We start from the raw sequence: 71,871 nt of genomic DNA, 5'->3' as shown, positions 1-71,871 counted from the left end.
TATCTTGACAATGTCATCCAACTTATGCTCTCGCGCCACTACCTGAAATGCAAATAAAACTGAGTGGGTGAGGCTTGGGAGCCTGGTGAGCATATAGGGTTTTCAACCCACAAATATATAATTATATTTAGTTCATCGACCAACAATAACCCGATTACCTATTCCCGTTATCCTCACTTTATGTCCCTAAAACAAAAACTATTACAAGGGACCTAATCTAGGATTTTCATCAGGACGGACATTACTGCAAATGGGTTTCCTTAACAATAGATGTCCTAAAGGCAACCATGAGGGGGATGGAGTACACCGGTGAACACATCGTTCACAACACCTACATGTTATGAGCCTGCTAGCGTTCCACTGGACTGTCTAGAAAGAGTCTGTGGTCGTCATCCATACTCCGCTAGATGACTAGATCAACAACATCGAGGCCTCTCATCATTTTATTTTATCACACACCAACTGTCTACCCATGTTCTACCCAACATATTAGTAGATAAAATATATACATTTATATACAGCTTAAAACCTGTACAAAACATCCATTCAACAACTAGTTCAAATAAACAAATAATATACAAACACATAGCACATATTTTATAAGAATACTTCATATCTATGTGTTAGAAGAAAACGAATATACACTCACTTGATAAGACAATGATCGGACAGCACCTCGGCTCTTAAAATAATAATATTCGATGAAACCGGGATGTTTTCTCCAAAACCGGGCTTTACGCGGGCAGAGTTTCGGCTCGACAACTCTATTTCTCGGGACCTTCGGGTCTCGGGATGATACCGGGGCTTTGGGGGTATACTTTTCACGTAAAACGAGGTAATATGGGTGAGAGAGAAGAAATTTGGCAACCAAACTCGGCTGCACTTGTGATCTATTTATAGGGTGAATCAGGTCTCGAACGCAGCGCGTTCCCTGAATGAACGCAGCGCGTTCCGCCGTGCGTCATGGCTTACGAACTTCGGACTTGACATGCGACGGGACAGGCTCTGGACTCCGAACGTGGGGGGTTCCCTATTTGAACGCGGGGCGTTCCCCTTTTGGTAAGTGTGCCTCGAACTTCAGAAATTCATATCTTTCGCATACGAGCTCCGTTTTTGACGTTCTTTATATCCACGCGTAGGTGAGACTATGCTCTACAACTCTTGTTTAGACTCCGTCGGCTAATTTTGACTTTATTTTTATTATATTATTTTTAGTAGGCCGGGACATGAAAACTCTGTTAGAAATTCATAACTTCTTCATCGGACGTCCGTTTTCGTCTGTCTTTTACCGTTAGACTACTAACGATGAGATCTTCGATTCTCATTTAGATTGTTCTGGCTAGAAATCACTCGATCTTCGGGCTGCATACTACTAAGCTGAAACTTTAAAAAATCATAACTTCCTCATACGAAGTCAAATTTAGACGTTCTTTTTATGCACGCTCTCGGTTTAACGTATTCTACGACTTTCGTTTAGATCACCAAGGCTAGATATCACTCTATCTTAAATTCATATTTTACGTCATACAGTGTCGTGCCGGTTCTGTCACGAAACTTCGACAAGTCATAACTTCTTCGTTATAACTCGGGTTTCGGCATTCTTTATATATTCAGAAACCTTGTCACGACCACTACGTCTTCATGCATGGATATCGGGTTTATTTAATATTTTTTTAACGCTTATCCTTGCTCTTAATTCATTTGAGTCACACAATTAAGTGATAAACACATAATAGTCAAATAATACATTCTTATTATTTCTCTAACGGTTTACAAAGGTTAACCTAGACTACTACACCATCATTAATGCCTAGCTTAGAAACACGGGCGTTACAATTCTCTCCCCCTTAGGATGATTCCATCCTAGGAATCACACATCAACAAACAAATGTGGATAGCGACTCATCATGTCACTCTTCGTCCCCCAGGTGAGATTTGGCCCATTCGTATGTTTCCAACGGACAAGCACTAATTCGACCATCTTGCGTCGTAACTTCTTAGTCTTACGGTCAACGATTGCCTCTGGTTCCTCAATTAACCTCTTGTTCTCATCAATTCTTAATTCCAAAAGTGGAATCATGTCGGGAACTTCTCCCGTGAACTTCCTCATATAACACACATGGAAAGTGTTATGAATTCCATTCAGTTCTTCTGGTAGTTCAAGTTTGTAAGCTTGGTTCCCAATCCTTTAAAGAAGTTTAAACGGTCCAATAAACCTCGGACTCAAATTTCCCCTTTTACCAAACCTTATAAGTCCCTTCCACGGCGAGACTTTAAGCAAAACCGAATCTCCAACTTCAAAAGTCATCGGTCTTCGCTTGTTGTCAGCATAGCTCTTTTAACGATCCTGAGCTGCTAACATTCTCTCCCTAATTATTTTCAACTTTTCAGCAGTCTGATGGACTATCTCAGGTCCCATAAACTGCTTTTCCCCAGCCTCAAGCCAACAAGACGGCGTATGACACTTTTGTCCGTACAAAGCTTGATAAGGTGCCATCTTAATGCTCGAGTGGAAACTATTATTGTAGGAAAATTCTACCAAAGGTAAATGTTCATCCCAGTTACCTTGGAATTCCAGGGTACATGCTCTCAGCATATCTTCAAGTGTTTGTATCGTTCGTTCGCTCTGACCATCAGTCTGTGGATGGTAAGCTGTACTTAAACACAACTTGGTACCCAATTCCTCTTGTAGACTTCTCCAAAACCTTGAGGTGAAACGACTGTCACGATCTGATACAATCGTTAACGGAACACCGTGAAGCCTCACTATTTCCTTCACATAAGAATTCGCAAGCTTATCCATAGACCATTTCTCATTGGCTGCTATGAAGTGCGCACTCTTAGTGAAGCGATCAACGACCACCCAAATCATGTCGTGACCATTCTTCGTTCTGGGCAGTTTAATGACAAAATCCATTGTGATGTCTTCCCAATTGCCCATAGGCACAGGTAAGGGTTATAAAATCCCGTATGGTTTCTGATGTTGTGCCTTGACCCTCCCACATGTCACACACTCCGCCACATACTTCGCAATGTCGAGCTTCATCGTCGGCCACCAGTAATAGGGTTTTAGGTCCCTATACATTTTAGTGCTACCGGGATGAATTGAGTACATGGTTTTGTGAGCTTCTTCCATTAGAAGATCTCTTATTCCTCCTGACTTGGGCACCCAAATTCGATCTTGGAATACCTTTAGTCCGTGATTGTTTATACCGAACACTAACGTTTTGCCCAAACGTTCTTCCTTTCGTTCATTCTTCTCAGAAGCTTCTTCTTGATCTTTCTTTATACTCTCCACAATTGTCGATACAACTTCTATTCTTAACGCTCTTGGCCTTTTTCTTTCAAGATTGACTTTCCGACTGAGAGCATCAGCAACAACATTGGCTTTACCGGGGTGGTAAAGTATCTCACAGTCGTAGTCCTTAAGTAATTCTAGCCAGCGTCGCTGCCTCATATTCAATTCCTTCTGATTAAAGAGATATTGGAGACTCTTATGATCAGTGAAAAGTTTGCACTTCGAGCCATAGAGGTAATGCCTTCATATCTTCAGAGCAAAAACTACCGCTGCCAACTCCAGATCATGAGTGAGGTAGTTCTTTTCATGCTCTTACAGCTGTCGAGACGCATATGCTATCACCTTTTCTCTTTGGGTCAACACACAACCCAATCCAACACCAGACACATCGCTATAGACAGCGAAGTCTTCAACTCCATCGAGTAGAGAAAGAATCGGTGCTTCACATAGCTTCTTCTTTAGCAACTCGAATGCTTCTTTGTGTTTATCACTCCAAGCATAAGTATCTCCTTTGTGAGTCAAAGCTGTAAATGGAGTAGCAATCGAAGAAAAGCCTTGGATAAACCTTCGGTAGTATCCAGCTAATCCCAAAAAGCTTCGGATCTCAGTGGGACTTTTTGGTTGTTCCCACTTCATCACAGCTTCAATCTTTGCTGGATCAACCATTATCCCTTCCTGGTTGACCACGTGACCCAAGAATTGGACTTCTCGAATCCAAAAATCACATTTAGAGAACTTTGCATACAACTTCTCCTTCTTTAAGACTTCAACACTTCTCGCAAGTGTCTGCCATGCTCCTCTTGGCTTTTCGAATAAATCAGAATGTCATCTATGAACACTATCACAGATTTATCAAGGAACGGATTACAAACCATGTTCATTAAATCCATGAATGTTGCTGGAGCATTGGTTAGTCCAAACGACATAACCAAAAACTCGTAGTGTCCATATCGTGTTCTGAATGCAGTCTTCTCGATATCCTGCTCTCTTACCTTCAGCTGATGATATCCTGACCTTAGGTCGATCTTTGAAAAATTACTTGAACCTTGTAGTTGATCGAACAGGTCATCAATCCTTGGCAACGAATATCTATTCTTTATCGTTGCCTTATTCAGCTCTCTGTATTCAATGCACATTCTCATACTCCCGTCCTTTTTCTTTACAAATAACATCGGGGCTCCCCAGGGTGATGAACTAGGTCTAATGAAACCTTTGTCCAATAACTCCTGAAGTTGCATCATCAGCTCCTTCATCTCCGTTTGTGCTAATCGGTACGGTGCTTTTGCTATTGGCGTCGTTCCTGGTAACAAGTCAATACAAAATTCTACTTGTCGATCAGGCGGTAATCCAGGAAGATCTTCGGGAAATACTTCCGGATAATCATACACGACAGGAATGGTCTGCATCTCCTTTTTCTTCTACTTTGCATCAATCACGAATGCCACATATGATGTACATCCTTTGGCCAAACACTTTCTGGCGTTCATTAGAGAAATGATCCCAGAATTCACTCTGCGTTTGCCCCATACACCATAAATGACGCTTTCCCAGGCGGGTTTACTTTTACAATCTTCTTCTTGCACAGTATTTCAGCATCATTGGCGCTAAGCCAATCCATTCCCAGCACAATGTCGAAACCATTTAATTCAATAGGCAATAATTCCTTGTGGAACTTATTCCCATTCAAATCAGTTAAAATGTTTTTCATACAATGGCTAACAGGTACAACTTGCCACTAGCAACTTCGACTAATAAGGCATTATCTAGTCTATCGACAGGTAAAGCTAGTTTTCTACCAAATTCATGCGAAATAAAGGAGTAGTTGGCTCCAGAATCAAATAAAATTTGGGCAGGCAATTCGTTTACGAGAAAGGTACCTGAAGCGACATCGGATTCTTCTTTAGCAGCTTCCAGTGTCATCTGAAAGGCTCTCGCCTTCGGCTTTGGTGGAATGTTGGGTCTTGCTGCCTCCTTCTTTTTAGGACAGTCTCTCGAGACGTGCCCCTCCTCACCACACCCATAACAAACTTTCTTGGCGAGGGTGCATTCGTTGGTATAGTGCCCTGGCTTTCCACATTTGAAGCATGTGACTTCCCCGTCACATTTCCCATGATGCTTCTTCTTGCATTTGTCGCACCACTTCCCTTCGCCTCCTCCTCCTCTCAAACTAGACTTTGAGAATTTATTTTTCTTGTTGGACCCTGAAGGCCCATCAGACTTCCTCTTCTCACCAACCTCTGATCTCTCCAGACCCTTCTCCCTGATCTGAGTCTAAACATTCTTAGCAGCCCAGATGGCGGCTTTCAATGTGGTTGGAACTAGGTATGGGATAAGCTTCATCTTTTCTGTGAAACTTGCAGCTTATTCAGTAATGCTCATTTTTCCCTTCTTCAAATTCTGAAACTCATTATTGATTTCCAGAAGGTCCTGCTCGGAGCAGTATTGCAGTTTCAGTTGTTCCACAAAGTCTTCCCAAGACATTTTTCTCGCTTCTCCCTTAGGCATAGAGTCAGCTAACAGCTTCCACCAACTCAACACGCCAGATTATAACAAAGGGATCGCAAGAGCGGTCTTCTGCCTGTTGCTGCATTCGCAACTTTCAAACATTGTCTCCATTTCGGAGATCCAATCTATAACTTGCACCGGCATCGGGCTTCCGGATAGACACGGTGGCTTAGATGCCATAAAATCCTTGTATTTTCATCCTCTTCCATCATTTCCTCCATCACGATTGTTTTGTCTAACAATCGGTGGGTTGGCTTGACCAATCACCCCACTGAGGTTTCCTCCATCCGACGGCTCTCCATTCACTTCGGGCTCTTCAACTTGTATTGAAAGTTCTTCACGATTTTGTTGAAGCAGACGTCTAGTTTCTTCCATCTGACGATCCAACATCGTCTGAATCATCAATTGTACACCAGCCATTGTCATTGGCTCGGGTCCTGCTGCTACGACAGGTATTTGCTCGATTACAGGTGGTTAAGGTCGTTGATTCCTATTTTCGTTTGCGTTTCCAACGCCACTTCTTGTTCTTGCCATCGTTCATCTATACACCGAACAAGGTGAATTTAGATCCTCATTCACGATAGATAATTATCCAAATCACTCTGAAACATTTACATGCTAGTTCTAATACCGTCATCATACGCTTAGAACCCTAAACACATAAGGTTTCCAGATCCGGTTGGCAACAAACCATAGATCCAAACAAATAATATAATATATGGAAAACATATAACATTTAGCACATAAAAGCATTTTAGGCAACTTTCCTAAAATAAACTAGTGCTCATGTCTAAAATATGACAGACACTCATCTCACAATCTTCACTTAGCATTCTAAGTTTAAGTCTAGAAATCCAACAAATTCCTAGTTCGCTTAAACTAATTCTTTGATATCAACTGTGACATCCCCAAAATCACGGCCAGAAAAGACCGGTTTCATTTATGCTTTTAAATAAAACCAGAGTAATCATTTGATTAAAAGAGTTGCAGAATTTGTTCCCAAAAAAGTATGATAAGAATTTATCAAAGCATTTCATAAAGAAATGTATTTTTCATTATATAACAAAATCTCGGGATGTCATGTTCCGATACAGACCAAAAGCTTAAACAATCCAAAATAGACCTTACAACAGTTACATATAACTACTGGTCTATAATCCAAAAATATCTTGACAATGTCATCCAACTTATGCTCTCGCGCCACTACCTGAAATGCAAATAAAACTGAGTGGGTCAGGCTTGGGAGCCTGGTGAGCATATAGGGTTTTCAACCCACAATAAATAATTATATTTAGTTCATCGACCAACAATAACCCGATTACCCATTCTCGTTATCCTCACTTTATGTCCCTAAAACAACAACTATTACAAGGGACCTAATCTAGGATTTTCATCAGGACGGACATTACTGCAAAGGGGTTTCCTTAACAATAGATGTCCTAAAGGCAACCATGAGGGGGATGGAGTACACCGGTGAACACATCGTTCACAACACCTACAGGTTATGAGCCTGCTAGCGTTCCACTGGACTGTCTAGAAAGAGTCTGTGGTCGTCATCCATACCCCGCTAGATGACTAGATCAACAACAACATCGAGGCCTCTCATCATTTTATTTTATCACACACCAACTGTCTACCCATGTTCTACCCAACATATTAGTAGATAAAATATATACATTTATATATAGCTTAAAACCTGTACAAAACATCCATTCAACAACTAGTTCAAATAAACAAATAATATACAAACACATAGCACATATTTTATAAGAATACTTCATATCTATGTGTTAGAAGAAAACGAATATACACTCACTTGATAAGACAATGATCGGACAACACCTCGGCTCTTAAAATAATAATATTCGATGAAACCGGGATGTTTTCTCCAAAACCGGGCTTTACGCGGGCAGAGTTTCGACTCGACAACTCTATTTCTCGGGACGTTCGGATCTCGGGATGATACCGGGGCTTCGGGGGTATACTTTTCACGTAAAACGAGGTAATATGGGTGAGAGAGAAGAAATTTGGCAACCAAACTCGGTTGCACTTATGATCTATTTATAGGGTGAATCTGGTCTCGAACGCAGCGCGTTCCCTGAAAGAACGCAACGCGTTCCTTGGACGAACGCAACGCGTTCCGCCGTGCGTCATGGCTTACGAACTTCAGACTTGACATGCGACGGGACATGCTCTGGACTCCGAACGCGGGGCGTTCCCCTTTTGGTAAGCGTGCCTCAAACTTCAAAAATTCATATCTTTCGCATACAAGCTCTGTTTTTGACGTTCTTTATATCCACACGTAGGTTAGACTATGCTCTACAACTCTCGTTTAGATTCCGTCGGCTAATTTTGACTTTATTTTTATTATATTATTTTTAGTAGGCCGGGACACGAAAACTCCGTTAGAAATTCATAACTTCTTCATCTGACGTTCGTTTTCGTCTGTGTTTTTACCGTTGGACTACTAACGATGAGATCTTCGATTCTCGTTTAGATTGTTCCGACTAGAAATCACTCGATCTCATATTCGATCCTCGGGCTGCATACTGCTGCGCCTAAATGATAATATTGGCAGATGTGCTTAATAGATAATATTGACAGTTGTGTCATTGGCAACGATGGACTTCGTGTCTACTCCTTAGGATAATCCTTAGGACTGGATGAGTGAATGATAAATGATTCTTAGGGGAGATCCTTAAGAAATAAAGAAGATAATGGGGATGGGTAATTGGGTTTATTGTTTAATGATTAAACATAATTATATTATTGTGGGTTGAAAACCCTATGTACTCACCAGGTTTCCCAACCTGACCCACTCAAGTTTATTGTATCACAGGTATCGATATGAAGTTACATTACACTGAGAGATTAAGGAGATGTAAATCACTAGTGTTAATGAATGTAAGTTATGTTTATGCTTTTGTTTCTATATTGACGATGACATCCCAAAGTTTTAAAATGAATAAAATACATTTCTTCAAAAAAAAATGCTTTGATAACGTATTTATCATGTTTTTCTGGGAACAAATTCCGCAACATTTTTATTAAAAGAAGTACTCTGATTTTTATAAAGCATAAACAAAATCGGTCTTTTCTGGCCGTGAAAATGGGAATGTCACAGGCAGAGAGTGATGGGGAGCACTGAGATAGTTCTCAAGACAACAGAGCAGATCCAGCAGGTCAGACAGAGGTTACTGACAGCCCAGAGTCGTCAGAAGAGCTACGCCGACCTGCGCCGTTCAGAGCGGGAGTTTCAGGTTGGAGATTTTGTCCTCCTGAAGGTATCCCCATGGAAAGGAGTGATCCGATTAAGGAAGCGGGGTAAGTTGGGCCCTAGATACACCGGTCCTTTTAGAGTGGTCGCTCGAGTGGATAAGGTAGCTTATTGGTTGGAGGTGCCTGCAGAGTTGAGTCATCTTCATAACACCTTCCATGTGTCCAAGCTAAGGAGGTGTGTAGCAGATGAAACGACGGTATGGGGTTATGAGCATAACATCATTCCTATGGTGTACATGCAACCCTAATTGCTTTGATCTAGATTTTTCTAATTTGAACATACAACATTGAATACCAAAGCAATAAACCCTAATCTAGCATGCTTATTTCAACATTAACATAATAAACAAGTTAGAATGATTACCATAACTTGTTATGTAGTAATAACAAGAACTCCTTGACTTTTGAAAGCTTAGTGCCCCAAGTGTTGCACCTCTAATGGAGTCATAAACACTCTATGCAAGGGAAGACTTAGGAGAGAGGATGAAATCGTCTAGGGCTCCTTCAAAGACACACATAGGCCGAAATCCTCATGTATGAGGGTCTATTTATAGTGGTGTGGGGTGCCAGGGTTTCAGGTGGAAACCCTAATTCTCTGCTTGGGCCTTAAGCAATCCATGGAACCCTTCTAGAAGACCCTTTGGACGAAATCTTCATGGGCTTCCCATATATTTTGTCCAAACTCTTCTATTAGGAGTCCATAGCCCAACTTGCAACTATCAGCTATTTGCATAACAGTCCCTCAATTATTTAATTAGTCTATTTTGATCACCAGATTAATTCCAAATTAATTTCTGATCAATACTAATTAAATAATATGATTTCCAAATAATATATTAATCCTGTAATATATTAATAAAACCATTTTCAGTACGAATTTATTATTCATATAATAAATTCCACTCTCTCTCCTTTTGTCATCCTATCAAGTTGCATGAGTGAAGGCAACCCAAAAGGACCATGCTCATAATCAAATCAAGTACATACCAAAAATAGTTATGGGCTTAAACATCTAATCCAACAGTCTCCCACTTGGATAAGTCTAATAACTATTATTGCAAATACGACTTCAGAATCTGATTAGCAATCGTATCTTTCAAAAGTCGTTGTCGAACTCTGATCTTATCAGCAGCGCGTCATTTATATAAGGGATTATATATTCCTCCATTCCAGATATCGTATGAACTGAGACATGGATTTTAATCATACTCTCTGTTCATGTGTTGTTTCCCGATTTCTGATTTATGACGAATGACAACAGACTACAATTGAACACATCAACTTAGTCTGGGCTTGGCCAAGCGCTTTAGGGTGTCATCACTAAATCATCTAGGGGCCCACATATATCGCTTTTATCCACTTTAGATAAAAGGAACGGATAAAATTTGACTCATATGCTTGCTCTATTTACTCATCAAATCACACACAACAATACGTTTTATAACACCAAGTTATCGGTGCGTTTACGTATTATCAATGTGCAACCGACTGGTAAACTGCAACTCATATCTCTCCGTTTCAATAATATAAGATATTATCGTCTCACTAATCACTCATGATAAAATCCATGAAGCGATTCAAGTGAGCGTGGGTTTAATCCAATACTCAAATCTTATTTCAGGAGCACTCATGAACACTGCAACAGACTTTTGCTATGTCTAAACACTTCAGACAATCTACAGTCGGATTCATGACAGTCTTACCTCATTAGCTACTTCAAAAGTATGATTGACTGTGGAGGTTTGAATAACCTAGTTATTCGGGAAGTCAAAACATGCGAAGTGAAACACAAGAATAATTGAATCCAATATGGCCTCAAAACTTTGAGTATAAATAAAACACTTATTATTTAATCACCATATTGATTACACATTATTCATTGTATAATGTTTCGGATAACTTAATACATGAATTATAAAAACAGTTGTCCCATGCTCCAAGCATGCACACTATGTTTACCTATGGTCCTTACCTTGCGAAATAGATCAATTGAAAACATTTCCAATGATGCTCATTTCACAATTCCTAATCCTTATCACAAGTGTAAGAATACCAAATTCTTGCCACTATTAGAACATGTTAGATTCTAACATTTTATGCGATGATCCTTTTGTAATGTCACAACACAAAAGTCACCAAGACTTTTCCAATGAAATTACAAAGTGCTCTATTGGAGATTGTTACAAGACAACTCCATAGATATGAAGTCTCACATTCAAAGTACATTCCTTTGAACATCCTTCCTGCATAAAAGTTTATAATCTACATAGATTCTCAATATCCAACTCCCATTATGGAAACATTTCCATATTTCCCACATGACAACTCATTCTTAATAGAGTCCTATATATTCATAAAAATGCCAATATGGTCCATGAAACATCCCAAAAATACGGTCCAAAAAAAATTCATTTTCAATTCATTATTAAAATCATAAAATCATTCAATGTCATAGATAAAAACGTGAATCACGTATCATAAAACATCATAGTATCTGTCACAAGTCAAAATCTCATAAGAAAGACATCAGAGTAAACTCCCAGGCTAAAACTGTGGTGTGTGTCATGCGATCACCCCGAGCCCTTCCCCTTGCTAGTGGAAGTACCTGAAACCAAAACTGAAAATCATAATCACGAAGCTTAGTGAGCTCCCCCAAACTATCTAATACCATACACATATAACATGCAACTAGCAGATACGGGCCCCGCCCACACTCATGGAGATACGGGCCCCGCCCACACTCCGTTAATCTAGGAGAGACGGGCCCCGCCCACACTCCGCTATCTCTGAGTTACGGGCCCCGTCCACCCTCAGCTACTTCGAGATACGGGCCTCACCCACACCAGCGGCTAGACAAACATACAAGTATCACACAGACAACAAGTATAACTAAATCTATCATTCATGCATTAATCGTAATCAACTCAGCTATGAGATACGGGCCCCGCCCACACTCGGCTAACTAGGGGATATGGGCCCCGCCCACACTCCGCTACTATCATAACATGCTACGGGTCGGCCTTGGCGCCTTAGACCCGTTCCTACTGAAAGGGAAACTCACCTCGTATGACTGACTACTGAAAATCTGAGTGAGGAACCCCTGTCTGCTGCTCTGGTAACTCTCCGACTATAAATTCCATAATGACACTTCGTCAGAAACTAATAATTATCCTTAGGGTAAAATGACCAATTTACCCTTGGACAAAGTCAACATCCTAATCAAAGTCAACCTTCCAGGTTAACCAAACTCTTCGACTCAGCGTTGTGACTCGCCGAGTCCTAGAACTCAGAACCCTGCAATCGCGACTCGACTCGTCGAGTCACCCCATGACTCGTCGAGTTCCCAAGCTACTTTGTCATCGCGATTTGTCGAACTGACTCGTCGAGTTGCCCTCAAACTCGCCGAGTCCTGGCATAATCAGAAAAAGGACTAGATCCATCTACTCGCCAAGTTCCTTAACCGACTCGCCGAGTTCTATGAACATCATCGGGGTTTCTTCATCGGACTCGCCGAGTTCCCTTATGAACTCGTCGATTCCCTTGCAGATCTAACCTAGTTAGCTGGTTTCACACTTCTATAGCTCCAAAATACATATCTAGGTCGTTTCCAAGGTCCATTTCTATAAAGTTGGAGACTTGATGGCTTTGCACACCTTAAATGGACCCAAACTCAAGGTATAGCAACCTACTTCTATGAACATGACCATGGCTTGGATGAAAACGGGTTCAAGACTCCTTTTATGACTCTAGAAGCTAAATATCTCAGAAAAGAGAGATTGCTTAGCATGCAACCCATGAGAAGCAAATTATCCCACTCAAGAAGGTCAAAAAGACCCATAAATCAACATTAAAGGAGATCTAACCTATAGGTTATCAAGCTAAGAGCTTTTGACCTTGAAAAGCTGCCAAAGATGAATGTACTCCTGGATCTTGTTCTCCTTCCGCAAGCTTGCTAGCTCCAAGCTCTTCCAACTATCTTCAATAGCACAAAAACACACTCAAAAACTCAAGGGTGAGGCTCTCAATCGAAATAGGGTTTCTGGAGGACAGGGAGGCTGGTATGGGAGGCCTAAAGGGGGTTTAAGTGGTTTAAATAGAGTACAAAACCCCAAAAATAGGGTTTTCTCCTGGCAGACCTACTCATCGAGTCCATGCTTGGACTCGTCGAGTAGACCCTTTAAACCACACGCAGTAAGTCCCAAATGTTCAGACTAATTGCCAAATCTCACAATTCGAACTATGAAAAGGGATGTCGTAATCATAATCGAATTTGAGAATGCAATTTACACAATTGCTATCTCCTTAAAATCTTCTTAGTGAAAGCGTTTCCTCACAATCATTTTCATGAAACGGAGAGAAACCTTATCACTTAGATTTTATGGTGTATGTGTTCCTATCCATGTGAATTTTTCATAACCATGATCATAAGACAATGTTTGTGACAAATCCAAACTCATATGGACTGAACTTGTTCAATCTTAATTTCTTACCACCTGGCAGCACAAGGGCCTACCATGTCTTCCAAGCTGTTTAGCAGCTCACCTTTACAGATTAATGTACTTTCATTGATCAAGGTGCTTTTCCCTATATGCAGTCAAATGAGAACTCATATAACTCACATGCAGAGTCAACTCAACTGTAATGGCACAGAAACAAGAATATGGCAACACGATAGATTATAAACCTCAAGTCATGTGCTAGTGATTAACAATAGGTGTAGCACCCGATTCCTGGTACGTATTTAAATTCAAGAATTTCATGTATTTTCCCTAGGACTCAGCGAGTTGGTGGCCCAACTCGTCGAGTAGAGTCGTGATTCGCGGGAAGTTTAAGTGGCCTACTTGACGAGTCGGAAGACCGACTCGGCGAGTAGGTGCTGTTTGAGTGAAACCCTAAATTTGAGGGTTTGCACCCTATTTAAACAACTTATCTTAGCCTCCATCGTCCCTATTACTCCCAGAAAGCATTATCTCGAAACCCTAGCCGTTATTAGTGTGTTTTTGAGCCTTGAGGTGTTACTTTGGGTGTTTGAAGCTTGAAAAGAAGGAGGAGGCTTGTGAGATCAAGGGGGAATCGGGAAGATCCAGAGCTTTGGGCACACAGCTTATTGGAGGTATAAAGCTGAACCTTATCTATTCTTTGTGTAGATCTTGATTTTGGTCCATTTTCCTCCTTTTTCTAAGCCCTATTGAGGATGTATTCAGGATTTAGAGTAAGGAATGAGTTTGTGCTTCAGATCTAGGGCCATTGATGGTTTTTATGGCATAAAGGTGCCCACCTTGTTGCCATAAACACCCAATACACCTTGTAGACCATCTTTTATGGATTTTTGAGCCAAGGACCCCATGCATGCGCATCAAGTTTGGAACTTTACGTGTAAAATGGACATTAGGAGGCCAGATCTATGGTTTTGGTGTGTTAAAACCCATTCAAATCGACTGTATAGTAATGGTCAAAGATGGACTCGGCGAGTCGTTCTTGGGACTCGGCGAGCCAGGGTGAAATGACCACCAAATCTTTTATGTCAATGGACCAGATGATAGTGTGTAAGGTCCCTCAGTTGTTTAGGCCCTTAAGGGACCTGGGAATCATGGGAATCGACGAGTGGTTGAGTAAACTCGGCGAGTCCAAGGCAATCTCCCAATCTTTGAAGATGGACTCGACGAGTTGTTCATACAACTCGGCGAGTCATAAACTGGACACATTCATATGAGGGAGATGAACTCGACGAGTTCAAGAATGAACTCGGCGAGTCGGTTGAAGATGGTCCCTTTAGTATGATTGAAAGAGAACCCATCGAGTTCTTGATAGACTCGACGAGTAGAATCGGGGGTGGGATCCAGTTAAAGGAGTATGGACTCGACGAGTTGGTAGACCAACTCGGCGAGTCAGCTCAACTGGATGTTGACTTTGACCAATGATGACCTTGATTGAATTGGGTTGACCCTGATTAGGGTTGCATGTTCGAATTGACAACCTAGAAGGGTTGCCGTGTAGGGATTGAGGAGTCGAGGAGAGCCGACTTTCACGCCGAGGACATTTCAGACACTACACGACATCGAGGTGAGTTACCTTCCAGTAGCGGTGGGTCTACGGCCACAATGCCGGCCCACCAGTAGGATTTGTATGTTAGATGATTGTCTTTGTGATACTCATCTAGGTGTGCTACTACCCGAGATGTTTATATGCTAGTATGATATGTTTTATGTGGTAATGGTAGTAGGAGGGGAATAGTCCCCAAGTTCGGTTGTTAGGACCGAGGGGTAGGTCGGACACCCCGGTATGTCTGACAAGGGTAGGTTGAGCACCCCGGTATGCTCAGCAGGGGTAGGTTGAGCACCCCGGTATGCTCAGCAGGGTAGGTCGGGTACCCAGATATGCCTGACAGTATGTTATAGTATGGTATGTGGTATGATGGGGGAACTTACTAAGCTTCGTGCTTACAGTTTTCAGTTTTGTTTCAAGTACCTCTTCGGCGAAGGGGAAAGAGCAGGCGCGGCAGAGGCACATCACACTCACACATGATTCTGCATCGAGTTTTTTGGGATTGTACTCTGATTTCTATTACTGTTGTTGATATGGTTTTGAGACACGTAGTTACAGTTTTATAAATTAATATGACATTGGCAATGTTTTTGATAAACTATTTCATGAGTTACTTAATTAAAAATGAAATTTTTGGCCTTGAAAATTGGGATGTTACAATAGGTTTACTCTTGATTAGCTCTTGAAACCTTTCAAGATCATTAAGACTCCCACTGACCTCTTGACATATAAGCTTCTCTTGTGAACAAATATTCAAGAGTTAGTGCGGGTTCTTATCAAGACAAACACTCCACACAATTGATCTTAGTTGGTCTTTGTCTTATCCAAGACATCACAACTTACCAATTTTAAATGTATAAGAGTACGGAACTTTTCTACTCCACATTTGATGAGTGTTATAAACCTTCTTAAGATGATGTCACTCAAGTCACAATCTTGGAGTACAACTCTAAGACTTGATTTGGGACGAAGTATGATTCACCTTTTGATTTAACCATTTCAACAATTCCCAAAGCCATACTAATGCACTAAGGTGTTCTTAGAGGATCAATTATGATATGGTTTTATAATCACTAAGATGATCATAAAACACGATACAAAGTTACTCTCCCTTCTTTTCAGATTGAAGAAACCTTTTATCTCTCTGCCTAATTGATTCTTCTTATTCGTTCTACCATTCATTGAAAATTTTCCAATGTTTCAGAATTACACCTAATATTGTAAGCATAACCATATTTACAAAACCTTTAGTAAAACATGACGAATAGCCTTCATTGTTATTTGTGGTGGACCTGACCAATACACAACAATGTGTACTAGATCTCCTAGTCCTTCACCTGACTCTTTGTCAAGGAAATAGTCTTAATTTCACAAATACAAAGGTTCTCATTAATCACACAATACAATTTGCATGATTCCAAGTTTCTGTCCAATTGAAACTTGGGTGATGAGAATCATTCATTATTTGGTAAATTTTCGACACTACCACAAATAACATAACTAAGAATCACATCCATTTTCAATATTGCTAACAATAGAAACATCAATTTTCACAATTGCCATTGCAAGGAAATATAAATAAGATAAAAATCAAAATTTATTTTATTCATGAAAACGCGGAAAAACTTGTCCTTACAATGCAATTACAAATGAAAACTATGTTACTAAATGTTCCTAAGCAATCTATCATAACTCCTAAGTAGCAGCTCAAAAATCCGATCATCGAACCATGCAATCGAAATCCATTTCTTCGCGATCAGACTCAGCATGCTTCTTCCTTTAAGCTTCCTTTCTTTTCTTCGATCCTACAAAACATCAAAATGCAATCTTATCACATCATGTATTAAGAATCTACAAATAGGAACTTAACAGAGTTAAATAGTGGATTTACCTTAAGCAGAGTCATACATCTTGACTCTCCCATCCTTGCAATCTTTCAGGTAAATACGACAGTTTCGCAACCAATGCCCCTTCTCTTGGCAGTAGAAACACACAAACTCTTTCGGAATGGTACATGGGACAATCTCAGATTTAGCCTTTCTCTTTACCATCTGGTCAAACGGTTTGACCTCGGCTGATCCCTTTCCATTGGGAAGAGAAGACTTTTCTGGACTCCCAATGTTGCCATTGTTAATGTCTATGGAAGTTTGGGAGGTTGATCTACCAGACAAATTTGCTTGACCAGTGCGCCCAATCATTGCTGATTCAGCAGCAATAAGCAAATAGGTAAGATCAATGAGGGTCACATCGTGGTCCATCATACATTAATCTTTAATGAACTCACTAGATGACTTAGGAAGTAATTGAAGAACCAAGTCAACAACCAACTTCCTTGAGACATCGACACCCAACATTCCCAACTTGTCAATATGTGACTTCATCTCCAAGACGTGTGCACACACAGACCTTCCATCTTCATGTTTGCTTGCCAACAGGGCTTGAGTGACCTTAAACTTTTCAAGTCTTCGAACATGTGGGTCAGGGATAATTATTGGAGGAGGTGGAGGAAGTGAAGAATGATTTCCATTTCCATGATCCAATCGTAGAACATCATCTTCATGTGGAAAGCTTTTTCCAAATGATTCGGGAAGACCATAGATGTTAGAATTTGACATCTACAAAATGGGAGAAATTTAAGTTAGTTGATTCAATCCTTAATATAACACCCAAATGAAATATTAAGGCTAGGACCCAACACAATATTCTACAACTCGGAATAGGGATGTTGTAATCCAGTTGCAGAATATTTGAAGGTAGGTAAATGTCGATTTACCAATTTCCACCATGAAAAACGAAAATTGAAAATTAGGTTTTAAATGAATTGAAACTCCTATATTTTTTTAGATTCATTGAACTTTTCAATGACATGTTTAATCTCGATTATGCCCTTCATGTCTGTGACTGGGATGCCGAGGATCACAGACAAGGTGTGGATAACCATGCAAATTAGCTTGGTACTCTCGAAGATGTCTATCACCTAATCAATGTGCCGGTTAACCACACACGCTCCATTGATCTATGATAATCTACGAGCTACTCATTTCCATCCTTCATTGGTCCTATATTAGTATGCCGGTTAACCACACACGCTCCACTAATGACCAACAAGGTGCAATGTGCAATTTCATGGATTAGCACCAAGTCCACATTTTTCCTAAAGTAACTAAGATTTGAGAATTTATAAAAGTGTTTAGTTACTTCATATTTCATTATACTTATAATGGAAGATTGTGTCCCATCCTACCTGTTCAGCTAACGACCCTTCACTAGTCAAGGGTGTGGTGGGTAAGAGTGGATACCCAATGGCAGTCATTTTACAGGTCGCTTCCTTAAACACCCCTTATAGACCAGCTTCGTGAATGAGGCCTACTAACGGTAAGACTGACTCTTTACTTATACATATATACTATATTAGACTTTTAATTTATATAGTATAAGGGTGTATTTTACACTTTTAAAATACTAGGTGGTTTAATTTATTAATAAATTAGACTTTTAATTTGATTAATCTTAAACCATATTGTTATGGATTTATTAATTCTCTCTTTTAATTAAGCACGTGATTAACTTAATTAAACCATAAGGGTGCAATTTGAACTTTTCAAAATACTAGGGTTTTAGAATTTAATATTTCAAAATTAATACCTTTTAATTAAATTATAAATTCCAAAACTTGAGGACAATTTTTGAAACCTTTCAAAATACTAAGGTTTAACTATTTAAATTTCAAAAACTAAAACTTTTAAGTTCAAATTTAAGCTATAAAACCTAAAGGGTGTAAATTGAAACTTTTCAAACTTACTAGGTTAAACATTTGAATCAAAATAATCCTATATTATCCATATTTAACCAAATCCACCAATTTTGATAAGGATATCCATACCAATCTTAAAAAATCGAATTTAGGCAAGAAAAACGAGTTTTGGTAAATATCCTAATAAAAATTGGCCAAATAATCGAAAATCCCGGCACCAGAGCACACAACTTGTCGAGTCCACTATGGAACTCGTCGAGTCCATACATGGACTCGGCGAGTCAGCCAGTCAGAAGGCAGAATTTTTGATTTTTCTGATCTTTGGCAATTCACTTTTGCATCTATTCAATAGAAAAACGACCTAGGCTCTAATACCACTATGGGGTTATGAGCATAACATCATTCCTATGGTGTACATGCAACCCTAATTGCTTTGATCTAGGTTTTTCTAATTTGAACATACAACATTGAATACCAAAGCAATAAACCCTAATCTAGAATGCTTATTTCGAAATTAACGTAATAAACAAGTTAGAACGATTACCTCAACTTGTTATGTAGTAATAACAAGAACTCCTTGACCTTTGAAAGCTTAGTGCCCCAAGTGTTGCACCTCTAATGGAGTCATAAACACTCTATGCAAAGGAAGACTTAGGAGAGAGGATGAAATCGTCTAGGGCTCCTTCAAAGACACACATAGGCCGAAATCCTCATGTATGAGGGTCTATTTATAGTGGTGTGGGCTGCCAGGGTTTCTGGTGGAAACCCTAATTCTCTGCTTGGGCCTTAAGCAATCCATGAAACCCTTCTAGAAGACCCCTTGGACGAAATCTTCATGGGCTTCCCATAGATTTCGTCCAAACTCTTCTATTAGGAGTCCATAGCCCAACTTGCAACTATCAGCTATTTGCATAACAGTCCCTCAATTATTTAATTAGTCTATTTAGATCACCAGATTAATTCCAAATTAATTTCTGATCAATACTAATTAAATAATATGATTTCCAAATAATATATTAATCTTGTAATATATTAATAAAACCATTTTCAGTACAAATTTATTATTCATATAATAAATTCCACTCTCTCTCCTTTTGTCATCCTATCAAGTTGCATGAGTGAAGGCAACCCAAAAGGACCATGCTCATAATCAAATCAAGTACATACCAAAAATAGTTATGGGCTTAGACATCTAATCCAACAGGCGGTGGTTCCCTTAGAGAATATTCAGGTTGATGAGCGTCTGGATTACATTGAGAAGCCGGTAGCGATCTTGGATAGGAAGGTGAAGGTCTTGAGGAATAAAGAGTTGCCTTTGGTTCAAGTTTAGTGTCAACATCGGAAGGGATCCGAGTGGACTTGGGAGCCGGAGTCCAAGATACGGGAGCAGTACCCAGAGTTGTTTCCAGAGGATGACTTCGAGGGCGAAGACTGATTCTGGTGGGGGAGAATTGTAACATCCCGACTCCCATGTATAATATTTAATTAATTTAAAATTTTAATGTCAGAGCAACTCGACGAGTTGGATGCCCCAACTCACTGAGTAGAGGAGTTAATGGCCACATGATTTTTAGAGTCTACTCGACGAGTTGGAGGACCCCAAATCGACGAGTAGGAGCTGAGTGTGAAAACCCTAATTTTCAGGGTTTGGGTCCTATTTAAAGGACCTTAAGCCCTCATTTCCACCTCCCTTATCACCCTTCTACCCTGTGAGAAACTCTAATAGAGTGTATTCATTTGTGAGAGAGAAAAGCTAACTTTGAGTGTTCTAGTGCACATTTGGAAGGGGAGTGAAGATCATCAAGGCTGGGAACGAGAAGAGGCTTTTGGATCAAGAGCTTTTCTGTGCTAGCTTCAGTTTGGAGGTAAAAAGCTACCACCTTGATCATTTATTTGATAAATCTCTTTCTAGGTAGTTTTAGGGCTTTTCCCCCTTATCTTGTGGTTCTTGAGTTGTTGGAGCTTGCCATGGAGTTGAGACTCCAGAATTAGACAAAATGAGGTCCCATGAGCCCAAGGATCCAAGCTTTATCAAGCTTTAGGCAAGTTTCCATGCATGAAAACCTTTATGGAGCTTGTTTTGGCATTTTGAGCCCTAGATGCCATGCATGAACGTAAAGCTTGCAGCTTTACGTGATGATTCAACCTTAGAAGGCTAGATCCAGAGTATGAGACCTTATTTCTGCCTGAAATCGTCTGAATGAGAAAATGGACTGAAGGGACTCGACGAGTTGGTGAGCTGACTCGACGAGTCGATTAGGGTTTTCCCCGATGAGTCTGGACGCGTTGTAACTCAGCGAGCTGACGAGACAACTTGACGAGTTAAGTCGGATTTTCACGGCATATCTGAGGAAACGAGGGAACTCGACGATTCGCATAGATGCACTCGACGAGTTGGGTCAACATGGACTGTTGACTCGAGTGTTGACTTTTATTGACTTTAGGGCTTGGTCAGGACATGAATTATGGAGACCATGGAAGGATAAAATGGTCTTTTACCCATTCCAAGAGTTCGAGAGACGGGTTAGCTTAATTTATTTAGAGTTGTGTTTATAAGTGTTAATTAGAGATGATTATGACATGTATGCGGGGATTAGAACGTTCGAGGGGTACGAGGCTTACTTGCTTACTTACGAGGTGAGTCTTCTCACTATACTTACCTGAGTGGTAATACTGAGTGACCAGAGGGTCTTGTTTGAATTATCGACTGAAGGGTCCTATGTTCTTATATTGAGTTATGTGATATTATGCATTTTGTTTTTGTGATATATGCTATATTATTCTATGCTTTACTGAGTTAGGACCGGAAGGTCCAAACCGAATTGTGAGACTGGAGGGTCTTCACTGAGATATAGGACTAGAGGGTCTAACCCGAGCTGTGAGACCGGAGGGTCCTCACTGAGACACATGACCGGAGGGTCCACACCGAGTCGTGAGACCCGAGGGTCCTCACCGAGACGCATGAGACCGGAGGGTCCATGTCTAGTTATAGCCATGAGAGGCTTATTATTTGTGTATGTGGTATTTTGGGGAACTCACTAAGCTTCGTGCTTACCGTGTTGTGTGTTATGTGTTTCAGGTACTTATCAGGATCGCGGGAAGGCGCCGACTTGATTGTACACACATGTTTGAGACTATGTCGATGATTCTGGGATATTATCAGTTGTTTTGTTAAATCGTGTTTTTGACACTTGATACATTGTGATTTGATAAAATGTGATACTATTTTTATGTGATTTAAAAATGAAAATTTTGTTTGAAAATTTAGAGTGTTACACCCCGAGAAGAAGAGCTTTTGGCTCAGAAGTTCTGCCCGCGCAGATCCCGTCTCCTCGCTAAACCCCCTTGTAAGTGAGTTGTGCTTACCATACTTTAAGTATAACTTATGTTTAAGTTCATTATCGTTATTATGAACCTATAAACAATATTTATCAGTGATTCCACGTCGTTATACTGATTTATCTACTTATGGGGATGATGTCTAGGATGTGATTTAGTGAGGTGTTTAAAGTGGGATTTCCAAACAGTATATTTCGTATACCAAACAGACCCTACCTCCAATATGATCCTACCTGGTTGTTCCTTACTTGATAGATCATGAAAGTAGGCTTTGAGTTAATGATGCATCTAGACTAATAATTAGTCGCAATAAATAAGAGACTAAAACTAAGTAATAATGATACCAGGTTTCATTAAAAGAAAAGACAATTTTAGAAACGAAGCGCTGCCCAAATTTCAAATCGCCACTTTAACAAGCGAGTGCATAGTCCTTTTCATGAACATGATTTTAATACAAATATTAATTAAAGTATTAAATATATGTTTATGTGTGAAATATTTGATATTGCCTGAAATACGTGTTAAGAGCATATCTGATAATATATGATGATTTAGGATACAAAATAAACCTAAATTAATTAAGATGACTATCGAGTAGTATATTCTTATGAGTACGGGTGGGATATACACCGATGGTAGAACTTTAAATTTTTCATTAATCCGAGAGCATGGATTAGACATAGGCATTCGTCCCTAGTCCGAGAGTATGGAGTGGATATAGTCATTTGTCATTGATCTGAGAGCATGAATTAAACATACCTGATCCGGAGTATGGATTATGTAAAGCTGTTAATTTTATATCCGAGAGTATGGATCGAGTCGTTGTGAGGATCGACGAGGTAGGGTAAAAATTGCTTATATGAGGTGGTGAAATTGTATATTGCGAGTTCTAATATATATATATATATATATATATATATATATATATATATATATATATATATATATAACATTGTGGGATTGAAATCCCTATGTACTCACCAGGTTTCCCAACCCGACCCGCTTAGTTTATTGTATCACAGGTGGCTATATGAAAGATACAATCTGCTGAGAGATTCAAGGAGTATTAGGCCACTAGTTTAATTACTATAAGGTTTGTAATATTTCGTTATGCTTATGTTTCTGTATTGACGATGACATACTAATGTTTTAAATAAAAATACATTTATTCGGAAATGCTTTGATAACATCTTTATCATGTTTTCTGGGAACAAATTCCGCAATACTATTTTTCAAAAAGGATACTCTGATTTTTAAATAAGCATAAACAAATCGGTATTTTCTGGTCGTGAAAACGAGGATGTCATAGGAGGCTAGGGTTAGCTCATCCTCAGCCTCCATCAGCCTCCTCAAGCCTTAAAGAAACCCTAATCTTTCCCCTCCATTGTTGAAGTTATTTTTGGTGCTTTTGGAAGCTTTTGAAGGAATAAAGAGGAATTATTGAGCTAGGATCCAACAAACAAGTTTCCATTATTTACCTTGGAACTCTTCTGGACCTTTGTAAGTGTCCTTAACTCGACTTTTATCATGTTAGGATGCTAGATATCGAGTTTTGTCCCATAATCTTCTTGTTCTAGTTAGTTAGAATGGTGGGATCTTACAAATTTTGCAACTTTATGAATCTCTAAGACATTTGGTGTAGTTTGTGGCTTGGATCTGAAGTCTGGTTGTATTTTTGAAGTCATGCATGAGATTTAGGTCATAAACTCTCATTTTGACGTAATATGGGTTCAAGACATGCACTGGACATACATGTCTATAAAGCACCAAATTTCATGTTGGTTTTAGTGTTAGAAACACTTCTGGAAAAGATAGACTTCAGACTTAAAGGAATAAGTGCTTAATAGTTAAGTTCATGCCTTGTGGAACCTAGGGTTTGAGTTTTGGACCTTCTTGGATGGTTCTAATAGGTAAAGTTAGAAACTTTATCCTTTTAGATCATGTTTTGAGTTAGATGTAAGCTTTGAAGCTCATGAGGTTGAAGAAAACAACTTAATCAATTAAGATGTTTGGAACCTAGTTCCCACGATGTGACATCAGGTCACCATGTCGCGACGACTAGGGTCAAATCGTTTGTTTTATCCTTTAGGGACCACATTGTGGCTAGTCAACGTTGACCATTGAATTGACTTTTGGCTTGTGTTGACTTTTGGTCAAACCCCTAGTCTTGGAGGAAAAGCTAGAGATTTACTTTATATGGATGTATAGGTGGTTGGTAGCATATGTGTTCGCAACCGTAGTAGCAGTTGCAGTTGACCATTGTTTGATATGTGAGTTTCTTCACTGTACTCATGGGGCGAAGGCACCAATGTCGGCCCACTGGATTATGTTTGTAAGATGATATTTGTCTTTGTGACACTTACTGTTATGCATGTATGTTTGTTGTCTTTGTGACTCTTGCTCATATGATTATATGCTTAGCTGTAAGGGTGAAATAGACCCGATACCGGTTAAAAGAGACAGAAAGGGGTGAAATAGACCCAATACTAGTTGAAAGATATCAAAGGGGGTGAAATAGACCCAATTATGTTTTGACTGTTATGTATGCGTGGTATGGGGTATTTTGGGGAAACTCACTAAGCTTTGTGTTTACAACTTTATGTTTATGGTCTCTGGTACTTCCAGTTCGAAAGGAAGGGTCTAGCATGACCGCACCACATCCACCAACATTCCACATTTTATGACATGGTTTGTTGTAATTATAATGAGACTATATATTTACCAAAACATGCATTAAAACTCAATAGATCAAGTTACAAGGAGTTCACTGTGAATTGACTGCTTACAGATTTAAACCTAAATTTCGGGATGTCACAATCTTCTTTTCCGGGTCGTTGGGTATGGGCTTTATCCGGTTCAGGGTGTTTTTCGATTGCCTATGTTCGTTCATATATTGATGAGTCTGTGCTTATTTCTAGTTCCGTCGAGAATCGGTGGGGTCGTATTGTTTATATTAAAGTGAATATTTTTTCTTAGAGATTGACTTTGGATCGGCTTCCCACTTGGTTCAATCTCTCAAAAAGGAGGTTTGATATTCCTTCTTTGTCTTGCCAGATTTTTGACTCCGTTGCGGAGACGGTTAGTCATGTTTTCTTTACTTGCTCGGTTGCTCAAGATGTTTTATATTAGGTGCTAGTTGGTGGGAGTTACCTTCCATTACTCTCTCTTCTTATGAAGACCGACTAACTTGGTTTAAGAATCTTCATCTTCCTAAAGGTGTGAATGATTACTTGGAGGGTTTTTTTCTTTGTGATGTGGTGGCGTATTTGGTTGTTTAGGAATAATTTTTGTCTTTGGCAAGGCTCAACCGATGAAGGCTCTTTTGTTTGACGACATTGACACGAAGGCATTTTATAATGTAACAATAGGCATAAGAGGATTGATACTAATTGGGTAGGTTGGCTCTAAAAGCCTATTTTGGCCATTTTGTGATGTTCTCTTTTTTGGTTTTCTTTTGTTAGATTTTTTTGATAGTTTCTTACTAGCTCTTTCTTTATATATATATATATATATATATATATATATATATATATATATATATATATATATTTATTTATTTATTTATTTCTTTGACGTTAAAAAACTATCTAAGTGAATTTATAACCGATAGTGTTTTGATTTATAATATGATTAGTGGCAATATGATGCGAAAGGCCAATATCATACTAGCTTGAACATGGGCCTTCCTTAGTCTAACATACAGAGCCCAAAGGCCGAAACTAAGACGCTATTTTTCACTTTCTCAGCTTCTTACTATAAAATGATGTCCTGACCTAAACCCTAATCGTCTCCTTTCACAGAACGCCGATCCAGATATACGCCGAGGTACGCGTCTTTTCCAATATGGACTTTGCATCTTACACTGATTCTGTATTTTATCTTATGTTATCTTGAATTCTAGACGCCATCAATCTACTGTTAAACTTTGCACATTATGATTTTACAATCGGCCGTGCATCTGATGCACTTGATGATTTGATTTTGATAATCAACTGGTGATTCGAAGTGTTCTAATCTTTGATGAATAAAAAATGCGTACCCTATTTGATTATGCCTGTTTCTGCGTAGAACTAACTTAAGAATATGATTTATCTGAGACTTCTGGCATCTATTTATATAGAAATAGCTCGAGCAAAAATCAATTAACGCGGATTTTGTAACAGGATATGGCACCAAAACAGCCTAACACAGGCCTCTTTGTTGGATTGAACAAAGGGCATGTTGTCACCAAGAAGGAGTTAGCTCCTCCCCCATCTGATAGAAAAGGCGTAGGTTTCTTCTTCTTTTTAACCAAATTCATTTATAAAATCTTCTCAATTAGGGTTTACAGACTCTATTACATTATGGAACACATCTGATTTGAATAATTGCTATATTTGTATAGAAAACAAGCAAAAGGTCTCACTTGGTGAGGAATTTAATCCGTGAGGTAGCTGGATTTGCGCCATATGAGAAGAGGATTACTGAGTTGTTGAAAGTTGGAAAAGACAAATGTGCCCTTAAGGTAGCCAAGAGAAAGTTGGGTACCCACAAGAGAGCAAAGAAGAAGAGAGAGGAGATGTCAAGTGTTCTTCGCAAGATGAGGTATTTGTTTTCTTTTTAATGATACACATTATTTTATTTCATTTTAATATCTACTGAATTTTATTTTAATGGGTTGATGTCATTAACATGTTGTTAATTTTGTGTAATTATTTGCAGGTCTGGTGGAGGTGCAGAGAAGAAGAAGTGAGGACTTTTTCAGGATTTAGTTTTCTTTGCATAATTTTTTTAAGCTTTTAGTAGTTAAGTAAAACTTTTGTCTTCCCTATTATATGATTTGGATTTTGTGTACTTTTTCTCTTGAAAATTTATGATATGATTTTGCTCCATTTTATGTAGTTCAAATCACAAGTCTTCTAATTAAACTTCTGTTTTTGCTTAGACTTCTATATCTTGGATTTAATCAAAGTTTTTTGTAATGTTATAAATTAAAAACCAATTCAAGTTAATATTAATCTACAGTCCATATTTTAAAAGTTGGGAAAATGACTAAGGAGGTAACCACCGTTGATGTTGGTAACAATTGTTGCTTTTGTTAACTCGTTAGTGTTTACCATAAACCTTTTTGACTAAAACTAATATACCTTTCCGAATCTTTTTCCCTCAAAAGCATTCAGCAGATTTTTTTAAACTTTTAGTTCTTTCAAACTAGACAATATACAACACATAAAATTTGAATTTTGGAAGTTAAGCTATCTAACTATAATGTAAGTTGTCTCTAAAGAAAATAATCAAAAAATTTGTTTTGGAAAAAATAACTGATGAACATTTTGTACTATAAAAAAATAGTTTTTGTTGATAAAAAAAATATATTTTAGACTGATATTTGTTGATTCTTTAACTAAAATTCTGACTTTTGAAAAAAAATACTGTAATTTCAAACATAGTCTGAAATCTGATAAATATTTTTGGAAGTTTGAGAAAAATATTTTATTTCTTATTTAAATATAACAAAAAGTAACATAGTAAATATAAACTTTATATGATACTAAGGCATGAAATCAAAAATCTGATTAAAAAACGGTTAAATTTTAGACAAAGGTTGTAGATTTTTTTGGAAAAAACAAAAAAGAACTCCGGATTTTAATATCAAATCACGAATGAAACATTATGGAATAATGGTCATTTTTTAAAAACAGAAAAAAATAGTTTTCTTTTAAAAAACTCATTTATAATGATTCGTTTACTCAAATTTCCTTTTTATTTTGAAAAATAATTAATAAAAATGATTAAATTTGTTATTTTTTTTTTTTGATTTTTTCTTACAATTTAGTAACATTCACCGCCATACTGTATATATACATAAACAAACTTTTTAAGTGTACCATGATTTAGGAATAGAACCCCGTCATATCTCATTCCGATAGAAAATTGGTTATGGGCCTTATATAATTATATGGACAAACATTTAAAATATTTATTATTTTTTGATTTGTCAAGGATAGCATAAAAAGAGTAGTGGAGCATCCAATATTTTTGCATTTTAGTCTACGGCGATTATTTGAGCAGAGGGTGTCTTTTTGAAGAACATAGAACCATTTATCTATCTTGGTCTTCACTGATTTTCTTCATTTGTTTATCATTTTTCATTCAGTAGTATAATCATTCAGTCTTACATTCCAGTTGTTGAATTGGGTTTCTATCACAATCCATATCCAACCATATATGAACTCTATTTAAAATAACTTTTATATTTCCATATTATTGTGGGTTATCATTAAAACGATAAAATGAGAGGCCGTGTGTTTGTATGATGTAATGGAATGTTCCACACCATTTTTATTTATTTATTTATTTATTTATTTATTTATTTATTTATAAGTTACTCCCTCTCTAACTTATAAATCATAAATCTCCTGGTATGCCAAATATTTTGTAATAAAACTTCCAATTTTGTAAATGGCAAAGGATACAGCAAGGGTTGTGGCAGACTACAGCAATGGAAGTTTGCTCTTGGATTCTGATTTCACATCTTCTTCAGCATCTATCAATATTCAAGGTTTATTTAAGATTACATCTTATAATAAACTATACAATGTTTTCACATGTAATATAAATAACATGATTGAATGTGGGAAAGCGTATCATAACGAACCAGTGGTTGATATTGAACCCGGTGGAGGAGTTTTAACAGCTAATGCAAACAAGGTAATAAAATACACTACACAAATAACATTATCTGCAGCTAGTCCAACACCAAGGGGAAATCTCTAGAGCTTCAGCAATGACAACATAAGTGACAGCTACAAAGTCATAAGCAAAAAAAAAAAAAAAAACTCATTAGTTCTATGTATATATAGAAAGATTCTTTAACAAACTAATTACAATGTTAATGCATGTTATAGTTCATCCAATAAGACACTGTTCCAATTGTTGTTGCCACTAAATAATGGGCAAAGCAAAAATTAGAATGGTAATAGAAAGTAAATGAAAAAACAATATAAACAACTTTACGAAAATTAATGATTAAAGAGTAACCTTACAATAAAGCTTTCGTTTACCCGTTCATTCATAGCTTCTTATTTGACAACTATATGTTTTTGTTTCTTTTACAATGTGTTGTAACAAATCTTTGTCTTTTTTTAGAACCAAACAATTTTTTCTTGTATTAGTTAATTAATGTTAGTCGTTTGTATAAAATTAAAATACTTTCTTTTCCATTAAGTCTTTATTATTTAGTTGACAAAACAAAAAACATAAATTAATTGATGTTTGCAAAGTGATCAAATTTTTATTTTTCCACTCTCATTCAAAAAACTTTGTTGTTATTTGTTTTTAAGATACAATAATTAATCATTTATATTAAATTAGACACAAAAAACTTATATATTATACCATGTAGTGTTATTTTGTAATTTAAAAGTAAACTGTAATATTTTTTTTGCAACTTTTGATACCACAAGACGTAATCTATTATTATTATTATTATTATTATTATTATTGCATATTAATTTTGGATGCGGCTCGTGAACAGTAAGAAGTTTTGGCGCCGAACAAAATTGCTTTTATGGAGGCCAGTTGGTTTTTATAGGAGTGACTGGTATTCATCGTTTCTAGTCGGGGCTTATTGCTTAGGGTGATGGGTATGGGCAACGAGGTGGTAAGGCCACCTAAGCACCAAAAGTTTTCTTAATCTCCACTTTTTTTGTTGGGGGTGGTGTTCAATTTCCTCAACGCCGTTGAGGTGAAGAAATGCAGAAAAAGAGAAAGTCTAATTGCTGGAACGGTTCTTTTTTTCCCGTTTCAGTGTTTCCCTCGTTAAGACGGCGTTGAGCCGTGCCACCTCACCCTCGTTTCTTCTCGTTGAGGCCCATACCGGGTGCTCTTAGCCTATTCGCTATCTTGCTCTCCTCAACCCACATGTCTTGCTCTCCTTAACCCACGTGCCTCGCATGTATATGGAAGACGCCAATTTCTCTCTTTTCAACACACAATTCGTCGAATTCCTGTTTCATTCTTTTTTGCTTCTCTGCTTCGCCATCTCCTTAATGAACGGATGGTTAAAATGAGTGTTTGGATAAACTGTTTTTTAAAAACAATTTATATCGGAACCGAAGATAAGTCATTTTTTATAAGTTACTAATTTGGCAAAATAAACTTATTACTTATTAGTTTATAGCTTATTAGCTTATTGGCTTATAAGCTAATACTTATTAACGGTTTGTCACCGTTATAAACTATTTTTATACAAACACTTTTTTAGCTAATAAGCTAATAAACTATTTTGTCAAACACCACCTAACCCATAACTAATCTCCTTGTAACTTTTCCAACATCTCTAAGAAACCTATTTTTTGGTTATTTTGTGAAACACTAAAAAGGACTTATCAACTTATAGCGTTTTGATACCGGATAAACTAATACAAACACTTTTTTAAAAACTTTGTTTGACACCGTTATAAGTTATAAGTTAAAAAATGTTTATCATTTTAAGCAATGTTCTAAAAAGCTCACCATGACTCCGCTATATTGCGTCATGGCTTCAAGGCTTAAACACCTTTTTAGCTTATAGCAAAGAGAAACCGTTCGCTAGTTTCAAACCATCACCCATATTGCCAAATAACGAAATAATTTACTGAATGGTATTTACGAAATTACTTTAATAATGCCTTGGCAAAATCCTTTTTTATATCCCAAAAAGTAGAACCCAAAACATATCATCTCACAAAGAATTATGGGGGCAAACATGTAATTATCCACCTTCAATAGTTTCACAAAAAAAAAAAAAAAAAAAAAAAACGTTCATTTTGATTCCTTTTTATTTTGGTCAGCTTAGTGATTATCCCCGTAAAAATATTTTCAAGTTGTACTATAGCAAATTTTTAAAAGAACAAACAAAAAAAAATGAAATTCCATACAATTTATTGACTCCCTGTTCTATTCAGTTTTGTATGATCAATAGCTGTTACTGCTCATGAGTACACTTTGCAACCATTTGCAAAACCATTATTATCCAGAGTATAGGATAGGGGGCAAAAGGGTAAATTCAGCTTCATAAACTTACAACAAAAAAACAACCACCATTACTCATGTCTTGAACTTTTGTGTCAACTTTTCTTTAACAACCGATCTCCACCCAACCGAGCTTCGTTGCAAATCTTGAATGGATCCACATCCACCAACTTTCAACACAACACCATCTTTCACCTCACCCACTTGCTTCACACCCTTCGATGCCAATTCTTTCAATTGGGATATAAAAAAGAGTATCCTTTCAATAACTTTATCATTCGTCTCTTTGGATTTACCCTTTAAATCTTGTGTCATTTTCTTAAGTTTTTCCACCTTGTTTTCAGCTAAGCTTTTGGTTTCTTGTATTGAAAACTGTTTCTGAGCATTGACCTATGTGGATTCGGTATTTGACTCATCACGAAGGTCATTATCCACAATGACTTTAATGCCTTGATTTTCCGCTCTAGCATCTTCCACAACTTTTACTTGCTCTCTTGCCCTTTTTGCCTCATCTTCCGCCCAAGTTCTTCACAAAAAAAGATATATACAAATAAATAAATAAATCATGTCATATCAAATTATCAATAATACAAAAAAAGTTATTTTTCTAAAGATGCACATTAAAAATTTACCTGGCCATGGCTAGGGCTTTCCGTTCAACTTCCAATTCATATTGCAAATGTGAAATCTCCTGAGTCTCAAATTCCGCATTTGCCCTCAGCTTATTTACCCTTTCTTTCTCAAACGAAATCTCCACTTTATTACTCATAATTAGGGGTGGCACGTCGTGCTATCGTTTCGTGTTTCTGTCTGACACGACACGACAAGGTTTTATGTAACACGAACCCGACACGACACGATGTCGTGTTATTTTAACTAACACGAAAACGAACGAATTAAAAAACGACAAACACGACACGACACGAAAAATATAATATATACTAAAAACTAGTTTATTTAATGAATACTTTATCAAATATAACACGACAAACATGAAAAACACGATAAAGAACTGTTAAATCGTGTCAATTTCGTGTCAAAATTTGAACACGAACACGACACGACATCGTGTTTTTTACAGTTAACACGAACACGACACGAACATGAATTCAAATTTCAGTTTCGTCCCAATTTCGTTTCGTGTCGTGTATTTTTTTTCGTGTCGTGTCATAAATTGTCACCCCTACTCATAATCCCGTGCAACTCTTCTTCAGCTTCACGCCTCAGCTTCAGAAGCACTTCCATTTGTGAATCAACAGCTGCACGTTCTTTCATCATTTTAATGTTTTGTTCCTCTTGTTCAGCTTTCATTCGCTTTAATTCTTGTTTTGTTTCTTCTGCTAATTTCTCAAGTGTGATGATCTTTTCTCTTTCTAGTAAAAGATCTTTTTCGAAAAACGTGTTGACATCCTTTTGGACTTGGTCAACTAGAGCAGTGTGTGCAGCAACTGCCTTTTCTGCCATGGATTCTGCTTCTATGCGTGCAAGTTCTTCAGTAACTAGATCAGATGATTCACCCGTTGCAAGAGCAATTGTAGCTTGTGCTTTTGTTACTGGCTTATCTGGCTGAAAGAGTCTCGTGTAGCCTGTCAAAATTAACAGATCACATGACATGACATGACATGACATAACAGGTTGTACTGTGTTTGGTGTGCATCTGATGTTAATAAGACAAAAGTTGCAATCTTTTGTCTTATCCAAAAAGGTGGAATGAGATGTGACAATTGAGATGACATATTTTGTCATCTCAATATCTCATATGTGAAAAAGACGTAAATGTCATTCTCATCGAATGCAAGACCGACTATTCCGTTTTCTCCTGCTGATAAGTCTGCTATGAGTGCAGGCCAAGCGTCTGGATTGATCTTGTCAATGTCTATGAAACCAGATAGTCGTTGAAGGATCTGGAATTTGTTACAAAATGTTTTAGGTTTTTAAAAAGTTTATATCAATAAAAAGATAAATTATATTAGATTTTAAAGTTGTGTATAAATATAACCTTTCTGTCAGGTACATGAAGAAGTCTTTTTTCCAGGGATATTTTCCAACTCACAAGATCCTGACGAGATAATGGGCTGAAAAATTAATTGAGAAAAGGGTTATATTTTAAAATGCATGAAAGTATAAGGTCTTAAAAATGTACCTTTCAGGACATAAGTTTAGAGAACTTTCATCTTGATTTGAAATATTCATGTCACGTTGAGATAATTTGCTAGCAATAAGTCTGGCTTCTGCCAAGCCTGAAACTCCATGTGTTTCATAAATTTCATTCATCAAAACAAAATTATAAATTAGAATCCAGAGTTTGTATTTTTCATTTATTTACCTTGAATAGATGAGAAATCAGGATCTTCAGGTGTAATGTCATCAAATGCAAGTTCAATTACATTCTCAATATACATTGCAGGCTACACTTTGGATATAGTATTTCTATACAAAAGAAAAATATATATTAAAAAGATTATAACTTTAATACAATTTCATTAAAAAAAATACCTTGAAAGAGCACTGTTGGCAGAAACCAACCATCTAGCATATTCACGCCGAGTACATAAATCACCAGGTTGAACTTGCATTTGATTGCCTATGTTCGTTCATATATTGACGAGTCCTTGCTTGTTTCTAGTTTTGTCGAGAATCGGTGGGGTTGTATTGTTTATGCTAAAGTCAATATTTTTGCTTAGAGATTGACTTTGGACCGACTTCCCACTTGGTTCAATCTCTCAAAGAGGGGTTTTGATATTCCTTCTTTGTCTTGCCAGATTTGTAACTCCGTTGCGGAGACGGTCAGTCATGTTTTCTTTACTTGCTCGATTGCTCAAGATATTTTATCTCAAGTGCTACGTTGTTGGGAGTTACCTTCCATTACTCCCTCTTCTTATGAAGAACGACTAAGACCTCTTTTGATACGCATCTTTCTAGGTCCAAACAGACAGCACTTTACCAGACAATACTTTCACAGACAGAAACTATCAAACGAGACCTAAGTTGGTTTAAAAATCTTCATCTTCCTAAAGATGTGAAGGATTACTTAGAGGGTTTTTTTCTTTGTGATATGGTGACGTATTTGGTTATTTAGGAATAATTTTGTCTTTAGCAAGGCTCCAGTGATGAAGGCTCTTTTATTTGACAACATTGTCACCAAGGAGTTTTATAATATAAGAGTAGGCATAAGAGGATTGATACTAATTGAGTAGGTTGGCTACAAAAGCCTGTTTTGGCCATTCGTGATAGTTCTCTTTTATGGTTTTCTATTGCTAGATTTTTTGCTAGTTTCTTACTAGCTCTTTCTTTTTATATATATTTCTTTCTTTGACGTTAAAAACTATCTAAGTGAATTTATAACCGATAGTGTTTTGATTAATAATATGATTAGTGGCAATATGATGCGAAAGGCCAATATCGGACTAGCTTGAACATGGGCTTTCCTTAGTCTAACATACAGAGCCCAAAGGCCGAAACTAAGACGCCATTTTTCACTTTCTCAGCTTCTTACTATAAAATAAAATGATGTCCTGACCTAAAACCCTAATCGTTTCCTTTCATAGAACGCCGATCCAGATATACGCCGAGGTACGCGTCTTTTCGACTTTGCATCTTACACTGATTCTGTATTTTATTTTATGTTAAGCTTGAATTCTAGACGCCATCATTCTTCTGTTAAGCCTTGCATATTATGATTTTACAATCGGCCGTGCGTCTGATGCACTTGATGATTTGATTTTGATAATCAACTGGTGATTCGAAGTGTTCTATTCTTTGGTGTTTCTGTAGATTCCGATTTATAAACAAATTTGTACCCTAATTGATTATGTCTGTTTCTGTTTAGAACTTTCTTACGAAAAGGATTTGTTTTAGATTTCTGGTATCTATTTATATAGTAATAGCCTGATCAAAAATTATTAATGTGGATTTGATAGAGCTGATGGTTTCCAGCCACATTTGTATCTATTTCCATTTTCAAGCTACTTTAAGTAAAGAGTTTATGCATTCAAAAGCATGTGATAATCCAATAAACTGTTTAGTTTCTGTGAAACTAAGACATGATTCCACTTTTGTAACAGGATATGGCACCAAAACAGCCTAACACAGGCCTCTTTGTTGGATTGAACAAAGGTCATGTTGTGACTAAGAAGGAGTTAGCTCCTCGCCCATCTGATAGAAAAGGCGTAAGTTCCTTATTTTAATCAAATTCATTCTTGATTAGATTATGGAACGCATGTTCATGGTGCTATTTTTGTGTAGAAAACAAGCAAAAGGTCTCACTTTGTGAGGAATTTAATCCGTGAGGTAGCTGGATTTGCGCCATATGAGAAGAGGATTACTGAGTTGTTGAAAGTTGGAAAGGACAAACGTGCCCTTAAGGTCGCCAAGAGAAAGTTGGGTACCCATAAGAGAGCAAAGAAGAAGAGAGAGGAGATGTCAAGTGTTCTTCGCAAGATGAGGTATTTGTTTTCTTTTTAATGATACACATTATTTTATTTCATTTTAATATCTACTGAATTTTATTTTAATGGGTTGATGTCATTAACATGTTGTTAATTTTGTGTAATTAATTGCAGGTCTGGTGGAGGTGCAGAGAAGAAGAAGTGAGGACTTTTTCAGGATTTAGTTTTCTTTGCATAATTTTGTTCTACTTTTAGTAGTTAAGTAAAACTTTTGTCTTCCCGATTATATGATTTGGATTTTGTGTACTTTTTCATTTGAAAATTTATGATATGATTTTGCTCCATTTTATGTAGTTCAAATCACAAGTCTTCTAATTAAACTTCTGTTTTTGCTTAGACTTCTATATCTTGGATTTAATCAAAGTTTTTTGTAATGTTATAAATTGAAAACCAATTCAAGTTAATATTAATCTACAATCCATATTTTAAAAGTTGGGAAAATGACTAAAATTCTGACTTTTGAAAAAAAAATACGGTAATTTCAAACCAAGTCTGAAATCCGATAAATATTTTTGGAAGATTGATAAAAATATTTTATTTCTTATTTAAATATTACAAAAAGTTAAACATAGTAAATATAAACTTTATATATGATACTAAGGCATGAAATCGAAATCTGATTAAAAAAGGGTTAAATTTTAGACAATATAAACTTTATATATGATACTAAGGCATGAAATCGAAATCTGATTAAAAAACGGTTAAATTTTAGATAAAGGTAGTAGATTTTTGTAGAAAAAACAAAAAAGAACTTAGGATTTCAATATCAAATCCCGAATGAAACATTATGGAAGAGAAATTAAATATCCTCTTACTTTTCTTCCTAATTATCTTTTTAACCATTTGAAATGATGACAAGTGTCCAAAAATATCATTAGTTTTATCTAAATATGACACTTGTCACAATTTCATGTGGGTAGGAAGATAAGTAGGAAGAAAAGGTAGGAGGATATTTAATTTCTCTTGTGATGGTAGGAAGTTACGGGAGGGGCTACTTCCGGCGGACATCGGGAGGCCGCCTTCGGGGGGTGAAACTTCTTGGGGGAGCTGTTAGTAGAGATGCTAGTTTCATTCGCAGCTTAGCTATAAAGAGAGCCGAAAACGCTGTGAATTTGATACGCCTTCTTCCACAATTGTCTGACCCCCAGAGTGAGCTCCTTCTTCTTCGGTTTTGTATGGGTATTGCTAAGCTTTTCTTTGGATTGAGGACGTGCCAACTCGTTCACATGGAGGAGGCGGCAATATTCTTTGACAATGGATTACGCGGGGCGATTGAGGACATTGTGGTTTGTGAGGGCCGTTTCTTTGGTGACATACAATGGCGAATTGCTTCCTTACCTATTAGGTTTGGGGGTTTGGGTTTATACTCGGCAGTAGATGCTACCTCCTATGCTTTTGTTGCCTCAAGAGCCCAATCTTGGGTATTGCAAGACCACATCTTACGGGATAGCGGTATACATGGTATGGATTCTGATTATGATTGTGCCTTGGCATCCCTTCGCAACAAGCTTCCAGATTTTGACCTTAACAATTTTACTACTAAAGACACCGCCCCCCCCCCCCCCCCCCTAAATCCCAGAATACACTGGCGAGTGCCCTTTTTCGTAAAATTGTCCAAGATATGGAAGTGCATCTCGACATGACGGCTCGGCAGAAAGCGGTTTTCCAGTGCTTACGTGCACCACATGCTCAAGATTTTCTTCTGGCTATCCCTATAGATGGGCTTGGCCAACACATGTCTCCCGTGGAGTATCGTACTATTCTCAAATATCGACTCATGATTCCCATATTCCCAGCTGACGAGATATGTCATGTGTGTCGCAAGGCATGTTTGGACTCATTTGGAGAGCATGCAGTTCAATGTAAAGAACTCCCGGGGTTCAAATACAGGCACAATATGGTTAGGGATGTTTTGTTTGACATATTTAAGCGTGTCGGGGTTTCCGCTAAGAAAGAAGCACCTGTTAACTTCTTGAATGACCCAACAGGAGGAAGGTCAACCCTCAGACCGGCTGACATTTTGATTTTTGGATGGGTCGGAGGGAAACACGCATGTGTGGATCTTACAGGGATATCCCCTCTCGTGGGCCTGAGGGCTGGGGGTTTCTTGGCGGGACATGCTGCTTTAAAAGCAGCTACATGCAAAGTCACCAAACATGAGAAATCGTGCATGGAAAATCAACACGTGTTCATACCATTTGCATTTGATACGGTTGGTTTCCTCGCACCGGATGCGGTAGAGCTCCTTAAAATAGTACAACGAATCATGCATAGTAATGTTATATCCCCTAGATCTTCGGATGTAGTCTTTAAAAGAATTAGCTTTACCATTCAAAAAGGCTTAGCGGCACAGCTTGTTGCCCGTTTGCCATCTCACTCATTGTACGATGACAATTAAAATATTGATGGAATGAAATACTTTCCTTTTAAAAAAAATTATGGAATAATGGTCATTTTTTAAAAAACAGTTAAATTTTAGCTATGGAAGTTTGCTCTTGGATTCTGATTTCACATCTTCTTCAGCATCTATCAATATTCAAGGTTTATTTAAGATTACATCTTATAATAAACTATATAATGTTTTCACATGTAATATAAATAACATGATTGAATGTGGGAAAGCGTATCATAACGAACCAGTGGTTGATATTGAACCGGGTGGAGGAGTTTTAACAGCTAATGCAAACAAGGTAATAAAATACACTACACAAATAACATTATCTGCAGCTAGTCCAACACTTAAAACTCAAGGGGAAATCTCTAGAGCTTCAGCAATGACAACATAAGTGACAGCTACAAAGTCATAAGCAAAAAAAAAAAAAAAAAAAAAAAAAAACTCATTAGTTCTATGTATAATTATATAAAGATTATTTAACAAACTAATTACAATGTTAATGCATGTTATAGTTCATCCAATAAGACACTGTTCCAATTATTGTTGCCACTAAATAATGGGCAAAGCAAAAGTTAGAATGGTAATAGAAAGTAAATGAAAAAACAATATAAACAACTTTATGAAAATTAATGATTAAAGAGTAACCTTACAATAAAGCTTTCGTTTACCCGTTCATTCATAGCTTCTTATTTGACAACTATACGTTTTTGTTTTTTTTTTTTACAATGTGTTGTAACAAATCTTTGTCTTTTTTAGAACCAAACAATTTTTTCTTGTATCATTATTAATGTTAGTCGTTTGTATAAAATTAAAATACTTTCTTTTTCATTAGTCTTTATTATTTAGTTGACAAAACAAAAAACATAAATTAATTGATGTTTGCAAAGTGATCAAATTTTTATTTTTCCACTCTCATTCAAAAAAACTTTGTTGTTATTTGTTTTTAAGATACAATAATTAATCATTTATATTAAATTAGACAAAAAAACACTTATATATTATACCATGTAGTGTTATTTTGTAATTTAAAAGTAAATTGTAATATTTTTTTTGCAACTTTTGATACCACAAGACATAATCTATTATATATAATATAAAAGCTTAAAAGGTTGGGGAACAATATAGTTTTTTCTCTTTCATCCTTGGCCACCGTTTAATTCCAATTTCACTAAATTGCCGAGGTTTTGGGTGGATTTTTCATTCTACCCCTTAACGTCTTTTTCCACATAACTGGGGTATATTCCTCCATTAAAATAATACAAAATATTCCCTTAATTCACGCGTGTCGGCTATTAAGCCAACGTCAACTTCGAGGTCAGACCTTCCTCTTTCTTCCAAATTTTTCTTTCTCCTTTCTTTCGCGTCTTCTTCTCCAGGTTTGTATTCTTCCATTTTTTTGGATGTTTTACCTGTTACGTGGTTCTTCTTCTCTTAAGTTATGATGTTCTCTGTTGGGTTTTTCTTTTTTCCTCGGTCTTTTGTCTTTTCTTTCTATTGTGTCGCTCTCATTGCCTACCTCCGACAAATCGGAGATCTTATGGAAGCAACTCAAACGAGACCACAAGAAGGATTTACCATGGAAGAAAGCTCTCATATCACCATCACCATAGAAGCTGACAACCCCACTTCGAAAATACTCAAGACTATCCTTCAAGACGCCTGAGTCGAAGATCAATCCATGGAGGACAACATCTCTTTTATGGTTGGATCAATCCATAAAAGGTTTGCAAGTATAAACGTATAATGAATGATGCTACCGACAAGTAAATGTCGACGTTATATTTGCGTTGTTCTTATTTTTTTCCCAGGGAAACCATGTCCAATATCAATATATAAATAAATACAATATCAGTCCTATTGTCCTTTACTTACTCCGCTATAGTTTTTAGCAATAACTACTAATACCACACCAAAGTAACAATAAATGAAACACAAAAGCTAACGTATACAATTATGTATGTAACCTACAACATACAACCACACTTAACCACTTATAACATCTAACTTCATGAAAAAAAAGTAAAAGAAAACACAAAAATAAAAGCAACTCCAACAAATATAAACCAAAGAATGTACAGTTTTGTAGTGTAGTTTTCCTGCATCTTTTGAGTTATATTGTGCATGTAGACCCCATACCGGAAATGAACGTATGTACAGCCCCTTCCCAGTTTTTATCAACATTTAACTAATACTCGTCCAATCCAACGCCAAGGGCGCCACCGATTCCTGCTAGTTATTATTATTGCATATTAATTTTGGATGCGGCTCGTGAACAGTAAGAAGTTTTGATGGTTCAAAAAAAAAAAAAAAAAGACTGGTATTCATCGTTTCTAATTGGGGCTTATTGCTTTAGCCTATTCGCTATCTTGCTCTCCTCAACCCACATGTCTTGCTCTCCTTAACCCACGTGTCTCGCATGTATATGGAAGACACCAATTTCTCTCTTTTCCACACACAATTCGTCGAATTCCTATTTCATTCTTTTTTGCTTCTCTGCTTCGCCATGTCCTTAATGAACGGATGGTTAAAACGAGTATTTGGATAAATTGTTTTTTAAAAACAATTTATATTGGAACCGGAGATAAGTTATTTTTTATAAGTTAGTAATTTGGCAAAATAAACTTATTACTTATTAGTTTATAGCTTAATTATTAGCTTATAAACTAATAAGTTAGAGGAAGTTAACTTATGAAAAAATGACTTATTAACGGTTTATCACCATTATAAACTATTTTTATACAAACACTTTTTTAGCTAATAAGCTAATAAACTATTTTGTCAAACACCCATAACTTATCAAATCTCCTTGTAACTTTTCCAACATCTCTAAGGAACCTATTTTTTGGTTATTTTGAAAACACTAAAAAAGACTTATCAACTTATAGCGTTTTGACACCGGATAAACTAATCCAAACATTTTTTTAAAAACTTTGTTTTGACACCGTTATAAGCTAATAAGTTATAAGTTAAAAAATGTTTATCATTTTAAGCAATGTTCTAAAAAGCTCACCATGGCTTCGCTATATTGCGCCATGGCTTCAAGGCTTGTTTTCACCGTTATTTTTATTCAAACACCTTTTTAGCTTATATCAAAGAGAAATGGAACCACTTGGGTTGTGGTGACTTGGTAAGGCATGTGGAAGATATGGTGGATAACCTATTGACCCATGTTCAAATCCTGGCACCACTCAGCCCTTGTGACCATGGAGGTTCGCCTGCAGTGACTCCAGAGCATGAGGCAAAGCTTCATGTTTGCAGAGGGGGATTAGTCGGTGTGCGAAAGCTGGCCCGAAAACCCTCGTTAGGGAAGTTCCCTTTCCAAAAAGAGAAACGGTTCGCTAGTTTCAAACCATCACCCATATTGCCAAATAACAACATAATTTACTGAATGGTATTTACGAAATTACTTTAATAATGCCTTGGCAAAATCCTTTTTTCAAATCCCAAAAAGTAGAATCCAAAACATATCATCTCACGAAGAATTATGGGGTCAAACATGTAATTATCCACCTTCAATAGTTTCACAAAAAAAAACGTTCATTTTGATTCCTTTTTATTTTGGTCAGCTCAGTGATTATCCCCGTAAAAATATTTTCAAGTTGTAGTATAGCAAGTTTTTAAAAGAACAAACAAAAAAAATGAAATTCCATACCATTTATTGACTCCCTGTTCTATTCAGTTTTGTATGATCAATAGCTGTTACTGCTCATGAGTACACTTTGCAACCATTTGCAAAACCATTATTATCCAGAGTATAAACAAACAGGGGGCAAAAGGGTAAATTCAGCTTCATAAACTTACAACAAAAAGCAACCACCATTACTCATGTCTTGAACTTTTGTGTCAACTTTTCTTTAACAGCCGAACTCCACCCAACCGAGCTTTGTTGCAAATCTTGAATGGATCCACCAACTTTCAACACAACACCATTTTTAAGACCTTAAAAATGTACCTTTCAGGATAGAAGTTTAGAGAACTTTCATCTTGATTTGAAATATTCATGTCACGTTGAGATAATTTGCTAGCAATAAGTCTGGCTTCTGCCAAGCCTGAAATTCCATGTGTTTCATAAATTTCATTCATCAAAACAGAATTGTAAAGAGTAAATTACACGAATGGTCCCTATGGTTTAGGGTAATTTGCGCGATTGGTCTCTAACTTATTTTTTTAACTCGGAAGGTCCATACTGTTTGTTTTTGTTACACGTTTGGTCCCTACTGTTTGTTTTTGTTACGCGTTTGGTCTCTGTCTTACTTAAAAAGACTATTATTTAAATAGAGAAAAATGACATGGTAGGTAAGGTAAGGTGATGGAGGTGGAGTTGGGGGTGTGTTTATTTAAATTAATTAAAAAATCAAAGGGAAAATAGTGTTTTTAGGTAAGACATGGACCAAACGCGTAACAAAAACAAATAGTAGGGACCTTCCGAGTTAAAAAAATAAGTTAGGGACCAAATACGCAAATTACCCTAAACCATAGGGACCATTCGTGTAATTTACTCAATTGTAAATTAGAATCCAAAATTTGTATTTTCATTTATTTACCTTGTATAAATGAGAAATCAGTATCTTCAGGTGTAATGTCATCAAATGCAAGTTCAGTTACATTCTCAATATATACATTGCAGGGTACACTTTGGATAGAGTATTTCTTTACAAAAGAAAAATATATATTAAAAAGATTATAACTTTAATACAATTTCATTAAAAAAATACCTTGAAAGAGCACTGCTGGTGCTGGCAGAAACCAACCATCTAGCATATTCACGCCGAGTACATAAATCACCAGGTTGAACTTGCATTTGATTGCCTATGTTTGTTCATATATTGATGAGTCCTTGCTTGTTTCTAGTTTTGTTGAGAATCGGTGGGGTCGTATTGTTTATGCTAAAGTCAATATTTTTGCTTAGAGATTGACTTTGGACCAACTTCCCACTTGGTTCAATCTTTCAAAGAGGGGGTTTGATATTCCTTATTTGTCTTGCAAGATTTGTAACTCCGTTGCCGAGACGGTCAGTCATGTTTTCTTTACTTGCTCGGTTGGTCAAGATATTTTATCTCATGTGCTACGTTGGTGGGAGTTACCTTCCATTACTCCCTCTTCTTATGAAGACCGACTAAGGCCCCGTTTGATACGTATCTTTCCAGGTCTAAACAGATCTTTCTGGCTGAATGGACCGGAAAAACTGTTTGATTTGCACACAAAAAAAGGATTTTTCCCGGTAAGATATGTCTTTCCCAAAAGGTCCCAAAATCATATCTTTCTGGAAAGACAACTATGCCCCAAACTTCGCCTCTTTCTTTCTTTCCCAAATTATAATTTTTTTAAATAACTTTTTTTAAATTGATTTTTTATTGAATTATTACTTTTTTAATGTATTATTTTATATTAAGAAATATTATTTTAATATATAATATTTATGTATTAATAAATATTATTTTATGGATTATTATATATTTTTTAAATTATTTTTTTTAATTTCCTTTTTATAGATTAATTATTTTTATTGGATTATTATATATTCATAAATATTATTTATAATATATAATATTTATATATTAATAAATATTACTTTATTAGATTATTAATTTTTTTAGTTAATTTTTTAATTCATTTTATTAGATTAGTTCTTTTTTTTGGACAACACCACCATCCTAATTTATTTTTAAAAATCTCATCCATCCCACCACTATCAGACATAAACCGAGTCATTTTTCATCATTCAGCACAGTTAGTCAGATGTACAATCAAACAACATGGTTTTTTTCCCAGTTAAAAAACTTTCCCAGACAACACTTTTCCAGACAGAAACTATTAAACGGGACCTAAGTTGGTTTAAGAATCTTCATCTTCCTAAAGATGTGAAGGATTACTTTGAGGGTTTTTTTCTTTGTGATGTGGTGGCGTATTTGGTTATTTAGGAATAATTTTGTCTTTAGCAAGGCTCCAGTGATGAAGGCTCTTTTATTGGACAACATTGTCACCAAGGAGTTTTATAATATAAGAGTAGGCATAAGAGGATTGATACCAATTGAGTAGGTTGGCTCCAAAAGCCTGTTTTGGCCATTTGTGATAGTTCTCTTTTATGGTTTTCTATTGCTAGATTTTTTGCTAGTTTCTTACTAGCTCTTTCTTTTTATATATATTTCTTTCTTTGACGTTAAAAAACTATCTAAGTGAATTTATAACCGATAGTGTTTTGATTAATAATATGATTAGTGGCAATATGATGCGAAAGGCCAATATCGGACTAGCTTGAACATGGGCCTTCCTTAGTCTAACATACAGAGCCCAAAGGCCGAAACTAAGACGCCATTTTTATCTTTCTCAGCTTCTTACCATAAAATGATGTCCTGACCTAAAACCCTAATCGTCTCCTTTCATAGAACGCCGATCCAGATATACGTCGAGGTACGCGTCTTTTCGACTTTGCATCTTACGCTGATTCTGTATTTTATTTTATGTTAAGCTTGAATTCTAGACGCCATCATTCTTCTGTTAAGCCTTGCACATTATGATTTTACAATCGGCCGTGCGTCTGATGCACTTGATGATTTGATTTTGATAATCAACTGGTGATTCGAAATGTTCTATTCTTTGGTGTTTCTGTAGATTCCGATTTATAAACAAATTTGTACCCTAATTGATTATGTCTGTTTCTGTTTAGAACTTTCTTACGAAAAGGATTTGTTTTAGATTTCTGGTATCTATTTATATAGTAATAGCCTGATCAAAAATTATTAATGTGGATTTGATAGAGCTGATGGTTTCCAGCCACATTTGTATCTATTTCCATTTTCAAGCTACTTTAAGTAAAGAGTTTATGCATTCAAAAGCATGTGATAATCCAATAAACTGTTTAGTTTCTGTGAAACTAAGACATGATTTCACTTTTGTAACAGGATATGGCACCAAAACAGCCTAACACAGGCCTCTTTGTTGGATTGAACAAAGGTCATGTTGTGACTAAGAAGGAGTTAGCTCCTCGCCCATCTGATAGAAAAGGCGTAAGTTCCTTATTTTAATCAAATTCATTCTTGATTAGATTATGGAACGCATGTTCATGGTGCTATTTTTGTGTAGAAAACAAGCAAAAGGTCGCATTTTGTGAGGAATTTAATCCGTGAGGTAGCTGGATTTGCACCATATGAGAAGAGGATTACTGAGTTGTTGAAAGTTGGAAAGGACAAACGTGCCCTTAAGGTCGCCAAGAGAAAGTTGGGTACCCACAAGAGAGCAAAGAAGAAGAGAGAGGAGATGTCAAGTGTTCTTCGCAAGATGAGGTATTTTTTTTTTTTTTTCAAATTTTAGTGCTACAAATTCTTTTTATTTCTGTTTATTTTGTACTTCAAATTACTTTGATTGTTTGATGTATTAATTTGTTGTTAATTTTGTTTAATTATTTGCACAGGTCTGGTGGAGGTGCAGAGAAGAAGAAGTGAGGACTTTTTCAGGATTTAGTTTTCTTTGCATAATTTTGTTCTACTTTTAGTAGTTAAGTAAAACATCTGTCTTGTCTACATGATTTGGATTTTGTCTACTTTTTCTTTTAAAAAGATCATTCTTCTTTATGATATGATTTAGCTTGACTCTATGTAGTTCAAATCATAAGTCATCTAATTAAACTTCTTTTTGTGTTTAGACTTTTATACTTTTGTTTGATTTAAAGTTAAGTAGTATTATAAATCAAAAATCCATTTTAAGTTGGATTAATATATGATTAGAATTTTGAAATTGTAAAGATATACAGTATACAGCGCATTTGATTATAGTTTTATATATGTTTACATCTCAAAATTTCCCGATAAAGTAAAATATATAACCACATTTTTTGACGAAAAAAATTATATTTTTCTTGCCAAGCATAGTCGATGTTTTAAAAATCGGGTTATTAGTTGAATAGGTTTGACTGTGTTTATGTTAAACATAATCTGAACTCCTTTATAACAACTATTAACATGCATATCTTCATTTGTAGGAAGTTTATGAAGATGTGTAACTACATTAAACATCTCCATGAAACAACAAATTGGAAGTAATTACATGAAATTTTGAGTAGAAACCATTTGGAATAGGTCAAATGAACTACTTTGAGATACATAACTGATAAACGTCTAATCTTTACTGTGGGAATGGGAGATCTGTGGAATGTGCAGCTAAAGACAGAGTTTTAGCAGTTCAAATGGGTGCCTGTCACATGTGGCTGAATGACCAAAGATAAAGACAACGTCAGATGTAGGAGAAGAAACACGAACCATGGAGTACTTTTGCATCAGTATTTTGCTTCAAATGGGGTGGGCTCAGTTTAGATCTATTAAGTACATAGTCTGGATTTTGTAGCCCAAACAGTGAAGTCTAAGTCCCAAGGGCGGACATAGGATTTCATACTAGGTGTGGTACGGAAAAAAAAATCGTCTATAGCGGCAAATTTTCTATTATGTAGCTGCACACTTTTTGTAAGTAGTGGTAGAATAAAAATTCAGAAAATTTTACACTGCATACACGTAAGTCAGGTGTTGCCGGTGCCACTGTACGATCACGCATTCGCCTTGCCCCGATCATTTGAAGTATCTGAAAACATTGAAATCAACAGTTGTAAACCAAAGCTTAGTAAGTTTCCCCAAAATACCCCACAACAATACATATACAATGCATGCACACCGGGCCCATAGTATAAAACTGGATTGTCCCTGGACCCACAGTCATAAAACTGGATTGCTCTCGGGCCCACAACACACGACTGGATTACCCAAGGTTTGTTGGCCTACAACACAAAGTCGTATCGTCTCAACCCAACCACACTTTGTCAACATATTCAAACAGATAATAAATAACCAACAGATACAGGTAAATATACATATCTACCAATCTAACAGATCACTACATCATAACAACATTTTACACACAAGGACACATACTGCAGTATAAAGTATGTAAGAAAACTCATCTCACAGTCTAAAAGATAACAACGTTGATCACAAATCCAATAACTGACACTACAGGTTACCTATACAACAAACATGGACCAAGCCTCAAACTACAACCCAAAACCCTCAATTTAAGCTAAAGTCAAACTTGGTCAAAGTCAACGATCAAAAGTCCATTCAGCCAACTGCCACGCCGTGGCCAATACCTTGCATTGATGTGGCAGCCTCACGACAAGATAGTTGCGAAACTGCATAACGTCATGACATGGAAACCAATTCTCCATATTACAACCCAAAACCCTCAATTTGAGCTAAAGTCAAACTTGGTCAAAGTCAACGATCAAAAGTCCATTCAGCCAACTGCCACGCCGTGGCCAATACCTTGCATTGCTGTGGCAGCCTCACGACAAGATAGTTGCGAAACTGCATAACGTCATGACATGGAAACCAATTCTCCACATCGTAGGAACCGTCCAGACCAGCTTATTGCATTAAGCTCTTAATCCTTCAAGTCATCCATCCATACTTTCTAGAATGCATTCTTACATCCAAATCATTATAAAAATTGTTGCTTTATAGACATGCATGTTCAATGCATGTATTGAACTCAATCTAGATCAAAATGATATAAAATGAGATCAAAATCTCATATAAATAACCAAAACTCGATAACTCTCTAGATCTACAACACCACTCCCCAAAATGACCTCAATGATTCATAAAGTTGCTAACTTTATGAGATTCATTCATAAGAACGACCCTGCTAAGTCCAAATACACTGGTTCAATACCAATTTTAACGGTTTAATTTTACCGGTTCAAACGAGTTTTTGTAAAAAACTGGTCGGTTCGCTTTGGTCCAAAAATAGATATAAAAATCAGTGCTAGTTGAACCATTCATTTCCTCGGTTCCCGGTCCAACAGGTTCGACTGACCAATTCGAACCGATTTTTAAAACATTAGGTAGTCAAAATGCAAAAAATGCAATATTACTGTGGGACGCATTATTTTTATGGTCCTTACATAAAAATTTAGCCACTGCTTAATGAAAATTTTCATTTTAAAACGATATTGTTTATATTTTTATATATTTTTTTTGTGGTATAGATCTTCAAAGGTTATATTCACATCAAAAGAAGGTTATATTATGTCGCAATGAATTTTGTGATTTGGATTGAATCACTGTGAAATGAATGGTTATTTATTTATTTATTTTACTCTTTTTTTTGTTGTTAAAACACAACGAAACCATATTTTAAAAAGTTCAAAACATTTTATACGGTTTTTGTCTTGGTTTCGGTTTATGTGTTTTTTTGGTTATTTTTAAATATGATTCGATGCATGCTCACCTCTACTCAATCAATATCAAACCATATATCCTCTATTTAAATTAAAATTTTTATTTCCATGTTTCCACAATAGGGATTATCACTAAAATGATAAAATGATAGACCATGTTTATGTATACGAAATGAACATAATTCTTGAAGCTATCGCAAAACAACCACATAACTTGCTGTATGGTATTTACGAAATTACTTTAATATGCCTTTGCCTTGTCCATTTAGCAAAACATATTATTATTTATTTCAAATCCCAAAAGGTAGAACCCCAAAATGGGGGCAAATATGTAATTTATCCTCCTTTGATAGCTTGACAAAAAATGGTCATCCTGATTCCTTTTTATTTTGGTCAGCTTAATGATTATCCCCTAAATTTTTTTTCTTCAAATGGTAATGTACAAAAAGTTTTTAAAAGAACAAGCACAAAAATGAAATTCCATACAATTTATTGACTCCCTGTTCTATTCAGTTTTGTATCAATAGCTGTTACTACTCACGAGTACACTTTGCAACCATTTGCAAAACCATTATTATCCAGAGTATAAACAAACAGGGGGAAAAAGGGTAAATTCAGCTTCATAAAATAAAATTACAACAAAAAAAAAAAAAAAAACAACCACCATGACTCATGTCTTGAACTTTTGCGTCAACTTTTCTTTAACAGCTGAACTCCACCCAACCGAGCTTCGTTGCAAATCTTGAATCGATCCACCGACTTTCAACACAACACCATCTTTCACCTCACCCACTTGCTTCACACCCTTCGATGCCAATTCTTTCAATTGGGATATAAAAAAGAGTATCCTTTCAATAACTTTATCAATCGTTTCTTTGGATTTACCCTTTAAATCTTGCGTCATATTCTTGAGTTTTTCCACCATGTTTTCAGCTCTGCTTTTGGTTTCTTGTATTGAAAACTGTTTCTGAGCATTGACCCATGTGGATTCGGTATTTGACTCATCACGAAGGTCATTATCCACAATGACTTTAATGCCCTGATTTTCCCATTGGGCTCTAGCATCTTCCACAACTTTCACTTGCTCTCTTGCCCTTTTTGCCTCATCTTCCGCCCAAGTTCTTCATAAAAAAATATATAAATAAATAAATCATAAAAGTTATTTTTCTAAAGATATAAAAAATTTACCTGGCCATGGCTAGGGCTTTCCGTTCAACTTCCAATTCATATTGCAAACGTGAAATCTCCTGAGTCTCAAATTCCGCATTTGCCCTCAGCTTATTTACCCTTTCTTTCTCAAACGAAATCTCCACTTTATTACTCATAATCCCCTGCAACTCTTCTTCTGCTTCACGCCTCAGCTTCAGAAGCACTTCCATTTGTGAATCAACAGCTGCACATTCTTTCATCATTTTAATGTTCTGTTCCTCTTGTTCGGCTTTCAATCGTTCCAGTTCTTGTTTTGTTTCTTCTGCTAATTTCTCAAGTGTGATGATCTTTTCTCTTTCTAGTAAAAGATCTTTCTCGAAATACATGTTGACATCTTTTTGGACTTGGTCAACTAAAGCAGTATGTGCAGCAACTGCCTTTTCTGCCATGGATTCTGCTTCTATGCGTGCAAGTTCTTCAGTAACTAAATCGGATGATTCACCCGTTGCAAGAGCAATTGCAGCTTGTGCTTTTGTCACTGGCTTATCTGGCTGAAAGAGTCTCGTGTAGCCTGTCAAAATTAACAGATCACATGACATGATATAACAGGTTGTACTGTGTTGTGTTGTTTTAATAAGACAAAAGTTGCAATCTTTTGTCTTATCCAAAAAGGTGGAATGAAATGTGACAATTGAGATGACATATTTTGTCATCTCAATATCTCATATGTGAAAAAGACGTAAATGCCCTTCTCACCGAATGCAAGGCCGACTATTCCGTTTTCTCCTGCTGATAAGTCTGCTATGAGTGCAGGCCAAGCGTCTGGATTGATCTTGTCAATGTCTATGAAACCAGAGAGTCGTTGAAGGATCTGGAATTTGTTACAAAATATATTTTAGGTTTTTAAAAACTTTATATCAGTAAAAATTAAAAAGATAGATTTTATTAGATTTTTATGTTGTATATAAATATAACCTTTCTGTCGGGTACAGGAAGCAGTCTTTTTTCCAGGGACATTTTCCAGCTCACAAGATCTTGACGAGATAATGGGCTGTAAAAATAATTGAGGAAAGGGTTAAATTGTAAAATGCATGAAAGTATAAGGTCTTAAAAATGTACCTTTCAGGACAGAAGTTTAGAGAACTCTCATCTTGATTTGAAATATTCATGTCATGTTGAGATAATTTGCTGGCAATAAGTCCAGCTTCTGCCAAGCCTGTGTTTTATAATTTTCATTCATCAAAAAAGTTTTTTTAAAACAGAAAATATGATATAATTGTAAATTAGAATCCAGAATTTATAGTTTCATTTATTTACCTTGAATAGATGAGAAATCAGGATCTTCAGGTGTAATGTCATCAAATGCAAGTTCAGTTACATTCTCAATATACATTGCAGGGTACACTTTGGATAGAGTATTTCTATACAAAAAAGATTAAAAAGATTATAACTTTAATACAATTTCAATAAATAAAAAAAAAAAAAATATGTACCTTGAAAGAGCACTGCTGGCAGAAACCAACCATCTAGCATATTCGCGACGAGTACATAAATCACCAGGTTGAACATCACCTTCAATAACCTGACATCATATATATGAACTTCAAGATTTTTAATTATAAAATAAGAAACTAAAAAAATATAATTTTAAAATTACAACAGACCTTTAATACTTGCAATGCTGCTAATGCCTGCCCTTGTACTTGATCAACAACTGCAGGGACTAAGACTTTTCCAGGGAGAGTTTGTAGTGATGGTGAAAGTACAGATGGAGCAGGTATGCTTGCAGAAGATGGAAGATTTTCAAGATCCATTGAATCAAATGTTTTCTCAATGTTAGACAATTCTGGTTCTGGAATTGGAATCGGAATCGGAATCGGAATTACCAATCCACCATCTAAAACTTCCTTTTCTGTGAATGACTCCAAGAACTCTTGTGTTTCTTTATCATTGATATGTGATTCATTTATTGTTGCCTCCTGGAAATCGGAATCAGGAATTACTGAGTTTACATTATCAGTGGGGACTTCTTTCAAGTTATCATCTGATTCGAGCTTCTCTGTGTCATCTAAGCTTTGAATGATTGATGCATCAACCGAATCATCTTGAACATCGGAATTGGCTATTCCAGGTGTTTCCATAGTGTCATCGTGAACTTCAGCTGTAGGTAATTCCTCTTGGGAATCTTGTTGAATAAGTTTATCTTCAATTGTAGTTTCATTTTCTTTTTCATGTGAATAAGAATCATCATCTAGCACAGCATTCTCTTTTTCAGTTCCCTTAGCTTCAAGATTATCATTCTGGTCATCAGAGGTCAATGACTCTTCTTGATGTGTTGTCAAAGTTTCCATGTTCTTTTTTGTCCCTGAAGGACAAGTAAAAGAATTAGGCATGGTTTTGAACTACAAACATGAGAAAGCTTGGAAATTTGTAAAAATGGAAGGATCAATGAGAAATTTGGAAAAGAAAGCATACATACCAGATACTCGTTTGCTTATAGAAAATGTTGCAAAGGAAAGTCCAGCAACAAGAACAACACCTGCTACTGCAGCTCCCACTATCCCTGAAAGTAAGCTACTTAAGTGTTATTAAGTAGACAAGAATACCATCTGCAGAAGCAAAAGATCATAAATCAAAGGTCATATTTTCCCTTTTCTCCTAGGTGTTTTGAACTTTGAAGTTGAAACTTAACCAAAGTGTGAGGTGATATAAAACATCCTTCATGAAATGAGTCGAATTTTGAGTTTGAAGCATCACCTATTCATCATATAACAGCACTAAATCATATGTTCTATTTCCTATGAATTTGTAGTTTAATTGCATCCTAACCATGTATAGCAAGCTAGTGATTTTAGACAGTTTCCAAAGTTTTTTGTTTGAAACAATCTAACAATACGATGTCTTGAAACTAAATTCTTTCATATAACAGATTTAGGATCTACAGAACTAAATACATCGATGTCAATTTTGCTATTTTGAAGAATATAGAGGCCTAGGTTTTCAAAATGAAACCGGATTCTACTTATGTGAATTGAGAAGGGTTTACAGCTATGGAAGGGTCAAATTCTCAGGAATCATCAATCAAATAAGAATAAAGTCACCTCCTACCTCCATACGAGCCTTTTTTCGGTGGCGATTCATTCAACACTTCGGTGCCATTATCATCACCAGACCATCCAGAAAATGCATTAACAGAAAATTTCGAAGCCGTCCGTCGTTTAGACACATTATCTCTAGAATTCGAAGAACAATGAATTGGATGGGCTAGCTTGTGAACACGCATCCGTAAAAAGATAGAAGATGAAGGATACTTCCTGGAACTGAAGGTGGCTAGTCGGAGTTGGTAAGAGCTCGGAGACCTTGTTGTGATCAATGTACTCATGGTGTTAATTTGCCAAAAACACAAAGGAATTGAAGATGTTTAGTTCCACAAGTCCGATTATAGGGTTTTGTGAGTATCTAGGGTTTCTTGTTTTTACAGTGATGACTGATGAGGGGAGAAAGACGATAGACCCACACTTCTTCGCTCTCTAATCTAAAATCTAAATTACCTTATCGCAAAGGAGAGCGGATATCCCAGTATCGGGGTCTTACTGCGATTATCTGAGACTTAGGGTGATTTATGTATTTAAAACTAAACTTCGAGGGCTGTTTATGTCATATGTTTATTCAAGAAGAAAAAGTCTTGGTGTACATTGTTTTGATATTGTACGTATTTTTCGTGTGCAAAAATATGGCACAGGATAGATAGTCGACATTGAAAAGTGTCTTTTGTGATGGATTATTGGATTGTATCTCATAAATGTTTAAATGAGATTATTATAGTATTTATATTTGTTTTATTGTCTTGTGTCTTTAATGTATATAATGGATTATTTTATTCTTACCAATGGATAATTTATTGAAAAAAATCATCAAAACTAAGGCAGAGATTGTATCAGCAACAAGATTTGAACATAATATTAAAAATATATGGTTTTTTATTGCTCGTGATTTACCATATAATTATAATAAACTAATCATAATATTAATTGTGCCGTTAAAAAATATTAATTATAAGTTACAGAAAAGTTACATATGTAATAACTAATCAAAAGTTAAAAAATTACGAGTTGAATCTAATTAGTTTGAGGCGCTACTCCAAATTAATTAACGTGTAATGTTTGTTGTGTAATTATCGTTTACCATTAAATTTAAAAGGAACACCAATTAAAAAATGGGCCTTGAGGGGTGTGGGCTTCATATGGACTGCCAATTAAGAGTTGGATATTTGAATCTGGGCTATACATCATACGGTTCGAAAGTAGTGTTAAGTAAATGAATGAATTGTCCATCTCATTATCAATATGAGAATATATACACACAAAAATCCTACTCCATTATAATGATGATGATAATTCCAAATATATCTAATAATATAATCTAATGTACAATACAACCCCTCAATCTGAATGGGAGGAAGACAAATTAATGCTCAAATTGTTGCGAAAATCTTCAAATAAAAATGGGAAGACATTTGGGGAATATGTCGACAATTTGATTTCCTGAAGGATGTACATGACCCAAACACATTTTTTGGCCACTTGCTTTTGATCAAAATGAATGTAAATTTCTATGTGATTTGTATGTTGCCATTGAGCAAAATCATTTGAGACATGGGCAACACTAACATTGTTACAATACACAAGTGTAGCTTTAGTGAAGGGAATAGAGAGCTTAAGGAAAAGATTTCAGATCCAACATGATTCAGAGGCGACATTAGCAATTCAGAGCTATTTTAAGACGTAGGGTGATTTATGTAATTAAAATCAAACTTTGAGGACCGTTTATGTCATATGTTAATTCAAGAAGAAAAATTCTTGGTGTACATTGTTTTGATATTTTACGTATTTATAATTTAGTTATTTCGTGTGCAAAAATATGGCACTGATAGATAGTCGACATTGAAAAGTGTCCTTTGTGATGGATTGTATCTCATAAATGTTTAAATGAGATTATTATAGTATTTGTATTTATTTTATTATCTTGTGTCTCGGTGCCTTTTAATGGATATACGACATAAATGATAAAATGGGATTATCTTAGTATTTTTTTTTTATTAATATATTGTTTCGTAACTGATTTTACAGAAATATAGACCTCACGTCTCACCAGATGGATAATTTATTGAACAAATAATCAAAATTGTATTAGCAACAAGACTTGAAATTTAATTTGTGAGATCAACTAGGACTTTGAAAGATTTTTGCTAAAAACTTGATGTATTCGTATTATTTATTGCATGTCAAACTATGGTCATTACAAAACCGTTGTCGACAAATGGTGCCAGTACAGATGCAAATGTTATTGCCAAAGAATTATCCATCTTCCACAGTTCCACTCAATAAGCATGGGATTATATACACAAAAGTCATACTCTATTACTAAAACATAATAATGGTGATATTTCCAAATATATCTAATAAAATAATCTAATGTCTAATACAACCCTTTAGTTTGAACGAGAGGAAGACAAACACATAAACTATTGTGAAAATCTTCAAATAAAATTTTGGAAAGTCCGTCGACAATTTGATATCATGAAGGAACCTACATGACCCAGACATGTTCTTTGGCCACTTGCTCTCGAATGAAATGAATGTCAATTTATATGGTCTTGTATGTTGATGTTGAATCAAATTATTTAAGAGATAGATATCACTGACATTTTCACAATTATGGATGCAAATGCAAATTTGACACCGAATTTCACACTTACATTTCTTAATTTACAATAGTAAAGTACTTTGAAGTTTACATATACAAACAATCTACTTGTAATTGTGTTGTCAATATTGGAAAAAAAAAAGCACATTGCCTATATTAGTAAAGAAAACACATAACATTGCTATATTACTAAAGGTTGTCTTTTCCTATTTTCGGCTTCTACAATCAAAGCAAATTCACGTTCCTCCCCGGTATAGTGACTTGTATCATACCACACTGTATTGGAAAAACGAACTATTGAGGTACTTATCTTGTTTGGTTGCTCCAACTATCACACTCCACAACTCAAACTCATTCATCTACCAAAAAAACAAATTGTTTTGTATATATTAATAAATATAAATCCCATTTAGGGCCCACACCATTATACGGCCAGTTTTGTATTTATCAGTAAATATAAATCCCAATTAGGGCCCACATCATCATGTGGGCCTGGGTAATCGCTCAAGTTGCCCCGATTTCAACTTTTGGGTTGAGCCTTGGTGATTTTCTTCCAATGCTCACTTTGAGCATTGTACTATCATGCTAGACATCTAATTTCAAGTTGTTGGAAGAATAACCATTTTTGGAAGAAAAAAATGACAGAGCAAATTCAGCAAATAAAACTCCATCTACGTTGCCAATTGTCTTTTGAGCGATCTTATATAGCGTAATATTTTTGATAAACTTGAGGTTACATTCCAAAATTACTTTATCAAACTATTAAACACTTGTTAATAATTTGAACCGTATCCCATCATCAACGTAAAACTAACCAAAAACAACCAACTTTAAACTTTTTGAAGCTCCTTTTTAACCCGAAAAATGATTCAAATGTAAAAATATTTAAAAAAAAAAGATGCCATTTCCTAGTAGCACAGAAATATCATATTCTTAACTTATATCCCAACTCCATTTACATGCTTGATTTGTTCATACTTCTGTTGAATGTGTTTTTTCAGTCAAATTCGGCAAGCTTCCTTCCCACAACTCCTTCAACTCCTTTCTTGTCCAAGAGATTACAACCACCGGTCCAAGCGTTGATGGGACCTACAGTGTTTACTTTTTGACTTAATACAGAAAGAACAACTTAACCCAGAAAGTCACGAAAACATGTTATTATTTATTTTTATCCTTCCATACCCCAAAATATGTCATCATTTTCTCAAATACTTTCTTTATAAACATTATTTATCCAGACAACACTTTACTCAGACAGACAGACAGTGTCATACAGACAAACACTTACCAGATACAAAAGTGCTGGTTGTGGAGAATGGGTAAGAATTCCAGCTGCTAAAGCAGTTACCAATCCAACTGCATATCCAATAGTAGCATACCATATATATTTATACCCTTTATGAGGAGATAAAGATATATTCTCCTTTCTATGATCAAAACATAAAACTAATGCCAAAAGCATAGAAGGAATAGCCTACAAAAATAAAAACAAATATATACATCATCCTAACATGTAAACTTAGGATAAAACTATAAAATTATAAACCATAATTTTTTATTTTATTATTATTATTATTTTTTTTTACCATATCACCAAGACCAAGCATCATGAAGTCAGTAGCAGTATTTCCAGGAACAACACCTCCCAATAAGTTTCTTGGAAACACAATCTTCACAGGCAACTCGAGTTTTTTAGTAATTAATTGCAATCCAGGAAGACTCAAAGAATTAGCAACAGTATGAACAGGGTTAGAAGCTTGTTGTGTTGCTACAGCTACCATAACATTTGCACCAAAAAACCATTCTGAATAAAACACCCAAAATATATCATACACAAACAAGCATATAAGCAGCATTGCACAAACTTTAATGTTGGGTAAACGAACATGGCTCACAAAAGCAACACAAAGTGAAATCCCCAACATGTTGTTCAACACCCAGTGTCCAGAAACAAGCCATGCTGCAACTGTAGTGATGCATAAGAACAATAGAAGGGATTGGATTCGTGTTAAGGGTTTGGAGCAACATCGGGAGATGAAAGGGTCTGAAAGATTGAATTGGGATTTGACATGGGAGATGTAGGGAGAGAAGCAGAAGTAGAGAGATGATATGGAGGCGATTGCTGTGAAAGCAGTGAGGAGTTGTGAGACTGAAGAGAATAAGTAGAACATCATGAGGAGACTGCAGGAGCTCATGACTGGAATCATGAGTGCTTGAGATCTGTCTAATGTGATTGATGCTTCAGAGAGATCACGGTTTTTTTCCATTTCTTTACCATAGTTTAAAGCTCGGAGAGCAGAACCGAAAGTGACAGCAATGGCTGTTAAGATTAAGGTCACTGGAGCTGGTTCCATGAGAAATACAAGCTTCCATAAAGGCTCCATGTTTATCAGAATTAGAAGTTAGAACTCAACTTAGTTGCTTACAAAGATTCAGAAGTCCATAAACCGAAGGTATGAGTAATTGACCTAAGTGATATGTCCCTGAAATTAAGAGGAAAGCAATTGCATTTATTAGCAAACTATTGTTAGATACTGATAAGAAACATAGCAAGAAGGTATTATTCATAACAAATTACAGATATATGTAGGGTTTATCAGAGTTGACATCATTCACAGCAAGTAACAATAAAAGTATCGAAATATGTAGGGTTTATCAGATTTGTGAAAGGAAAAAAAGTGATCACATGATCAATCACGGGGTAGTGGGGTACTACTTTCTGAATACGTAACGCACAAATTTAGCCAAAAAGATTCAAGTTTTCTACTAAAACGTAACCAATTGGTAGTCAACAGTCAATGCAAATTGGATCTCATCTGAAAATTAACACCTAGGGCTCACAATTCAATGTCTGGAGATCGTAATTTGCAGCTATCTTCCAGGACAATAAGATGATACTAACCAAATTACATCTAAATGTACGATCGACGGTTACAAATAATGAATTGTCATCGAAAAAATTATCATGATAGATTGATACACAGCAGATATTGCAAAGAACTGTAAAGATCTTGTAATTTTGTAAAACGACGATTTGAAATTAGGCATTTGTGTGAATCTGTAGAAATTGCTTCAAAGTGTGGAAAACAGACTTACGTTAAACAGGACGAAGTTGAAATTAACTATGAGAAGTCGCTCTTTATCGAGTTGCCTACACGAATGGTGAAATTAACTGTGCACCGAAAGCAATAGCGTCAAATTTTGTCCCTCGTCGACAAGGTTTTTGGTTTTGCTCTTTTTCAGATTTTTATCTTTGCATTTATTACATATACGACCCTCAAGTTTAGTGTTCATACCAAATTTTGTGTTATCTAATTGGTATATAACTTCATTAAGACGGTTAAATAATAGTTCCGTTTTTGCTTTGTATTTATTTTTTCGTAACATAAAGTCATAAACAATAGTTTAATTATCTTAAAACCATCGTCTCACTTCTACCATGAATTTAGGGGTCCAAACTCCAAACGAGCTGAGTCCGAGCCTAGCCTGATCAGACTCGGGTTTGACTCGTTTAATTTTTTTGGTTAGGTCCCGTTTGATAGACATATTTTAAGGTCCAAATAAATCTTTCTGACTGAATGGACCGGAAAGACTGTTTGATATGCACAAAAAACGGGTCTTTCCCGGTAAGATATCGTGTGCTGCGTGACGCAACATTCGACCCTCTGCTTCAAACTTCTTCACACCTTATTTTAACTTATTGCAACAGTCTGCAGAGGTTAAAAAATAAACAAACGTTTTACTACATGCTGCAGTCGTTTGGTCCCCCTCTTCTGCTACAGAGGGTTGCAGAGGTGGTCTGCAGACTTCAGACATTTTCGCTTTGAAAAAACAAACGACACCTAAGACAATTATGCCCCCAACCTCCTCTCTTTCTTTCTTGGATTATTAATTTCTTTTTTATTGGATTATTACTTCTCATTTGATTATTATATATTAATAAATATTATTTTTAATATATAATATTTATGTATTTTAAAAAATTCTCTCCATTCCATCACTATCAGACATAAACCGGGTCAAGAATCACATGTTGAGTTATAAAAAAAAACTAAAATGACTAGAAAGAATAACAACGTAACATCAACTTGAAAAACAATAAACTAAAAACAACTTAATCGACATTCTATTTGGATTTTTAAATGATTATTGTGTAATTTTGATTTTGTATGATAATTTGTATGTTTTTATAATTATTTAGCGACTTCATTCATCACAGTATAGAACAACAGAGTAATATTGTCATTTTTCATTATTCATCACAATCAATCAGATGTACAATCAAACAACATGGTTTATTTTCCAGTCAGAAAACTTTCCATACAATATTTTCTCAGACAACACTTTCTCGGACAGAAACTATCAAACATGACCTTAGAGATCTGCTCGTTTAGAAATATACAAGGTCGGGCTCGGCTTCGCTTGGCTCGTATATTGTATACCTTTATTCCTTAAAATAGTGTTTATTAAATATTTATGAACAAATTACTAAGATGGTCCCTATGGTTACAAAAATTTCACGTTTGGTCCCTATCTTTTTTTTGCAAGCGGACTGTCCCTACTGTTTCTTTTTTATTGCGATTTTCATCCTTTACTGATATAAAATGATTATTATACCCTTACTAGGTATTTTTATATTTAAATTTATCATAAAAAGGTTTTGGTTATTATTAAAACACTTGGGTCCACATACTCCTACCCATTGCCTTCTAGACCTGAAGCCACGATCTGAAGCACTGCCCCTCAAATCCATCCATATATCATTCTATCTCTCTCTATCTCCCCCCCCCCCCCTCTCTCTCTCTCTTATCACCTCTACCATTAATTACCCTTATTGACTAGTAACCACAACTCCATAAACCATTGATGTTAACCACTTCCAAAACCTTTCCCATTAATCACCACTACTGCCATCGACCACCAGCAACACCACCATTGATTGATGCTCAAACCTGCAAAAAAAATAATAATAAATAAGGGTAATAAAGAGATGATGATTGTGGGTGTTGGGTCATGGGACCACATATTCTTTCTAAATATTCTCCTTTGTCAGATTAGGAAAAAATATATAGTAAATAAAAGAAAAAAGAAAAAAAAATAAGGTTAATAAAGTCTTTTTACATGTGTTAGAGATGAAAAGCGCAACAAAAAGAAACTGTATGGATGGTCCAAGTAGGGATGAGCTTTAGAACCGGACCGGTTCGGACCGGAACCGGTTTTCCTATATTATAAGAACCGGGAACCGGACCGCCGGTTCTAGTTCCAGTTCCGATCCCGGTTTTTTCGGTTATTTTTCAAACTAGAACCGGTTGAAGTATTATAGATAATATGTTATCTTCCAGAGCTTGTACATGATTCAATATTTAACCAAATTATTACTTTTTACATTCTAAATTGAAGTACAAACACTAAATTACATGATGAAAAAAGAATCAAGTAATTTCGACTTCATATGAGTGAGTTATATGCATATTAAAAGCGGGATAGATTCCAAAAAAACGCTGAAACAGAAAATACGCAGCATTGATATGCTGTCTTCCGAGGTCTATAACTGATTCAATATCTAACCATAATATGTGTTTTTATAGTCTAGAATGAAGTACAAACACCAAATTACATGTTGGAAAAAAATTATGTAATTCCGACGTCATATGAATGAGTTATGCACATTTAAAAAAACAAAAAAAATGTTGAAATAGAAAAAACGCAGCATCGATATTCTTTCTTTCAGGGCATGTATCTGATTCAATATCTAACCAAAACATATGTTTGTATAGTAAAAAATGAACTACAAACTCCGAATTACATGTTGGAAAAAAATCAAATAATTCCGATTTCATATGAGTGAGTTATGCACATTTTAAAAAACGGTAAAATTGTCAAACCGGTTCCGGTTTTTAGAACCGAGGCCGGTTTTCATAAAAATGGAGAACCGGTAACCGGACCTTGTTACCAATTCCGGTTCCGGTTCGGTTCCGGTTCCGGCGGTCCTAATGCTCATCCCTAGGTCCAAGTGCAAAATAAAAGATAGGGACCAAACATGGAATATTTGCAAACCACAGAGACCATCTCAGTAATTTGTTTAATATTTATTTATTTTATGGTATAAATATACAATTATATATATATATATATATATATATATATATATATATATATATATATATATATATATATTAAAGAAGTCTCACCTTACGAACATTAAAGTTCTTAAGGTTTTGGCATAATTGTCCTTATTTATTTATGTATAGTTCATTCAGTTTGTTTCGTGGTTTTTTTAGAATGGGTCATTTTATGTCATTATCTACATTCGAGGTGGACACGTGTTGTTTCTATTTTTGCTTCACCGCTTTGTAACCCAATCACATTCGGATTAATGTTATTCTTCTTCACCGTTTTTGTTACCGACCTTCTTTTTCTCTCTCTATTTGTATCTGTTGGTTTGTTCGATTTCTTGCTTTCGCTTTCTTCTTTTAATCCCATATATTATTCTTCATGTGTTTTTGTGTGTTTATCTGTTTATGTCTTCATATTGTTTCGTTTCGCTTTCTCCGTTTCATCGGGTAACTTTCTGCCTCATCTCTCGATTCTTCTTGGATTCCACAGCCCGAGGATCCGTACCGGAGAAGCTTAACGTTTGCTTCGCTCTCCTTCTACTACCTCCCTCCACCTCCTTCTTCCACTGTCTGTCTACAACCACTTCACATACAACGATTGTCGGATTCCACCTCCATTGGCCACCGCCGGCTACCTTCTGCCATCATCAACGCCCTCTAAATAATCCCTAGCCCCATCATATGCTTAGAAGGTCTTCGAAAAATTGTCTCACACATAGACGCTTTCCTTCTCAGTTTTCGCTATGTAGAAATCGTTGACAAATTCTAGGTTTGGGTTTGTCATTTCATCAATTCCTCTGATTTTGCTTCTTTTATGCTCTTCAATTTACAAATCCAAAGGCTACATTTTTTTGGTTTTGGTTTTGATTGTTATTGATGTTTTTGGTTTTATTTTTCTGTTTTACCAACATTACGGGACAATATGTGCTGGTTATCTCCATTAATTACATGTCCTCTTACACAAATTTGGCAGTGTCTTCACTAATTTTTAAGTAACGCACTTCAGATGTCATTTAATTTATATTTATTTTGCTTTTCAGTGACTTTTATTGCTCGAGAACACCACTATTATATCCCCAGAGGTATTACACAGGGCTACGGTTCCTTGCTGCGGATGAGATTTCCCTGTATAAATCGCATGTATTTATCAAGATTTTTAATAGTTTTATTGAAAATGTTTTTAATAGATTTATTGCAAGTACCTGTTATATTAGCAATAGTGTTCGTCAGAATCTCTTCAGACATGGCGATATCTGCAGCTGTCAAAGGAGAAACAAGGAACGCAACTGTCAAAAGAGAAACAAGGAACATCCACCTTTAAGATGCAAAAACAATGGATTAACAGGTTTATTTTATGATGATGGTAAAAAAAATTAATCTCATCCAGCTCTAAACAAGTACATAAAGAACAAGTTATATCGATTTCCCTTTGTTTAGTATTAAATGTATGAGTTTGTTCTCATGTGTTAGGTTGTTTCTTGGAAAACTTCCCTTTATACCCCTCAATTTTGCTTCAACAACTGATACAATAAGTGAAGGGTGAGTTCTTTCTATTCGATATTCCCTACATTTAAAGCTAATAGTTGTTCAAAGATCAAACAATGAGGTTCAATTTTGGGTCAGAGAAACTGGATAGACTTTTAGTCAAAAGTCAAAATCGGAGTCCGATACTATTTTACGGCTCTTTCGGACAGATTGTGCAGTTTGTGACATTGTATTTGTCAAAACTATGTACTTTTTAAGAATTTATTTATCAAGTGAACGAGTATAAAGATTTAAAGTGTTCAATTACATTGGATTGGATCTTTATACTTATGTGCCAATGTAACACCCATAAAATTCATGAAAAATTTAAACTTTTAAAAACATTCAAAATCATCATTGTTTACAAACTATTTCCAAAATAAGATTCATATAAGAGAAATCCCAAAATCATGAAATAAAAACATGAGGAGGTGCATGATCACGCCTTCGCCTTCCCGCAATCCTGAGAAGTACCTGAAACATAAACCAATAACTGTAAGCCCAAAGCTTAGTGAGTTTCCCCCAAAATACCAATACATAACGAATAACACAATATAATAACAACATGCAATGGGTCCACAACTTTACAGACTGGATTACCCCTGAGCCCACAACATAAGTTTGGATTGCCTCACAGGCCCACAACTTATGTCTGGCTTGCTCCCCGGTTTGGTCAGTCAACAGACTGAATACCGTTAAGCCCTCAGTACGAGTCTGGTATGCCCGACCCGACCCTCAGCTTGTATCTGGAATGCTCATGAGTCCTCAGTATGAGTCTGGCATGCCCTCCCTGGCCCTCAACTCATATCTGGCATACTCCAGGGTTTGTTGGTTACAACACAAAGCAGTACAACCTCAACCCAACCCACACAATATGTCGACATATAACAGATAATATCGTAAACAAATAAACAGGCAATTCACAGGTAGTCCTACAGATCTACCAGACTAGCATAGCAAGACCAACATGCATAACTATAACATACTCAGCATATCATCAATATCAAGTTATCAAACCAATGGACTGGCCTTGGTGCCTTCGACCCAAAAGTATAGTGAGGAAGACTCACCTCACAAGCAGATGAAATGATAAGACCTAACTCCGAATCTCAGCTCTCGACTCAAATCCTACAACCATCATGACCAACCCATCAAAACCTCAAATACCCAAAATGCCCTCAAAAGTCAAACTTGGTCAACCGAGGTCAAAGTCAAAGTCAACAGTCAAGGTCAACAGTCCTTGTTGACCCAACTCGTCGAGTGCACATACCAACTCGTCGAGTTCCTACAGTACTTAGAGAAACGGGGAAAACCCGAGCCAACTCGCCGAGTTATCAGGACAACTCGTCGAATTCCTACAGTATCCATAAAAGCGGGAAAACCCGATCCAACTTGTCGAGTTGTCAGGACAACTCGTCGAGTTTTCCCAGCTTAACTCATTCAATCCTTTTTCGTCCCTTCTAACGTTCAAGAATGTAGATCTGGAACCCAAGAGCTGAAAAACCACGTAAAGTTGATAACTTTACGTCCATGCATAACACCAAGAGGCTAAAACACTAAAAAAGGCTTATTAAGGGACTTAGAACATGAAGGAAGCCTAGATCTAGATAAAGCTTGAAACTTTAAGCCCAAGGAGGCCACAAAACGTCCTGATCTGAAGTTATAACTTCATGACATGCCCATACCCAAGAATGATCCCAAAATGAGCCAAAAATGACAATAAACTTCCAAGGAAGAGATCTAAGCAATAGATGAGAAAGTTTTCGACTTTTTACCTCAAAAGAGTAGCTAAACTCAAGAAGATTCTGGATCTAAAGCTTCCCCCGTCAAGCTATGCACCACCAACTTCAAGCTTCTTCAAGAGAACACCAAGAAAACACTCTTTAAGCTCACACACACTCAAAAATGGGAGAGAAAACATGAGACTAGGGTTTATGGACAAAGGATGCGATTAGGGAGGCCAACAATGGGACTTAAGGCCTTTAAATAGGGTGCAAGACCCTAAAAATTAAGGTTTCATATTCAGCCATCAACTCGCCGAGTTTTCTTCTCCAACTCGTCGAGTTGGTCCAAAAAGATCCGCGACCCATAGACTTTCAACATGTCGAGTTGAGGCCATCAACTCGACGAGTTCCAATGAAAAATTGCCTTTTCTAAATAAAATTCTCATACCTAGGAATCGGGATGTTACAACTCTCCCCCACTTGAACTAGGATTCGTCCTCGAAGCCTGCTGCGGTGAACAAATCCGGATAATGCTCCCGCATCTCAGCCTCCGGCTCCCAGGTCCACTCGAATCCCCTCCGATGCTTCCACTGTACCTTTACCAAAGGTATCTCCTTGTTACGCAGAACCTTTACCTTCCTTTCCAGAACAGCCATCGTCTTCTCAACATAATTCAGGCGCTCATCAACTTGAATGTCATCCAATGATACCACCACATCCTCGTCCAATACGCACTTTCACAACTGCGAAACGTGGAAGGTGCTATGAATCTGACTAAGCTCATCCGAAAGATCCAATCTATACGCAACCTTGCCAACCCTGGCAATAACCCAGAGTGGTCTAATATATCGAGGGCTAACTTCCCCCTCTTCTTGAAGCGAATCACACCCTTCAGGGTGAGACCTTCAACAACATTATGTCATCGACCTGAAACTCCAACTCAGATCGGAGCCGGTCGACATAACTCTTCTGCCGACTCTGAGCTGTCTACAATCTCTGCCTGATCTGCTGAATCATCTTTGTAGTCTGTAGAACCACCTCGGTCCGCCCCATGACCCTGTGGCCAGCCTCGCCCCAACAGACTGGGGTACGACACCTCCGCCCATACAACAACTCAAAAGGCGGAGCACCAACACTGGAGTGTGAACTGTTGTTGTAGGGGAACTCAACAAGAGGTAGGTAGGAGTCCCAGCTCCCACCAAAATCAATGACGTAGGCTCGCAACATATCCTCAAGAGTCTGTATGGTCCGGTTGCTCTGGCTGTCGGTCTGCGGATGATTTCTGCAGCCTCGTGCCCAGTTCCCCATGGAACTTCTGCCAGAAAGGGGAGGTGAACCGAACATCACGGTCCGAAACAATAGAGACCGAAACCCCATGGTGAGAAACGATCTCGCGAATATACACATCGACCAACTAATTGGCCGACGAGCTCTTCCGGATTGCCAGAAAATGGGCACTCTTGGTCAATCGATCCACGATGACCCAAATAGCATCAAAACCCTTTGCCGTCTTCGGCAACTTAGTGATGAAATCCATCGAAATCTGCTCCCATTTCCACATGGGAACCTCCAGAGGCTGCAGCTTGCCATGCGGCCTCTGATGCTCAGCCCTGACCATCTTGCAGGTCAAGCACTTCTCAACATACCAAGCGATCTCTTTCTTCATGCACAGCCACTAGTAACTCAATCTCAGATCCTGATACATCTTGGTGCCCCCGGATGGATAGAAAAGAGAGACTTATGAGCCTCCTCCAACACAATCTATCTGACCCCGCCAGACATAGGAACCCACACTCGACCGCAAAGGGTCAACAAACCACGACTATCCGGCACAAATCTGGTGTGAACCATCATTCTTCCTGACAAATAAAATCAGAGCTCCCCACGGAGAACTGCTCGGATGGATGAACTGCTTGCCTAGCAGCTCCTGCAGCTGAGATGACAACTCCTGCATCTCAGGCGGTGCCAATGGATACGACGCCTTGGCAATAGGGGCCGCACCTAGCACAAGGTCGATCCCGAACTCGACCTTCCTCTCAGGAGGAACACCGGGTAACTCCTTCGAAAATACATCAGCGAACTGCCTAACAATCAGAACATCAGCAACTAATACCTGATCCCCAACCCGCGTATCCACCACATAAGCCAAATAACCTACACACCCGTGCTGAATATACTGTTGAGCCCTGGATGTCGAACAAAACCCGGAACCCAGTCTGGTGCCCTCTCCATAAATAACCAGTTCTCCCCCACTTGGGGTTTGAAATACCACCAGCTGACCCTAGCAGTCGATCATGGCACCGAAACAGATAAGCCAATCCATACCCACTATCATGCAGATGTCTCCCATAGGTATAGGAATCAAATCGATCGGGAAAGATACTTCGAAAATCTCCAGAATGCACCCTGATACACCGAAACAACAGAAACCCTGTGTTCGTTGGCGATGAAAACTCACAACGGACACTCCACCTCCCCTAAGGGCAAAGCAAACTCCCTACTAAAAGACTGAGAGACAAAGGACCGACTCGCACCCGAGTCGAACAACACAAGAGCATGCAAAGAGTTCACTAAGAACGTACCTAACAAAGGTATAAATATATGAGCATAAAACAATCATAATCAATAAGATAAGAGATAGAAACATACCAGTCACAACATCTGGTACTGCTCTGGCCTCCTCAGCAATGAGCTGGAAAGCGCGACCTTGATACCTCGGGGGCTCCGCCCTGCCCTGACTCCCATCAGTGATCCTCAATGTAGCTGGAGCTGGAGCTTGTGTCGGCCTGGCAGCGAGCAATGGACAGTTGGCCTTCACATGGCCAACCTGGTCGCAATGATAGCAAATCCTGGAACCGAATGTTGGAGCCTGCTGGCGGAAATCCCTCGCCATGTGACCCTGCTGGCCACAATTGTGGCACCCAGAAGATGACCGACAAGTACCCTCATGCGCCTTGCCGCACTTGCCACAAGTGCGGCCCTTCCGACCCCAGATCTGTCATCAGCGGTCTTAAACCGCTTTGGCGCAGGCTGCGACTGCATCGGGGCCTGACTCTTCTCTCTCAACTGAAGCTCTATCTCAAGCTCACGCCGCCTAGCGGCCTCCTGTAACTCCAACAAAGTATCACAGCGCTGGGTAGAAACAAACTGCCGAATATCCGTCTTGAGCATGCTCAAGTAACGGGTCATCTGAGCCTACTTCGAAGCAAACTCAGGGCAAAACATGGCCCTCTCAGTAAACATCCGGGTGATCTCCGTCACCGACTCTGATCTCTGCCTCAAATCCAAAAACTCATGAGCCAACCTCTCACGCTCAACCCGAGGAATGTAGCGAGTACGAAACATCTCTCTGAAATGATCCCAAGATACCGTAGCCCTCTGCTCACCAGAGTACGATCCGATAACAAGTATCCACCAATCCTTCGCTCCATAACTCAGAAGGTTCAGAGCGCACTCGACCTTCTGGTCAGCATGACATGAACAAGTGAAAAAGCATCCCTCAATGTCAGATAGCCACCTCATGGCTATAATCGGGTCCTGAACTCCCTCGCATGTTGGGGGCTTCGTATTATCGAAGTCCTAATACTGAAAGACCCGACCTGCTGCAGCGGCTACGACTGCGGAGGCTGCAACAGCAGCAGTCTCGACAATGGATGCGTATCTCTCATCAAAAAGCTCCATCATAGCAGTTTTGATAGACCTAAACATCTCCGGAATCTGGCCTCAGACGATGGTCACAACCTCCTCATGGAGGATCCTCCTAATCCTGCCATCCAAATCCTCTGACCTGTTCTGACTGTCAGCCCCTTATCCCAACCCGGATCCAATCTCAATTCGCCTCGTAGTCACCGTACTGAAAATACACCAGGAAGATATCAGATAATCCACATAAATAATGGGGAACTAACTCCTAACGAAGCCCTAGGGGTTGTGACTTCCTTGCTACGTGCACGAGTCTTGTGCTTTCAGTAGTACGGACCCATACTACCTTCCACACCTACCTGTGTTTGTCTCAAGGATCATCACAACACCCTAACAATACTCATAAGCATAGACGAAAGCTCAGTCCTCACTCCTAGTGGAAAGGCTAAATATCTCACTACTGGCCGACTGACCCCTCACGACACATCCATGAAGGGAATTAGAACATGAAGGAAGCCTAGATCTAGATAAATCTTGAAACTTTAAGCCCAAGGAGGCCACAAAACGTCCAAATATGAAGTTATAATTTCATGACATGCCCAAACCCAAGAATGATCCCAAAATGAGCCAAAAGATGACAATAAACTTCCAAGGAAGAGATCTAAGCAATAGATGATCAAGTTTTCGACTATTTACCTCAAAAGATCTGCTAAACTCAAGAAGATTCTGGATCTAAAGCTTCCCCCTTCAAGCTATGCACCACTAACTTCAAGCTTCTTCAAGAGAACACCAAGAAAACACTCTTTAAGCTCACACACACTGAAAAATGGGAGAGAAAACACGAGACCAGGGTTTCTGGACAGAGGAGGCGATTAGGGAGGCCAACAATGGGACTTAAGGCCTTTAAATAGGGTGCAAGACCCTAAAAATTAAGGTTTCATATTCAGCCACCAACTCGTCGAGTTGGTCCAAAAAGATCCGCGACCCATAGACTTTCAACATGTCGAGTTGAGGCCATCAACTCGACGAGTTCCAATGAAAATTTGCCTTTTTTAAATAAAATTCTCATACCTGGGAATCAGAATGTTACAGCCAGAGTTGAAATCACGTGAATTGGTTGACACAAAGAAGGAATGGAATCATTTTTCATTTTGCTTTTTCTTTCTTTTTTTTTTTTTTTTAATTATGTTCAGCTTTCATAAAGGACTTGCCAAGTTTTTTTTTTCTTTTTGGTGAAAAAATCCATTTCGATTTTATTGTTTTATTGTCTTATTAATTTTAATTTTACTTTATTTTTAATGACCCTAGGCAATTTCCGCAAGTAGCTCAGAAGTCCCTTTGGTTTTAGAGTTTTTACAGAGAAGGAAGTTGGAAGTAAAGAAGGTAAATAATTTCCATTTAAATTGATTTGTTATATACATATATATAATTTAACTTGTAACGCCTGATTTCTGGTACGCATTTAGTTATAATTTAATCACTTTTATAAAGCTACTCGACGAGTTGGGAGCCCCAAACTCGTCGAGTAGAAACCAGAATGGACGCGGGATTTTAAGTCACCTACTCGACGAGTAGAGATGCCAAGATGAAACTCTAATTTAGGGGTTTTGCACCCTATTTAAGCATCTTAATCCCATTATGCCAACCTCATTTACAGCCTCCAAGTCCCAAAACCCTAGCCATGAAACCCTAGAGGATTGTGTGAGTTTGTAAGCCATTTTTGAGTGAACTTTGTGTGATTTGAAGTTTGTAGAAGAAGAAGAAGCTAGAGGATTCAAGGAGAAGATTGTAGATCCAGAGACTTCCTTCCATCCCCATCATTTTCTGGTAATCAAGTCTCTAACTTGCCTAGTAGTCTCTTAGATCTCATTGTTTTCACTTTATTGGGTTTTTGGTCCAAGAAGCTTGATCCTTGGGATATGGACGTCCCAAGTGAGGATACATTCAGATCTGGAATCATTAAGGGCTGTTATGACATAAAGGTGTAAACTTTATGCCATTGGAGCCCCATACATACTCTAAGATGTCATCTTGGCCTTTTTAGCCCCAAAAGGCCATGCATGGAGGAAAAGACGTAAGCCGTACGTGTTCAAATGATGTCTAAGGCCTAGATCTATGTTAGTATGCTTTAGTTTGGAGTATGGATGACTTGTGGACCAAGATCCATGTCCTAAAGATTTAGGGTTTGAGCTAAACTCATCAAACGAGGGTATTAGTGGGTAAAGTTAGAAACTTTACCCTTAAAAGGGCGTTTTCAGTGTGTATGGATAGCAAGAAGCTTAGATCTGAAGAGTAGGGGCACAATCCTTTAAGATGACCCAAACAGACTGAGGAACTCGGCGAGTCCAGAGAGGGACTTGACGAGTTGAGTTGTTTTGTCCCGATTTTGTACAAGGTAGAACCCGATGAGTGTGCGAAGGGACTCGACGAGTTGATTCGCCAAATCGCGGCTATGAGTAGCCAAGGAACTCGAGGAGTTAGAGGGATGACTCGACGAGTTGGATCGCAATCTCAGGATTTTTGATGTATAGAACTCGACGAGTTGATGAGTTAACTCGACGAGTTGAGTTAGGGATGAGCGTGGGACGGAACCGGTACCGACCGGTACCGTTCCCGATTTCCCGAATACCGAATTTGTCCGAAAGTGAATCCCGAGTACCGGACCGATTTAGAGGGGGTATGGTACCGGCGATGGTACCGGTACTCGGTACGAGTACCGAACCGAGGACAAAATTGTTGAGTTGAATTTTTGGAAATTTGTTTTATATTTAATTTTGGTTTTTGAAATTTAAAGGTTTGATTGAATCTAGTTTTGTAATTAGAATATTGGTTATGCTTGAATGGCTTCCCTGCCACGGCTATCCACAAATTGGAAGACAACATAACAAGTGTAATTAGAATCTCACAAAAGTTAAAGTTGATGCCTTTATAAATTGGAATATTTATTAGGCATGAATGGCTTCTCTATCACACTATTCATGGTGATATAACACAACAGGTATAAATTGTTTATTTTATAAATTTCTCATTTTTATAATTCATATATATATATATATATATATATATATATATATATATATATATATATATATATATATATATATATATATATAGTCTTAATAGATTTGCTTTTAAGACGTTACTAACTTGATGGTATTTGATTCATGTGATGCTATTTGATTCATAAAATAAGAATATAAACTCATACAACCAAATTAACTAATAATTTGAACAATTAACAAAAACATAAGGGCAAATCTGTCCAAATTGATAGCAACAACCAAAATAACCCAAATGTAAAAATCCAACAAAAAAAACAACCCATCTGATGGCATCATGTGTTTCTAGTTAAAGTCTTAAACGTCAAAAATATATAAATCCATAAAAAAAACCACATTTAAATTGGGCTATTAGACATCCGTCGGCATTGTTGTTTTTCCATTATTACATTCGGCGCGTAGTGCTTCTTCAATCGCTATATAAACAAAAAAAATACAAAAGTCAATATCATATAAATATTATTTGTAGAAAATAAAACAACAAATACGTTAAAAGTTAAAACTAATTACCACATGCTATGTCATCATCGTGTAAGATGTCGTCAATATCGTCTACAATTGGTTTGCTAGCTTTTCTAACCCAATCTTTTGTGCAAATCAACGCCTCGACTATTGTTGATGACAAATTTGTTCGATAAACATCTAATATACGACCACTCGTGCTAAACG

At 36.9% G+C, this 71,871-nt stretch overlaps 6 protein-coding genes across 7 annotated transcripts; 3 read left to right on the top strand and 3 right to left on the bottom strand.

Moving 5' to 3' along the window:
* Positions 1-26,001: 26,001 nt before the first annotated feature.
* Positions 26,002-27,143, top strand: LOC145137698 (large ribosomal subunit protein eL36y-like). Its single transcript, XM_079071839.1, has 4 exons — positions 26,002-26,045; positions 26,384-26,488; positions 26,605-26,804; positions 26,922-27,143. Exons 2-4 carry the CDS (start codon positions 26,387-26,389, stop codon positions 26,950-26,952), a joined length of 333 nt encoding a protein of 110 aa, XP_078927965.1. The 5' UTR covers positions 26,002-26,045; positions 26,384-26,386; the 3' UTR covers positions 26,953-27,143.
* A 4,146-nt stretch (positions 27,144-31,289) lies between these two features.
* On the bottom strand, positions 31,290-33,790 carry LOC145139677 (oxidoreductase/transition metal ion-binding protein). Its single transcript, XM_079073417.1, is given in 8 exon segments — positions 31,290-31,740; positions 31,847-31,987; positions 32,410-32,801; positions 33,005-33,118; positions 33,214-33,289; positions 33,358-33,454; positions 33,541-33,644; positions 33,711-33,790. Coding segments are annotated over 8 exon segments (1,455 nt in total).
* A 903-nt stretch (positions 33,791-34,693) lies between these two features.
* LOC145136418 (large ribosomal subunit protein eL36y-like) lies at positions 34,694-35,946 on the top strand. Its single transcript, XM_079070539.1, has 4 exons — positions 34,694-34,787; positions 35,279-35,383; positions 35,460-35,659; positions 35,777-35,946. The coding sequence occupies exons 2-4, from the start codon at positions 35,282-35,284 to the stop codon at positions 35,805-35,807; spliced, it is 333 nt and encodes a 110-aa protein (XP_078926665.1). The 5' UTR covers positions 34,694-34,787; positions 35,279-35,281; the 3' UTR covers positions 35,808-35,946.
* An 8,408-nt stretch (positions 35,947-44,354) lies between these two features.
* On the top strand, positions 44,355-45,698 carry LOC145136417 (large ribosomal subunit protein eL36y-like). Its single transcript, XM_079070538.1, has 4 exons — positions 44,355-44,468; positions 44,960-45,064; positions 45,141-45,340; positions 45,469-45,698. The coding sequence occupies exons 2-4, from the start codon at positions 44,963-44,965 to the stop codon at positions 45,497-45,499; spliced, it is 333 nt and encodes a 110-aa protein (XP_078926664.1). The 5' UTR covers positions 44,355-44,468; positions 44,960-44,962; the 3' UTR covers positions 45,500-45,698.
* A 3,053-nt stretch (positions 45,699-48,751) lies between these two features.
* LOC145136750 (uncharacterized) lies at positions 48,752-52,987 on the bottom strand. The gene is made up of 10 exons (XM_079070857.1): positions 52,540-52,987; positions 51,911-51,994; positions 51,096-51,796; positions 50,925-51,013; positions 50,749-50,852; positions 50,551-50,647; positions 50,407-50,482; positions 50,188-50,302; positions 49,471-50,002; positions 48,752-49,403 (listed from the first exon to the last, which is right to left on the bottom strand). Exons 1-10 carry the CDS (start codon positions 52,811-52,813, stop codon positions 48,953-48,955), a joined length of 2,523 nt encoding a protein of 840 aa, XP_078926983.1. The 5' UTR covers positions 52,814-52,987; the 3' UTR covers positions 48,752-48,952.
* Positions 52,988-55,966: 2,979 nt separating this feature from the next.
* On the bottom strand, positions 55,967-58,366 carry SPPL1 (SIGNAL PEPTIDE PEPTIDASE-LIKE 1). Of its 2 annotated transcripts, none has more exons than XM_079072877.1 (4): positions 58,234-58,366; positions 56,724-57,620; positions 56,426-56,611; positions 55,967-56,226 (listed from the first exon to the last, which is right to left on the bottom strand). In XM_079072877.1, the coding sequence occupies exons 2-4, from the start codon at positions 57,519-57,521 to the stop codon at positions 56,110-56,112; spliced, it is 1,101 nt and encodes a 366-aa protein (XP_078929003.1). In that variant the 5' UTR covers positions 57,522-57,620; positions 58,234-58,366; the 3' UTR covers positions 55,967-56,109. The 2 variants fall into 2 exon arrangements, with proteins under 2 accessions (XP_078929003.1, XP_078929004.1); XM_079072878.1 differs by lacking the exon at positions 58,234-58,366 and adding an exon at positions 57,979-58,080.
* Positions 58,367-71,871: the final 13,505 nt, after the last annotated feature.

This window comes from Lactuca virosa, chromosome 9, assembly GCF_052849685.1.
Source record: "Lactuca virosa cultivar CGN04683 chromosome 9, Lactuca_virosa_CGN04683_v6, whole genome shotgun sequence".
In the NCBI taxonomy this organism is placed as follows: domain Eukaryota; kingdom Viridiplantae; phylum Streptophyta; class Magnoliopsida; order Asterales; family Asteraceae; genus Lactuca; species Lactuca virosa.
The sequence above is the reverse complement of the archived record's forward strand: the minus strand, read 5'-3'. Positions and strand labels throughout refer to the sequence as shown.

Bases quoted from the DNA above. Each gene is read 5' to 3' on its own strand.
- LOC145137698 (XM_079071839.1), top strand. From the start codon at position 26,387: ATGGCACCAAAACAGCCTAACACAGGCCTCTTTGTTGGATTGAACAAA. The intron at 26,489-26,604 runs GTAGGTTTCTTC...ATATTTGTATAG, and splicing joins CCCCATCTGATAGAAAAGGC to AAAACAAGCAAAAGGTCTCA. The intron at 26,805-26,921 runs GTATTTGTTTTC...AATTATTTGCAG, and splicing joins AGTGTTCTTCGCAAGATGAG to GTCTGGTGGAGGTGCAGAGA.
- LOC145136418 (XM_079070539.1), top strand. From the start codon at position 35,282: ATGGCACCAAAACAGCCTAACACAGGCCTCTTTGTTGGATTGAACAAA. The intron at 35,384-35,459 runs GTAAGTTCCTTA...ATTTTTGTGTAG, and splicing joins GCCCATCTGATAGAAAAGGC to AAAACAAGCAAAAGGTCTCA. The intron at 35,660-35,776 runs GTATTTGTTTTC...AATTAATTGCAG, and splicing joins AGTGTTCTTCGCAAGATGAG to GTCTGGTGGAGGTGCAGAGA.
- LOC145136417 (XM_079070538.1), top strand. From the start codon at position 44,963: ATGGCACCAAAACAGCCTAACACAGGCCTCTTTGTTGGATTGAACAAA. The intron at 45,065-45,140 runs GTAAGTTCCTTA...ATTTTTGTGTAG, and splicing joins GCCCATCTGATAGAAAAGGC to AAAACAAGCAAAAGGTCGCA. The intron at 45,341-45,468 runs GTATTTTTTTTT...TTATTTGCACAG, and splicing joins AGTGTTCTTCGCAAGATGAG to GTCTGGTGGAGGTGCAGAGA.
- LOC145136750 (XM_079070857.1), bottom strand. From the start codon at position 52,813: ATGAGTACATTGATCACAACAAGGTCTCCGAGCTCTTACCAACTCCGA. The intron at 50,853-50,924 runs GTACATATTTTT...TTTTTTGTATAG, and splicing joins GCCAGCAGTGCTCTTTCAAG to AAATACTCTATCCAAAGTGT. The intron at 50,483-50,550 runs GTACATTTTTAA...TTATTTTTACAG, and splicing joins CTAAACTTCTGTCCTGAAAG to CCCATTATCTCGTCAAGATC.
- SPPL1 (XM_079072877.1), bottom strand. From the start codon at position 57,521: ATGGAGCCTTTATGGAAGCTTGTATTTCTCATGGAACCAGCTCCAGTG. The intron at 56,612-56,723 runs GTAAAAAAAAAT...TTATTTTTGTAG, and splicing joins TGCTTGGTCTTGGTGATATG to GCTATTCCTTCTATGCTTTT. The intron at 56,227-56,425 runs GTAAGTGTTTGT...TAAACACTGTAG, and splicing joins AACCAGCACTTTTGTATCTG to GTCCCATCAACGCTTGGACC.